Genomic DNA, 72,089 nt, shown 5'->3' with positions numbered 1-72,089 from the left:
GCACTGTTGTGGGTTGGACGAAAGAATTGAGTTGCTTTTTTCTCTTGGGAACATTGGAAGTGCCAGGTAAGTGAAACGCTAAGGGAATGTCTTGTTATTAGGGACATTGTGCAGGTCCAAGAAACATGATGTATCTCGGAACCTAAAGACATTCCTTAACTGCTCTGAGAAAACACACATACAGCTGATAGACGTGATCCATCTACGTTTTATTTTCTCGTTGTCTTAGAACCAGGGGAGGTTCGTGCATAGGCACTGCGGAACTGCAGCGCCCCTAATTTTTCTCGATATATAAATATATTTATTAATTCATTTATATTTGCTTGTAATATTTAATTTTATCATCGACAATCCTATACAATTCTCTTATTTTGTATAAAAAAATAATAAAAATCCATCTTGTAGCACTTGGGAGTGCGAAGGACTCTAGCAGCACTGTGTTTACCATGTCATATTGCTAGTATTTGCTACGCGCGGAAGCATATGCACGTCATAGTGAGATGGAGCTATTAACGTAATGCGGCGCTGTCCGTCGCGCAGTTCCACTGTTTTTTATATGCAGTTAGCGCCGGTGGTAGAGTGCTCGTAGTGCTTATCGTGTTTACTCCGTTTCTTTAAATATTTGGACATTACAATTAAAGATATAACATTTGTTATAGTTTTTATTTTAGAACATTATTGGGGTTATGATAATGGATTTTATTTTTTAAGTAATTTTGAATTATACTAAACTGTATAATTTTATCGATAATAAACAATATTCTTTCATGTAACAAAACAAGAAGAATATATTTTATTTTAAAGTAATTTTGAATTATACCAAATTGTATAATTTTATCGATAATGAACAATATTTTTTCATGTTTAATTTTTTTTAAATTTTCACCATAATTTTGATATTTTATCCAAACACGTATACACTGTACTTACAGTGTGTATGTATATTTCGAAAGTTGCAGCACCCCCACGATTTCAAGCCACGAGCGGCCACTGCTTAGAACTAATCCAGCCACCCACTCGCACGCAATCTTCAATTCATCTTAGGATGCTAACAAACCTTTCGTATGAATATGCAATTTAATTTTGATAGCTTTTTTTACCAGTTGACTCACCACCCTCACAAAAAATGGCAAGCTGGTAATATATTTTGATTTCTCACGATAAATAATTTTTCATGAGTTTTTTTTTTCTTTTTCTATGCTAGAAGAAACAATAGAAATTAAAAAGTAAAAAAAAAAAAAAATTCAGTCGCCCTAAGTTTTAGACTGAATTTGAATTTATGTGTACTAGAAATGATTCAGAAATGTAACTTAGTAGAAAAGGAAAGTTTTAATTTTTTTATATGTAATTTTCTTTCTTTTCTTTTCTTTTCTTTTTTTTTTTTTTTAGATAAAAGAAAAATAAGTCGACTGTCTGATGAAGCAAAGCTGCTCTTCGTTTCTTCTCTCTTGATGCTGATACAGCAATAACAATCAAGAACTGTACTGTTCGCATTAGCACATGTGACTCAGCACTCCCACACTTTATGCTATATATCAGGGGTGTTCAACCTTTTTTACTACGCGAGCTACTTTTCTATAAAAAGTTATTCGGCGATCTACTCTCTTATATAGATCACGTTCCCCCAACCTGATATCTGATTACGCACAAATAAACAACTAAATAAATAATACACAACTAAAAACTTTATTTGTGTATTTAAAAATTTATTTATCACTTTTAATTATTTTAATACAACAAAAAAAAAACACATATATTGGAATAAATATTTATTTCTCTATTTTGGAAAGCCAAAGTTAGAAAAAACAACAGATTGATTACAACTCACAAGTTACAGGAAATGCTGGCTGATTAAAAAAAAAAAAAGTTAATGTGAAATTTGGCATTGAAATTTTGGACCTCGCAATATTTTTATAGTCAAGTTGATAGAAGAAGTGGCCAATCTCAGACAATCATCCAAATGATCATTTGTAATTTGGTTTCTTAATTGATTTTTTATTACGTTCATATTTGAAAAAGCGGATTCCGACAAGTATGTCGATCCGAAACACGACAGAATTTTTCGCGCAATATCAATTAACATTGGGAATTTTTCATGTGCATACTTCCAAATGATTTCATTGTTTATTGATTTTAAATGTAAACTATTCTGAATGTTTATTATCTCAAGTACTTCAGCTTGGTTCATTGGCGCACCCAGGGAGGGGGACAAGGGGCCCTGGTCCCCCAAAAGAAAAAGGAAAAAACACTAGGAAAATTTCCAAAATTCTTTTGGAATTTTTTTTTTTTTAAATTTATGTTGTGTCTTCTATTTCTATGCTACTTATGAATTAGCAGTCACATAAGGTGACTGCTATACCCTATAGCGCACGAGAATCCTGGCTGCTGTGAACGCAAAGCGAATGAAGTAGTGCTCGGGAGCTACTTCGTTTGCCCGAGCCAGAGGGGTCAGGCTATGACTGATGTTCAGTCATAGCTCGTATGCAATACGTAGTGTGTATTTTCAAATCGCCTACTCAACTCGCCCTCCTCCAAGATTAAATCTTGAGTGCTCGGCCCCCTCCAATATTAAATCCTGACTGCGCTACTGGCTTGGTTTATATCAAACAGTCCACTAATTTTATTTGAAATTTCGATGATGTTCAAGTTTTCTTGAAATGGATTATCGATAAAAGATACAATCATTTCAGTTTTATTAAAATCTTTAAATCTTGAATTTATTTCTTCCTCAACTAATTCTATTTCACGAATAAATTCTTTTAAATCATAGCGAAGCATTTCTTGATTTTGTTCAAAAAATTTTAATAAATATGGAAGATGTCTAAATTCGCAGTCATTTATATTTTTCTTTAATGAAAGTAAGTATTGTTCGAAAGTTTTTATTGAACTTAACATGTCAATTAAATTTTTATCTCTGCCTTGTAACTCTAAATTTAAATTGCTTAATTTCGTACAGAAATCTACTAAAACTGATAAGTGTAACAACCATCTTTTATCACTCAATTGTGGATAAATATCTCCTTTTTCATCAAGAAAAAAGTTTATATCGTTAATTAATACAAGAAATCTTTCTAAAAATTGACTTCTGCTGAGCCAGCGAACATTATTGTACAACAGAAGATCCCTATCACCATCTGCCTGTAATTTAAATAACCCCCGTTGCAGGGCCTTTCCTCGAACAGAATTTACAGTTTTAAATGTAATATCCAAACCATCTTTTGTGTTTAATCTTTTACTACACAGTACTTGTTGGTGGATAATACAGTGGCACGTTGAAATATCTGGATATTTGTCATCGTTTTTACATAATGAAATGAAGCCTGATTTATTACCTATCATTGCAGGAGCACCATCATTAGTAATAGACACAAGTTTAAAAAGCAGAAGTTTGTGTTGTTTCACAAATTCATCAAATAATGTTTTCTCCCGTAGTCCTTCCCAATAATGGTACAATTTTCAAAAGTTCTTCTTTACTTGAATAATCTTGAAATACCATGCGAATAAATACCATTAACTGAGCAATATCAGTGAAGTCGTTTGATTCATCAAATTGTAATGAAAATGCAGCACACTGGTGAATTCCTGACATTAACCTGGCCTGGAAACTTTTCTCTGGCAATTGGAACTCTTCCTTTCGGCAATTTGAAACCTTGTTTGCGGCCTAGAAGTAGTCTCTCTCTCTCTAGCGACGTCTCGAACTGAGAAGCTCCTTCCTGGAAGCGGGAAATTCCTCTCTCAAGGAACGTGGATCCAGGCAGTCTCTCTGACGTCGACTCTGGACCGGGCGGCCTCCTCTCTGACAGCAATTCTGGAACCGGGACCCCTTCTGTCCCTTTTTATTAGGCCTCCTCTGAGACCTCGCATGAAGTTTGGCAACCCCCAAAGAATCGGTATGAGTTTTTCATCTTAAGTTTCAAGTTCGGCACGCCTTTTGTTCTCCTCCACTTTCTTTTGATTGTAAGTTGCCATCCATCGGAAAGTTGTTTGAACTCTTTCTGACTGACTTCGGAGATGTTTACACTTAGAGCCTGCAAGCCTTTCTCATACATACAAGTTTTAATAACAATTTTTCTAATGCCGCCATGTAGAGCTTCGGCGACAAAAACATTGCCTTTGTTTTTAACACTCTAACATATTCTTATTAAAGCAGTATATATACAGTTAGCTTCAAAAGAGTTATTTACAAAAACATCTAATACAAACTATTCCGAGACAAACAAAGTTTATTTTTTTTTTACAATATTCACATGGGACTCAACCTAAATAAAAAATCGATGTAATGTGCTTTGGAATATTTAATATTTAAGCTACAATCGAGTTTTTACACTTTGCTTATAATCGTATTCATTCGGCTCGCTGTTTGACTTCCACTGATCCAAATTAATTCATTTACCCGGACTTATAAGAAACTTACTGATTTGACAATTTTAACGAAAAATAAATAAACAATAGCAATACACTTAAAGCGAATTAAAAATAATACAAAATAATGATAAATAAAATATTATGTTTTCAGTTTTAATTAAATTCGTAAGGAGGAATACACAAGAGATCGACCAAAAATCGCTCCGCGATTGACCGGTTGAACACCCCTGCTATATATAATGTCAGGACTAGAGCTTTTTTTATGTTTATTTTCTTTATTTATTTTAGATGCGAAGCAGGTCCCTGTAACAGCTCCCCCCTCCCTTTTTTTTTTGATAATGCGTACTGTTATTATATATGAAAAGAAAGAAAATTACTCTACTATTTTTCATATTTTCTGTGCTTTAATGAGAAGGAGACTGTTAGAGGAATCTTCAAGATTTCTTTAGAACGGATGCTGAAACTGCATCCTAAATTTCTTTAGAATGGAAGAGTCCAGCTTGTTGCAGTACAAAATGAATAATTTTGTGCGATTCCAAGTCTGATTTGTTGCCACATGCTAAAGACCCCCCCCCCCCCTCGCCTAATGATCGTTGTATGAATTACTGTCCGACCACAGATACGAGGACCACAGTTGACTCGGTACCAAGAAGAGTCAATTCATGTTGAAGGGGAGAAAGAAATAAGGTGATATACGAATTGGTCACCAAACCGGGAAATCACTTATTTATACGTGAAATTTTCCAACTGTTATACAAGCAAAATAGTTATCACTTTATAAACTACAATATTCATAAAAGAAAAGTTAATTTTCCGAAGTGTAATAATAAACAACTCATCCAACAATACGGATTGATTAGCTATTATAGCAATGGATTCTCCTTCTTCTGACATGCGCAAAAGTGTCGAAGGGTCTCGCATCATAGGGCCTTCAATTATATAAAGTAGTTGCTTTCAATTAAATAAAAACTTGACTCAATTTTAAAATTCCTCAAACTAGGCGCTGTGATAGATTATGATGATATCTTGCAAAGAGTAATATTTAATTTTTTTGAGCTTCGCTTCATGCTAAAAAGCAACTTTCGGTGTCTAATAGAACAACAGAAGTATTTCTATTTCTGCTTGCGAAGTACATCTTCTTAGGTGACTGATTTTACCTACCGTGTTGGTGATTACACCATCGTATTGTTTATTAAAGGTTTGAAATGGTTAAAACTAAGTCTAAAATCCCAAGTCATGGTTCTCGGCTTCATTTTCCCTTTTCTTTCTTAGCTTAAGCTGTATGATCTGAAGGAATTTCGCGACGTGGGAAATAATATTGTCTTCACAAGCTCCAGCGTATAGCTTTTGCAACTCAATCATGCCTTTGTTTATGGCCTGTTTGAGCAATCTTGCTCAAGAACTATTCAGATAGTCCTATTTCTTCTTTATCTCCGCACAGTCAGAATTTGCCATTTAGTGATAGTAGATGCTGAGTGATATTTATATTTTCAATCTTTGTCTGATTACATTCGTTCGTAATGCTTGTTCTATTTCTTTCTTGATGGTGCCTTGAGGAAGCTATCGCCAAGTCAAGCGACTGTCAACTTTCTGTTCATTTTTCTTCTTCTTCTTCTTATTATTATTATTATGCAGATGGCACAGTAAGGACGGTAGCCCATATCAACTTTCAGAAAGCAGTAGAACAAGCACGAGACGATGTAAACGTCCACAAAGTGATTCCACAATATTATTCACCTCAACAGATGAAAAACGTATATGACGCTAACTAAAAAAATCTCAGATTTCATTCATCACTTGTCGAAAAACCAATATTTTCACATGAAACAGAATGCACCAATGTAGGAGAAAATGATCATCTAGTACCATAATACAGGTCACAGCAAAACATCTCGGCCTTCGCGATATCACAAGATTTTTTTGACAGAAAAATATACATATTTGAATTAATTGAAGAGTTTTGAGAGCATAAAGATAAAACTTATTAAGTTCTGTTTTTTTATTTTATTTTATTTTATTTTTTTAAAGCGAAATGGTATTAGCCAAACAAGGCTTAGCAGACATCCTAAATCACCTGTTAGAATGTTTGGACTTCAAGCATCACTTTCACTTCTGATTGCCTTTGTTGCTGATTGGGAAAAGGGATAAAGGCTTCCTTTCAGGCAGCTGTTTATCTTTAATCACAGTCGCTAATTAAAGTCTTAGTAACTTGAGTGGAACAAAAAAAAGCGCCAAAAATTAAAACGTCACCAATGCTAATCTTTCTCTCTTTCTAGCTGTCCACAGCCAACTAAATCTCGTACGCTTCATCTCAACTCTTACCCAACCACCGGGCCATTAATAACAGCAAGTCACAAACACGCAACCAATCTGCGTATCCAAGCGCGACTTCATTACTAGCGTATTAATTCGCCGTAAGGTGGAGTTGCACGTGCGTCTTTAAATGCGTGCTTAAGGTGTGTCGCAATATTCGTTTGGCACGACTGAATTCAAGGTTGCCGATTCGACTAAAAACTTTTAATAGCCACTGGTGATCTCGAAGTGCCCCCCCCCCCCCCCGACTACCATTACCACCTGTACGATGGAGGCAGATGTTTTTTTATCGGTGCATGCAAGCTGCACTTCGTGACTGTTGTCCACACATCTGTGAATCTCGAGGAGATAAAAAAAAAAAAGAAAAAAAAAAAGGGGGACCTGCACCGTTCTATTTCCGACTATCGATTTCTTTTCTTTTTATATTAACTGACAATGAAAAAAGACTAATGCCTTGCATATTCATAAAAATCGACAAAGCCAAGTAAATGATCAGTTTCTGGTTAGATATCAGATATGCGAACATGTTATATGACGTCATAAGGCCAGCACAACAAAGCAGTTATAAAATAATACGATTACATTTATTTACCAGAATGGGGAAAGAAACGCTACTTAATATTTCCTTAACCCACTACGCCCTCTATCATCCATTAATAATATATTTTGTCTGTAAATTGCATGAGTACTCCTGCTGCTTTGCCCTCCTGCTGCCATTTTCTAAATTGAAAAAGCCCATACAAAGATTATTCTCGTCATGTCGAGACTAAAACTCAGATCTTTTAAACAAAAGGATGCAATCAGGGCCGGCGGAAGCGGGCATGCAATGCATGCGGGCGCCGCTACGAAGGGGACGCCGCCGCCTGGGCACGGTTCATAAGTTCATTTTTTAAGAAACAAAATTTTTATCATAAAAAAAAAATTCTTAGAATGATCAATATTAAAATAAATAAGGCCGAATACACCGAATAAAAATATTTAAAAAAAAATGTATATTGCTGCCTCTTTGATCACCCGGCTGTTTACAATTGTGCATCGAGAGCAGGCTAAATGATTGCCTGTAGAATGTTGTGTCTACTGCAGTCTATCTAAAGTGAACGGTTTTTATGTGCAGAAGCAAATTTTCGTTCAAAACATTTGTTGCTAGTTAACCAGTCATATGGTACGCATCTCAGTAGGCTACTGACAGTAGCGCAGTGCGAACTATTATTTCGTATCTGTGTCATGTTGTGTAATAATTTCTTGTGAGTATAAAATAGAAATGGAATCAAAAATTAAGAAAAAAAGTTATCCGGTGCACAAAATCGTAAGCGTCATGCTGCGAAAGAAGCAGATATTAAGAAACAAACTGGGGCTCTTAATCTTAATAAATTTGTTAAAATATTAAAATATTCTGAGGCAGATCGTAACCAACTCGATACATCAGAAATCAGAGTTGACGAACAGTGCACATCATCCAGTTTGCATGAAAGTACTATTGCAACTATTGAACAAGATAACAAGATGCATGATTTAAGTGAAAAACGGTTAGGAGAAGATTTAGTTGTAGTTGACCACAAAACTAACACATTGTTAGTCTCTGTAAATTTAGAAGATCCAGGTGAATGGGGAAATATTGATGAAAAATTACGAGTTGTTTTAATTGAAATGGGGCCTATTCAAAAGAAAACTATAATATATCCCAGAGATACATATGGTTGTAAATTTGGCGACACGTATTATAATAGAAAAATGGAAAACGGGCAGCTCGTGCCAAGAACATGGCTCATTTATTTTGAAACTTTAAATTTTGTTTTTTGCTTTTGTTGCAAACATTTTGCACCTATTGAATCAAGTAGTCTTGTAGAAGGTTACAGCGATTGGAGAAATGTAAGTACAACTTTGCATAGACATGAGACTAGTTTAACTCACATGAAAAATTTCTTAAAATGGAAGAAACTTGACAAAAATTTAAAAAACAAAACTACTTTTGATTGCCAGACTCAAAGCATGTGTGAAATGGAAAAGAAACATCGGACGAGTGTTTTTAGAACACTTGAATGAAATTATAAAATTACTTGGTAGACAAAATTTAGCTTTTCGCGGATTACCTGATAAATTATATGAATGGAATAACGGCAATTTTTTAAAATTAGTCGAACTGTTTGCGAAGTTCGATCCCGTTATGGAAAATCATGTTGAAAGGGACCTACAACGAAACAATAGAGTACACTATTTGAGTAAAGACAGTCAAAATGAAATATTGGAAACTTTAACTAACGCAATCAGGGATATAGTTTTAGTATCAATTCGAAAATCTAAATTTTATTCCACAATTTTAGACTGCACACCTGATGCAAGTAAAACAGAACAAATGACCATTATTATTCACTTTGTTTCCTGTGACAATGAAATTGTCAAGATCAGGGAAAACTTTTTAGATTTTGCAGATATATCAGAATCCACAGGAAGTGGTTTATGTGCAACAATAATGGAACTGAAAAAATGGAACATTCCCATTGAAGACATGCGAGGTCAAGGGTATGACAATGGGACAAATATAAAAGGGAAAAAATATGGGCTCCAAAATTTTCTTTTGAACAAAAATCCTCGAGCTTTTTACGAGCCATGTGCTGCACATACTCTAAATTTAATCATTAACGATGCAGCCAAAGTGAATGCAGATACAATTAGTTTCTTTGCAATTATTCAAGAAATATACAATTTCTTTTCATTCTCTTACAAACGGTGGGCAATCCTTTTAAAGTTCCTAAAAAATTTAACATTGAAACAGCCATCAGAAACGCGATGGGAAAGTAAAATTAATGCAACACGTCCTCTACGATATCAGTTAGGAGAAATTTACGATGCACTTTTTAAAATTTTAAATAATGAAAATTTTAATAAACTCAGCATGAAGCACAAACATTATGTGCTAAAATAAAGGATTACAAATTTATTTGCTCTCTTATAACTTGACATGATTTAACAGAATAAACTCTGTGAGTAAAATGCTTCAAGACAAAAATATGAACATTACACTTGTTTTAGAATCTATCGAAAACTTAAAAATATTCTTACAAGAGTATCGATCAGATACAAATTTTAAAGAAGTTCTAAAAACGGCAAAAGAACTGATGAAGAGGTGGATGGAGAACAAGAATTTAAAACTGGTACGGAAGTTCGACGACGAAAGAAGATTTGACTAACAATTTGACTACGAGATTCATGACGAAACGCCACAATCGCCAGAAGATAAATTAGAGTGAATGTGTTTAATACACTTCTAGACGTTGCAATGTGTTCGGTAATAGAACGTTTTGAACAACTAAAAACATATTATGATAATTATGATAATTTGAATTTCTTGTATAGATTACTACAAATTAACAACGAAGATTTACGAAAAAATTGTGACGATTTAGAGATTCTCTTGAAGGACGGAGACAATAAAGACGTAAATGCAATAGAACTATATGACGAGTTATGTGCTTTCCGGGATATTTTTCGGAAGGATAATTTAAATATCCAAAAGCCCTTTCGATATTCTTAATTTTATTGTGTCCAATAATTTATCTTTCCTTAACTTTTCAATTGCTTTAAGAATACTATTAACCTTACCTGTTAGTGTAGCGAGCGAAGAACGTTCCTTTTCCAAGTTGAAATTGATTAAAACCTACTTAAGAACAAGTATGTCACAAAATAGGCTTGTTAATTTGGCGTTAATAGCTATTGAAAATGATATATGTGCGGAATTAGACGTTAAGACCATTATTTCTAATTTTGTGAATATGAAATCAAAAAGCCTAAAATTTTACTAAAAAAAATTTCAATGTAATTTAATTTATTTTCTGTTATTCTGTGAAGATTTTATTTTTCGAATACTTATATTAAATGTTCTAATTATTTCTGAATTATTTTCTTATTTTCTCATCTATCTTGAGTTTCTTTTATTTTCCTAAAAGATAGTTCCACTTATAAAAATTATTAAAAACTTTTTACAAGTTACTAAGAATTTAGTAACTTGTAAAATGCAAAAACTTTTTAAACTTTAGTTCAAATAAATTTTAACTTTAATTAAAATTCATTTTAATTTTGTTAGTGATTCGGGTCGGTGAGAAGGCTTAATCCCTGTATCATTATATTCAACGATTAAAGTGAAGTGGCTTTATCAAAATTTGCTTTAAATTTTGAGAATTTTTTTTAATATTCGGGTTTTTAACGATTATCCTGCCTAGTCAATATCCCGCCCCTTGTTCGTTACATTTAGCGAACCAACGTGTGGCTGTTCTGTCAAAATTTATTTAAGAAATTTCAAATAATTTAAATTTTTATTATCGTAAAAGAACCACACACGCCCGGATAATTACAGGGCGCTTAGATAGAAATTGCATGCAGGCGGCAAAGAACCTAGCGCCGGTACTGGGTGCAATGTCCTGTTGTTCTCCCAGTTGTCCTAAGGAGGCGCAATTAATCAAATAAAAATGCGTACAACTGTGCATATATCACTTCTGACTATTTGAGTATTTTGAGTTCTGAGTATTACTGAAGCACTGTAGATATTACTACAGTGCTTCAGTAATCATTTACCTGATAGATCTGAAGACAACTTGCTTACTGAATTTACTATCCCTAAGGAGAATCATCGAGAGAAAGTATTACAGCATTTTGCTACACGCAACTCGCCATCTCCACTACTTACGTAATACACCAACTACACACATCGCCATCTACTGCCCACAATGGATAGCATTTTTTGTCTCTAAATTGCATGTGTGTTGTGTTTAGATTTATCCAACTTACAGCTACGATATTTTCCTATAATAATAATAATAAAAAACTTAATTAAAAAAACAATTAAAATTTAAATAATTAATTAAAAATTTAAAAAGTAATTAGAAATTTAAAAATTATTATAAAAGTAATTAAAAATAAACAATTTTAAAAATTAACTTAAATTTTGAAATTTTAACTTACTTTTTCATTTAAAATTATATATAATATATAATAAATAGCAGCGTGTTTAACGAAGAATGAACTGAGTTCCGTTGCAACGATCATCATTAATACAGATGTCTTCGTGATTTAAATCATAAATTTAAATCACGAAGATCGGATCTTTAAAATTCTGCAGTCGACTATGAGAACTGCAGTGCCAAATATAATAAAAATCAGACTGAAGAGATTTTTGAGAACATTTTATTGACTATGAAAAATGGCTCTGCCCATTTGATGCATTTCTTTATTTCTTTTTATTAATTTAACATATCTGTTCTTATATTTTTGTGTTCTTATGTGAGACCCCCCGTCTTATTTGTGGGAGGCCTGAGTGGTTTGAAAATGTTCCATATTTTATCTCTAAAGTAGGGTTTCCGAGTAAAAACAAAAGTGTGTATGTATTTATGTATGTGGGTGTGTGTGTTTGTGTGAGCGAATTAAAAATAAAATAGAAAACTGATCATTGCCCAAACACAGCACTAATAGGATTACAACCTTTCATGAGTGGGAATCACATAAAAAATGTATGGATGGATTGTGAGAAAATTTACGTTTTTAAGAATAGAACATGAAATTATTTACATAATTTCATGTTCGTGAATTACATAATTTCATTAATTACATAATAAAACTAGTATAGTGATTCTTATGTCACTAGGAGAATTTCTTGTCACCGATTATTAAAAAAAGGAAATAACTGTTTGTTTTACTTTACTATTTTTATTATTCACTTTTACAACATAAAATTGAATTTCCCATCTCAAAAGCAAACATGGAAGACAAAAGACTATTCTTCATATTTTATTCATTCACGGATAATTCCAACGATTTGAATTCACCCAAAGCGTTTCAGTGTGCCAACTATTCCCAGTGTTCCTTTTACTGCGTCTTGGGAAAGCTGGAAAGTTTTTTATTTTATATATTTATTTAAAATGTTTTAATATTATTAATATTTTTATTTAAATTTATTTTATTTAAATATTTTTATGTAAATAATCTGAAGACCATGTTCTAGAAACCAATGAAACTCTTTCAAGTCATTTCAGGTGTATAAGAAGCGAGGCGCTGCTCTCCCACTGAAGCGATGAAATCCATTTCCCACCTAAAGCCATTCACAAACATCCATGCCCGTGACGGTCTTCCAAATCAATCTATTGGTATTTTCACTCGGCCAATCATGACGAACACTGACGATATTATGTATAATCACCAAAGTAATGAATTTATACTTTTATTAATATACTTTTATTAATATTATTAATACAACGCTGAAGATAATGTAATATGTTAGTGGGCAGTAGATGGCGCTGTATGCAGTCGAAGATTAATTTTTATTTGTATGTAACTCTCATACACGGAATTTACAGTGCATTATTACCGTTTAGTAAAGTAATTTTCTAAAATGTTCTTTTGTTTTTATTTATTTACATTTTTTAAAAAATTTATTTTTCTAATATTCAACACATGTTTAGAGCTGTGAAGCAATGGATTGGTCGCAGAAGATTTTCAGGGGAAAAAAATGCGAAAAAATACGTATAAGTATTTTGCAATATTAGAATTTATATATATTTTATTTTTGTTTTCTAGAATTCTAGCGAAAAATATCCTGCTCGTTATGTCTGAACTTGAAAAAAAAGGGAGCAAAAAGAGTTTGTATTCATTTACTTCAAAGTACATACGAAATTCACACACACACACACACACACACACACACACACACACACACACACACACACACACACACACACACACACACACACACACACCATACAGTTATTGGGAGGTAGGTGGCGCTGTGTGCAGCCAAGGATTAATTGAGATGCGCATGCACATTACAATACAATGCCAGATCATCTTCTCTTAGCCTGCAATAGTAACCAAGCAATTCAATTGCGTTATTCTAACAAATGTGTCAAAATTGAAATATATATATATTTTTCATTTTCGGTTCGACTTTCGACATTGATACGTTCGGATTATAGTTATTTATATTATCTATCTCTGATATTATATATAATCTAAAATATAAAATAAATGAACAGGCAAAACAAATATCTACTTGCTAAGAATTTCTCACAATGGTATATAAACACCTTGTTGATAATAAAGCAGATCTTTGTACTGTTTTGAATGAATACAAGTTCATTGATAATAGCAAAGATCTACTTTATTACCAACATATGCAAATACACAGTATGATAATCACGAGTCCTATGATTATATAATCATTACATCTTCTAGTAAGCATGAAGTACTCTTCTGTTTTCTTTACTTTAATCTAAAGGAAAATGAAGAATCAGCCATTGCAGTGTCCCTCAACTCTTTTGGTTGAACTTTGCAGCGATCTTCTTCTTCTTCATCGTTGATCTGATTTCACAATTACAGGCGAGATAAGTTCAGAGATTGTGTGAATGTAATGGGTATCCGACAAGTGTGTACTGCAACCAATTTTTATTTATTTATAAAAAAAAAAAAAAATCAGCTAATGCCTTTTTATTCCCGTATACGGGAGTAGGCGAGGCCATTTAGCCCTATCTAACTTTTGGAGACTGAGTGGGCAGTTCAATCTCCACTGGTACCCAATCAGAGACAGATGGCCCAAGGCTATCACTAATTAAGCGGTACGCAGTGAAGAGAGACGGCTCAAATGTGCCGCCATCTCGTGGTCCCTAATCCTAACACAATATATTTAATGTCTGAAATAATGTGGGTTCTACGGTCGATTTTCTTGAGTTTACAGGACGAAAAACCCGAGTTTCCGGGAGGAAAAACCTGCTTGCCCGTGCCAGAGATCGACTAACTCGGGAACCGGTCGAAAAAAGGCTTAGAAAAATTTCCTCTAGTTGCCGACTAGACTCGAAACCAAGTCTTCCTTCGTGCGGCCAAGCGCGGCGGTGTGCAAACGCCACATCCGCTGAGCTACACAGGCTCTTATTTATTTATTATTATTATTATTACATAACACCTCCAGGGAGTCCAAAGACTCATCGAGGGAGGACACCTACTCTACAACTCTCTGTCTCCATCACCCCACCAACTGTAACTACCTTCATCATCTACACCAACGCCATCTACCGTTTTATGGGATGAAAAACCCGAGTTTCCAGGAGAAAAACCCATGGTGGTAGAAGGGGGAGAGGTATGTCTTACCTTCTACCACCCTCAGACTTGCTAACTCAGACCTGTTTGAAAACGCTTCGGAAACGTTCCTCAGTATGTTATAATTCTTTCTGGTAAATTCCTATAAATCTGGTAAGGTGACGATTGTTGCCAATAGTGCTGTCCAGATAGAGCCCATGTTTACTGTGTACCATCTCTTCCTCCTCTGTTATCGAACTCTTCACTTCAGTCTGCCTATTCCCAGTATTCATTCCATTCCATTGGAACCTGAGAGAAGAAAAAGAAATTCCTCCCTTTCTTGAAGGAATTTCAACGAAAGTCTTTCCAACCATGGGATAGTTGTCAATCTTCCAACTGCACCACAAAGAACTCTATTGAGTTTCAAAGTACAGTATGTTATAATTCTTTCTGGTAAATTCCTATAAATCTGGTAAGGTGACGATTGTTGCCAATAGTGCTGTCCAGATAGAGCCCATGTTTACTGTGAACCATCTCTTCCTCCTCTGTTATCGAACTCTTCACTTCAGTCTGCCTATTCCCAGTATTCATTCCATTCCATTGGAACCTGAGAGAAGAAAAAGAAATTCCGATTACTCAACTGGATCCCTCGGATGGGAATGGAGAGACACAAGTACAGAGCAGCCAGTGCATCATTTCCTGCCCCTTCTAACGAGCAAATATTTGCTACACTCGTATCCCATCCACACTTCGTGATCTAGTTGCTCTATATTAATTTTTTCGCTGCAAGATTGGCGTTTCCCTTTAGTGCCTACCCCACAGATATCTTATCCAATTCGATAAGCTTACTCTGATGAATGTGTCAAGTTTCAACTATGCAACCCCATTTGTAGGAATAACGATGAGTCTTCCAATCCTCCTAGCATTCATTATCTGCTGCAGCAGTGTGCTACTCAGAGTCGAACGCATTTATCACTCATCACTCTTTTACTAACATACCGTATTTTTTCGTGTATAAGACGATACTTTTTCCTAAAATTTTTAGACTAAAAATTGGGGGTTATCTTATACAAGGGGGTACCTATTGAGAAACCCAAGGTTGCCGTGGCGAACCTACCGGTATCTTATCTTCGTGAACAGGCTTCTGCCAATCACTAGCCTTTATTAACTCTGTCGTTGACGTCATTAACGGCTAATTCTGAATAAACCAATCAAAACTCTGAAAGCATTCATACGTCTGCAACTTATTGGAGAGGTAAGTTAATGCATTAACAATATTTTGAGCACTAGCCAATAAAAATATTCAAAAATAAAACAACGATGAAGAAAATGATATGCCCGGAACTGAGAGTGATGCATAATTTCTTAATATGTATCTTAAAAATATTACCTAATTACTAAATATACTTTGAATATTTTAAAAAATATCAAATGTGTTCTGTTTTATATTTAAAATAATGATTTCTTAATTTTGGATTCGAAAAAATAGGAGATTCGAAAAAATAGGATTCGTCTTATACACGAAAAAATAAGATACTTATGTGACATCAACACGAAAATGAAACTCTTTTCAACTGAGTCTGATTATATAAAATTACTCTTCATTCGATTGAATTCTTCTTCATCTCAGTTATCGACATCTCCCAGACGGATACGAACTGTGATTACTGAAATACTCTGCAAATTGCAGTTACAACCTGTAAATAAGAAATGCTTCTGGGCTAGAAAATAAAAATGATGATAGTGTTGACAGCAACTAAAATGTTGGCATTGTGATGTCACCAAATACAATTAATATTATTATGATTTGACACCTCCAGGGAGTCCCAAGACTCATCGAGGGAGATTAGGGCAACAGCATCGAAAGATTGACCCCTTCCAACTACTAACCGTGCTCCAACTCACTTAACTGAGCCATTAGTAGCAGAAGCTCTACCAATCGACCAACCTTTGCCGGCAATGCAAACATTCGGGATTCGTATGAACAGAAGTGTTTGTTATTGTGGAACAAAATATAAAATGTATTAATTACTAAAAAAATGTATATATTTGAGAAATAAAAGAAAATAAAAAATAGTTCTGCTAATTTCTTCTTTTTTATAATTTAGCATTTCTCTCACATATCAATCTCACAATTATTGTGAGACTGTGTTCATATAACTTGCTTTTAAAAATAATGGTCATTGTTAGCTAAGCTTAATAAAACATGGAGCTACGGGAAAGGGACAGAAAAGTTCTGATGTTTACCTAGAACAAAAAATATTAAGGCAAATGATATAACCACAAAAAAAAAAAAAAAAAGAAAATAATAATCATAATGATCTTAAAACACTTTAATTCCCATGTTTCACCGAATTGTAATAATTTGTTCTTTTTCTTTTAGGACATAAGATATCTAGACATGTCATATATATATATATATATATACACATGTAGGAGGTATTTTACCTTGGGTATAATAAATGTTAAAAATACCAAGCAATTTTAAACCTGGTTTTACACCATTTCCCAAGTAAGCAAACAGACAAACAAGTGAAGTTGCGCCTACAAGTGATGGAAGTCTAGCTGATCCTACAGGTAGTGCAAGACCATTATATATATATATATATATATATATATATATATATATATATATATATATATATATATATATATATATATATATATATATATATATATATATATATATATATATATATATATATATATATATATATATATATATCCTATAATATAAAATGATAAGCTTTTTTTTGTAAGGTTTTTGTGTCACGTCTTTTGTCAAGTTATTTGAAACGTTTTGAAACTCAGGGGCTACCCTGAGTGTCGAGTCTTCAAAATTCGATTCATCAGAATTCAAGCTGGCCTACCAGTTTGGAACTCGAGGAGTTGGGCGCCGCAGTCGCCAGGTGGCGAAATTCCCCTTTCGAGTCATCAGAATTCAAGGAGAACCAGCCTACCAGTCCGGAACTCTGGGGATGTGCCGTATGCGTCGGGGGATCCCCCTCAGTATATATATATATATATATATAATCAGCTAACGCCTTTTTATTCCCGTATAGGGAGTAGGCGAGGCGTTTAGTCCTATTTAACTTTTGGAGACTGAGTGGGCAGTACAATCTCCACTGGCAGCCAATCAGAAATAAAATTCCAGATTCGAAACAAAGTCTTCCTTCGTGCAGTCAAGCGCCGTGGTGTGCAAACGCCACATCTACTGAGCTACACACACACACACACACACACACACACACACACACACACACACACACACACACACACACACACACACACACACACACACACACACACACACACACACACACATATACTCGGGTAGCTTAGCTCAATCTCTGTGTGTGTATATGCACACACACCCCCATTGGTTTGCATAAATTAAAGAACAAAGAAAAATCACGATAACTCAAAAACTGCAGGATGAATATTTATGCAATCCTGTGAAAAGCAGTTTATGAGATGTGAAACTCCCACAAAAATTGAAAATGAATAGTTTAATTCAGTAACAAATGCATACATGAAGACAATAGTAAAAAAAAAGGGGTCAAAATAAGATAGTCAAATTGGTTCAATAAAGAATGTAATCATCCATCACACTCCTCACAACAACGATCATACTGATTCTGATGGTATCTAAGAGCCGATTGACAATAACAACCATTGTTCCTGTAAAGCATTTCTAATTCCTTCAAGATTTTGGGAATGGGGTTAAGAGCTGCAATACATCTAACTAGAGCATCATAGATATGCTCAATAGGATTTAGGTGAGGAGACCTGGCTGGCCAGTCCACACTTATGATAGACTCTTCTTGAAAATATTGGTATACGAGCTTCGCTCGATGAAGATAAGTATTATCCTCATATATTATAAATGTCTCTCCTATAGTACCCACATATCGTTCGTCCGTACCCTATTGTACGGACGAACATATGGATGTCCATAAGTTACAGCATTCATGGGGAAGTACACACAGGTCAAATACAACCCGAGATACATCGCCATACCATCACATCTCCGCCAGACCATCACATCCTTTCACGAATATTAGAGGAATGATAATGTCAGATATATTTAATTTATATACAGACAAGAAGTGCGAGAACAGCGTTTTCGCATTATTTGTCTGTAATAAATAAATTAATAAAATAAATGCAATACGTAAAGAAAAAAAGTAAATTAAATTAAAAAAATAGTAAAACACTATATAAGAAAATTTTAATGTAAAAAGTGAACTTACATGTTCAATTTTGAACTTTATATATATATATATATATATATATATATAGCACAAATATTTTCACCAGTCAGTTTCTCCCGTTTATGTGGCCTAATTATCTAGTTTAACTACAGTGTTTGCATTTTTTAATGACTTCAGCCATAATTTTTTCTCGTATAACTTGTGTTCAATCTCATAACCGAACTGGCGTGTGGCAACTTGTCACCAGTGTCAATGTACTGCTGAATTCCCAGATTGCACATAATTATTTAGATATTTGTTTGCAACATGCTATACTCCTTGGAACAGAGTAGATATGCTAATTAAATTCGTGATATTCTTGATTCAGCTATCATGAGTGGCTAAGGGTGGAGGTTGACTTCCTCTAGTTTCTAAGAAAAAGGCTTGTTAAAACTAAATGAACTCGTCTAGTTCCTTTGGAGAATAAAAGGTATTGGCGGATTTGTTTATATTTATTTTGTGTTGGTGGCTATCACATGTCTGAGTTGTCTGCCACACTCTATTCCCCAGATGTCAATTAAAACTAGTTTTGGGCCAGTAATAAGTGGCAAAGGGTAGTGCTTAGCTGCTCTAATTTCCAAAACAATTTGTTAGGACTAAATGGCCTTGCCTACTATCTTTTAGATATAAAAGTTATTTTTAGATCTATTGTTGGGCCAACTGGCATGGTTGGCAATGGATAGTGCTTTGCGTCTCCATAGTTTCCAAAAGTTTATTAGGGCTAAATGTCCTTGCCTATAAGATTTATTATAAACCTGATGTGAGTTAATCCTATCTACGTGATGTGTTTTATCAGTTGCATGTATATTTTTTGGATAGAAGTGATTGTCTTGTTACTAGGGTTGAAAATCTTCATAATGATTCTATTCTTACTAGATGGAATTCGATACACACACACACACATATTATTACTATTATTATTGTTCCGGGAAACTCCAAGGAGTCGACAGACTCATCGAGGGAGGCCCTAACATCATGTCAAGAACAACTATTCAACACTCACACAGTATCTATCATACCTTGCCTTGAGCTCATTCACGGTCGTAGCACCCACAACAGACTCTGGAAGCTTATTCCACTCATTTACCACTCTCCAAGTAAAGAACCTAGCTCTAACACCCTTGTCAACCACGTTCTTGCCCAGCTTCCATACATGGCCCCTAGTCCTCCCACCACCAGTCATATTTTCAAAAATATCTTCTGGATCAATCTTATAAAAACCCTTCAGTAATTTGAATGTCTCAATCATATCACCCCTCCTTCGCCTATCGTCCAATTTCTGCAACCCACAAATCTTCAACCTATTCTCATAAGCTTCATTCCACAGACCTGCTATCATCTTGGTCACTCGTCTCTGGACCCTCTCCACTTCCTCCCCATCACGAAGAAACCCTGGTGCCCATAGCTGGGCACAGAAGTCCAGATGGGGTCTTATCAAGGCTCGATACAGAGGAACAACAACTTGTTCGTCTCTGCATGTTAAAGTATTTTTCAGAAGCCAAGTGATTTGGTGAGCTGTTTTAGTTACTTCTGCAATGTGCCCCCTAAACTTCAACTCCCTATCCACCAACACTCCCAAATCCCTGGCCTCATCAATCTCCTGGAGTATGGTTCCACCAATGCGATATACTGCTGCCATTCTTTTCACCCCAAAGTGCATAACCTTACACTTTGCCACATTAAATTGACATCCATTTTTCCTAGCCCAGTCCTCCAAACTATCCAAATCATCCTGTAAAATTTTGACATCCTGTGCACTCACAATTGCTCTACCCAACTTTGCATCATCAGCAAACAAGTGAACACTTCCTCTCAGATCCTTTCCAATATCATTGATGAACAAATTGAAAAGCAGTGGTCCAAGAACAGAGCCCTGTGGCACTCCACTAGTCACAAGACGTCTTTTAGACTCCACTCCTGAATAAACCACTCTTTGATATCTCTCCTTCCACCACCCTCTTATCCATCTCACCAACCCTATATCTATACCCATCTGCTCCAGTTTACTGATTAGGGTTCCATGTGGTATCCTATCAAAGGCCTTGGCAAGGTCCAGTAGAATCACTAAACCCATTACCCTTATCCAGTTCAGCCATCACTCTGTTAAAAAACGTGAGCAAGTTACTGAGGCATGATCTACCCTGCACAAAACCATGTTCCCCATACAATATCCCATTTTCATCTATCCAATCCTGTATTCTTTTCTTGACTAATTTCTCTAAGACCTTGACAATGATTCCTGATATGCTAATCGGTCGATAATTTACAACAGCAGTCTTGGAACCACCTTTATGCAGTGAAACTATTTTCTCCTCTTTCCACCCGCTTGGGACTAACCCAGACCCGAGACTCAAATTAAACAAAATGGTCAAGGGTACTGACAATTCTTTAGCTGCTTCTCGTACAACACGAGCTGATATACCATCTCAACACGAGCTGATATGTCAATACATTGAGGTTATTGTATAACCTCAATGTATTGACATTGAGGTTATACAATAGACTACTCACCTCCACTTCATTAACCACAATTCCCAAATAATATACTGGTTTATTCGTTTCTGCAATGTCACCACCTGGATGATATACTTTTGCAAAGCGCTCACTCAGTAACTCAACTATCTCAACTGATTCAGTTACCTCCCTACCATCGGCATTCTTTAAAATCAATCTGCCATGTACATTTTTCCTTTTACTTGCTACATATCTAAAAAACTGTTTAGGATTCTCTTTAGCCTGCATGGCCGATGTTCTTTCGTAATCCTTTTTTGCTTTTCTTACCACACTCGTCACCCTTCTGGCCTGCGCTTTATACCATTCATGTGCCTGCCGGTCACCCTTCTCCTTAAATTCCCTCCATAGTTGTTTCTTTTTTTGCAACTCAAGCTTAATGGTGTTATTCATCCATTTAACCCCTACTTGATTTGTTATTCGGACTCTAGGTATACAGTCAGCCATTTTTTCATGCAAGCACTTCTTAACTACCTCCCATGCACTATCAACTTCTAGTCCTTGTAGTTGTACATGCCATGGCACTGAACCAATCAAACTCCTAAGCTTGTCATACTTTCCAGCCCGATAATTCCACATGTACCCTGTCTTAATTGAAAATTCTACACCTTTAGCCACCTCCCAAGTTAAGACCCTATGATTGATCACTCTCACCGATTGGTGGCAATGTGGTCATATTTGTTACAGCCAAATCCTCAGATGTAATTACTAGGTCAAGCACTCTCTGACCCCTAGTATTTTCCATTACATGCTGTCGCAGATAGTTATCCCTTAATAACCGCATAAAATCCAGTTCCTTCCTCCCGTGTGTCCTCTCCTCACTCCAATCAATGCGACCATAGTTGAAATCTCCCATAATAATCACCCTCCTTCCACCCATTTCTTCTATTTGCTTGTGCATACTGTCACCACCATCTTTTCCATCACCTGGTCTATAGCAGCACCCAATTGTATATTTAGTTCTGCTAGCCACAATTCACACCAAATGGCCTCAAATGTGCTCTTTTCTCTATCCTGCAATTCAACTTCTATTCTCCTTCGCTGGAGCTCATCAGCTATCATCAACAATACTCCTCCCCCCATTTTATTCTCTCTGTCATTCCTGAACACACTATACCCATCACATTCAATCCCACTAGTTATATCATCTACAGTCAGCCATGTTTCACTAATACCTATAACCTGTGGTCTGGAAGTGCCAACCATGGCCAAAAACTCTTCCTTCTTGTTCCTAATACTCCTAGTATTAGTGTACATGAATTTAAGACCCCCATTAGCCCCAACCCTACCTTGATGCCTTATATTAACTATCCCACTCAGATTTGTTGTCCTTATTTGCTCTGGCATATTATATTCATTCTTACATTCAACTGCCTCCATAAGGACTGTATCTCTACTCCCCCTCCCTTAACAAATCTAGTTTCCCTGAATTTGCACATCCACTACATTGAGCAACACTTTCTCAAGTCTTCTTACACCGTAACCATTCAAATGCAAGCCATCCATCTTATATAGATCCTTTCGCCCATCAAACTCACTCCACACATCCACAAATTCCAAACCACTCGTCATACATAACCCACGCATAAAGTCATTCACAATTATAGCCCTCCTTTTAAACATTTCACTGTCATACCGTGGCAAAAGACTAATCATTCTAACTCTCTCACTCTTTTCTTTTGCTACCTCAAACAATTCATTCAGGTCTTCTATCATTTCCATTTTATCTCCTTTCAAATCATTCGTACCTGCCACAACAATCATTTGTTTCACCCTTTCCTTTTGCTCTCTAATAGACTCAGTTACGTCCTTTATGGTCGCACCAGGTTGGTACGATTTTGTCAAATCCTCTACTAACACACCTCGTACTAAAGAGTCTCCATACAGCACTCTATCCTTCATTTTGTTCATGTTCACATTCATACGTCTATTTTTCCTGTCATACCTTTTATTATTGGTTGGTTCATTCAGTCTACTTTTGTTCATGCACTCTAGCTGCTGTTTTGCTCTTTCTATCGCACTATTCAACAACGCGATCTCACTCAATGCATCTATCTCATCTTTTTTGTTCTCTGAGAAACCATTTATACTATCATTCACACTTTCTACATTCACACTCTCACAATTTTCATGTACAACCTTGCCGTTTCTTGTCATATCCCTATTTCCTTCATTCTGAAGGTTGACAAAAATATCACACTCACGATCCGAAATACACTTCAATTCCTCATTCTCCCTACGTTTTCTACACACATTCAATCCTTTATTATCATCTAACCACACTCCGACCGCACTCCGCAAAGCGTACATTTCACAGCTAGTACACTGACTCATTTCTTTTATGCTACCGTTCTTTGATAACGATGGCGAACCTTCATTACTGGCCGCCATTTTCCTTCGCACAGATGCCATACTTATTTGCAACGTGATTTGTCAAATTATACGTTATAACACACCAAAAATAGACGCACTAAAATACGCAAGGCAAACAAAACAAAACTACACAATATTAAGTAATTTGTATCGATAACTGAAAATGATACTTATCTTATCTGGAGCTTGCACGAACACTACACATTACGAATTCATCTAGCGGCGACTTCCCGACATGGATTATGTTATAAAACACTTTAGTACACTAACCACGCTAATAAAGCTCCAATAATATACCAAAATTACACACTTAAGTCCATTAAATTGAATCCAAAACGTTGTGTGCCTTTATATATATATAGGCACACACCCTTTGTCCAAAAAGAAACCGAACTTTTCGAAAGTAGATAGAAGAAACTAGTGGCACACCTGTTGTATATTTTTGTCGAAATTGGCATCCTTCATTAGTGTTGTGTCAACTGTTTATGACATTTGTTTCATTAGAAGCCGAGTTATAATTCCAAGAGTGACCGTGTTTTGACGAACGGTAGGTCGTCACGATATTCATGCGGTAAGCGACGAATTCTCGCTATCAATCGCTTCAAAACTTCGAGATAAAACTCACCATTGACCGTTTGGCCAGGAGGAACAAATTCTTTGTGGATAATGCCCTTCGAATCGTAGAAACAAATCAGCATTGTCTTTACTTTTGACTTCTCCAGGCGACTTTTTTTCGGATGCCCCTCTTCTGGTGGTTTCCACTCAGCACTGTTTTGGGCTCATACTCAAACCACCACGTTAGTCACCAGTAGCAATCGTTTCAAGGAAGTTTGAGTCCTTAAGAGCAGTTTTAACGGTCCTCGCAGTGTTCAATTCGATACATTTTTTGGTCGTCGGTCAACTTGTGGGGAAGAAATCGCGAAGGCCCAAACTCTCGGTCAAAATGTTGTGCAGTTGATTTTGGAATCCCCAATTCATTTCCAATCAATCTCATGGACGATTTTGGGTTTTCTTTTATGAAATCATTCACTTTTTGGATGGTAACTTCGCTCAGTTCAGTTTTTGAACGGCCTGGCTTTTCGTAATCCTCATGAGTCTCTTGGCCACTTTGAAATCGCTTAAACCACTCGTAAACGTAAACTTGAGTACGGGATAAGCATTCATCACCGTATGCTGTTTGAAGCATTTGATGCGTTTCAGTAAAACGTTTATCAAGTTTAACACAAAAGTCACTCGCAGGCTCTGTTTGAAACTCATTTTCCAACCATTCATCAAAACACACTCTTGCTCTTGGCATTATAACTCGGCTTCTAACAAAACAAATTTCAGAAATAGTTGACACAACACCAATGAAGGCTGTTGCTTACGACAACAAAAAGATACAAGTCGCACCACTAGTTTCTTCTATTTTCGAAAAGTTTGGTGTGTATGTATATATATATCTACCAGGTGTATATATATACACCTGGTAGATGATTTTCATTGCTAGACCACTGCTTACTGAAGGCTTCACGCTGCTAGAACAGGGTTTCCATTTCATATCCATTCCCATTTGTCCACCCAGATACTTTTATAGGAATCCTATCCTGCTTTTTTTGTAGGATAGAGTTTCTCCTAGAGCAGTGATGGCGAACCTTTTTTGATCCAGGTGTGTCAAACTTTTTTTTTTTTTAAATATTGACGTTGTTGATGTGCCACTTGCATTATAAATGTAACTACATAATCATTGATGGTGACTTATACATATCATATTGGGCTATTTATTTAATTGGATATTGATATAAAATCTATGAATTCATATTATACAATTAATTTAATAAACTGAAATTACAAACTTACATTACATTCATAGAAAGGTCTTTCAATGACCAAACCTACCTTCGCCTTAACTGAGCGCGATCTTACACGATTTATCGCAGTTTTTTCATCAGAATACCAATATTTTTCAACATCCAAGGTGTGTCACCTGAAACCCTCAAGCGTATCAGTGCTGACTCGCGTGTCATAGGTTCGCCATCATTGTCCTAGAGTCTCACTCTGGCAGGATTCCAAGGGAATGGAAAGAGGGTAAGATAGTACCATTGCATAAAGGTGGCTCCAAGACAGAGCTAGCAAACTACAAACCAATTAATATATCAGAAGTGGTTGTTAAAGTATTGGAAAAGTTAGTGAAAGGTAAAATACAACAGTAGGTGGATAGGGATGCAACACTCTATACTGGACAGCATGCTTTTGTAAAGGGTAGGTCCTGTCTTAGTAACTTATTCACCTTTTATAATAAAGTGACAGCAGAATTGGATAAAGGTAATGGCTATACCATAATACAGCTCGACTTACCAAGGCATTTGACAAAATATTACATGGAAAACTATTACAAAAACTTGGGCAAATGGGAATGGATATGAGGCTAGTAGCATAGATAGGCGCAGTTGACAGATACCACAGAGTAGTATATGGAGTGGAGTCTAGGAGAATGATAGTGACTAGCAGAGTACTTCAGGGTTTGATAATAGGGATTCTACTCTTTAATTTGTATATATCAGTGATTATAAAATAACGTCGTGTTCAGAGCCCTCTAGCGAGTAATGTATTGGCCGAAACACACCAATATTCGGTAGACGTACACAGTGGAACATGGGGATTCGATTTAACGAAAAAAAAAAAAAAAATAGTACCAAAAGTCACCAACAGGGGAAACTTTGGCGGTTTACCGAGTAAAATGCATTAATTTGCATTATCGCGTTTCTTGTGAGCGATCATGCAATAAAAGGAAAGCCTGTGAGATTTCTTATCATTCGTAGACGAACTGCTTTTCGATGCCTCTTAGCTTACGTGAGCGTGCTTTGTTAGTCAAACTATTATCAGCGGAACAATAATGCCAGTGCTTGTATTCGTGATTTTCGGCCTATGAAAAATTTACGAAAAGGACCGATTAACGTAACAAACTTACGAAAACTGATTCGGCGATTTGAAACTACTGGAACTCTAGCAATGCAGGTAGGCAGGGAACACAAATCAATCAATCAGCAGCAAGTTGCAACTGCTATAGTGAAACAGGAGATGACGAATGTACAGGGTACCAATAGTGCACGAGCAATATCCCAGCAAACGGATATCGCATACACAATGGTGTGGAAAATCCTACACCAGATGTTGAAGTTTTATCCCTATAAAATCAGTCATGTTCAAGAATTGTGCCTTAGTGATGCGACCACACGAAACGACTTATCTTTGAGATTCTTAATGCGCATGGAAGTGGATGATGCATGGCTGTGGCAGATTTTATGGAGCGACGACGTGCACTTTTATTTGAACAGCAATATTAACACACGCAACTCGCATTTGGGCTGCAACTAATCCGCACGCGTCTGCAGATGCCTATCCACTCGCCTAAAGTCAGTGTGATGTGAATTTACAGCATCTTTTATCATCAGTCCATACTTTACGAGGAAAATCGCCAAAACGAACCAGTGACCTGTTCCATCAATGCTAACAGGTATGCCAAAATGCTACAGAACTTTGTGGTTCCACAACTGCAGCAAAGAGGATGTCTCAATTCGACCATCTTCATGCAGGATGGTGCACCACCCCACATTGGACATTTCTCTGACAAAAGAATCATTAGTCATGCATTTCCCATGTCATGGCCACCGAGATCGCCCCTGATCTCAAACCTTGTGACTTTTGGCTGTGGGGATTTCTTAAAAGCATTGTGTATCAAGGACATGTACCCGATATTCCAACTTTGAAGGATTGAATAACGTTACACGTGAGACAAATCAATTCCAATATGTTAAGAGCCACTGTGGAAAATGTCATGCACCGTATGCAGTTCCTGGAACATCAGAATGGTGGTCACATTGAACCTCATTTGTAATTAATAAACGTCATGAAATTGATGTGGTCTCTCATTTGCCATTTATTAAATATGTTAAATATGGCAGCGCTAAAATTTTCCTCATGTTGGCGACTTTTGGTAATATTTTTTTCTTTCGCTAAATCGAATCCCCATGTTCCGCTGTGTTCGTCTACCGAATATTAGTTTGTTTCGTCCAATACATTACTCGCTAGACTGCTCTGAACACTTGACTATTTTATAATCATCTGGTATATAGGGAAAGATTTAAGAGGGGATAATCAGTTGTTTGCTGATGATGCAAAACTGGGGAAAGTGATAAATGTGATGCATGTATCCTATAGGTTGATTTAAAGAAATTGTCAATTTTGGCAATGGATAATGATTGTCAATTTAAGTTTACCAAATGTAAGGTTGAAAAGGTTGCATATGGTGTATGATATGATACTGATGGTATTGGATTTCAGGAAATTGATGAGGCTAGGGATCTGAGGATAATGGTGGACAAAGAGTTGAAATTCAGAGTGCATTTTGCAAAAGTTAGTAAAATAGCTCAAAGGATTAATAGATTGGATGTTGAAAAACATGCTAATAAGTAAATATAAGGAGGTTATCCCTCTTTATTCAGCCACATCTTGACTACTGCAGAGATTTGGCCCTGGGTTTCTTTTGGACCAGGAGGTGGTCAAGAGGATTCAGAGATGAGTTACAGGTCTGTGGGATACCCCATATGAGAATAGATTGAAGGTTTGTTAGTTACAAATATTAGTTGATAGGCAGAAAAGATGGTACATGATAGAAACCTTTAAGATATTAAAGGAGTTTTATAAAATTCATGCAAGTGAAATTTTATAAAATAGGGAACTAGGGACCATCCATGTAAATATAAGAATGTGGTTAGTAGGGGGTATGCAGACCAGTGTTTTTTTTTTTTTTTTTTTTTTTTGTATGGAGTGGTGAATGAGTGAAATAGATTGCCAGAATTAGTTGCGAGTTCCCTGACAGTGAATAGGTTCAAGGAGAGGTATGATAGGATTTGGGGCTCCCACAATGAGTCTCCTGACGCCATGGAGATGCCGTAAAATAATAATATAATGTAACCTTTATCATCGATTATCATGACCATAGTTATCCTTGCACAATAAATTCCTATCTACTTATCGACACAAAGCAAAGAAATGAGTTGAAATCTCAACTTACATCTGATATGTTAAACCTTCTTCCCGTATATTCAATTCTGACTTGCAACCAATTTGTTTCTCCCAAAGTGTGGTTTTGTACTCCTGGGAGAAACAAATTGGTTTCTCCCAGGAGTACATAAAGGTTTTAAGGGGGATATGGGGCATTTTTTTTTGTTTTTGTCAGCATATTCTGTTATTTAATTTCTTAATTATTTAAAAAATCTAAAGGAATTTTTTTGTTTCATAAGTCTCTTTTGGAATGCATTGACTGTTCTGCTATGGCAGTGTCTGGTTACTGATACAATCAATTTAATTGTTGACCTTAGTTATCCTTGCACAATAAATTCCTATCTACCGTTCTACACAATGTAAAGAGATAAGCTGAAATCTCAGCTTACATCTGTCAATTCTGAATTATAACAAAGTTGTGTTTCCCAAAGTGTGGTATGTAGGTCCCCTTAAAACACTAAAGGTTTTAAGGGGATATGGGGCATTTCTTTTTTCATTCTGATTTTTTTTGTTAGCATATTCTGTAATTAATTTAATTATTTAAAAAAATCTAAAGGAAGTTTTTTGTTTTATAAGTCTCTTTTGGAATGCATCAATTGTATCAGTGTGGTTACTGATACAATCACTGGGGGTCCTGAGCTATTGTTTCACCACCTGCACATGCATTTGTAATTATGTTTGTTACAAGTTGTGAGGGATGTACCCATTATATGCACTAGCAGATATTCTTACTTTTTTCCAGCAGTTGTGCTATTAATAACAATCTTGAATTGCAGTCTAATAATAAGTAATATTAAAAACAAAATGTTTGCAACAGATAATAGGACAGGATTTCACCAATCTAACTTCTTCCCAACAGAAACAATTTCATGTTATTAAACTTTATTATTGGAAATTCACATTCCACATTTTTGTTTTCACTGTGTGTGTGTTGTTTCTCTTTCACAATTTTTCTTAGCCTCTTAAGTAAGCTTGTATAAATCTTACCTGGAACACTCATTACGAAAATTGCTCTGTATTTCTCACATTCAGCTTTTTTTTAAAAATATACTGATGGGTATTCAGAGCATTACTGCAATCGTCTGGAATTTGACATCCTGAATTATGCTGTGTAATCCTGTAAACTTCTTTACCTCTATATTTGAGCATCTCTGGTTAAATATCAATTTCAAATGCCCTTCTGCATTTCAGGTTTCTGATCACATTTTTTTTTTAATTACAAATATGTACTCCTCATTGCAATTCTATTGAATATTTTCTACCAATATTCTGTGTTTATAGTATTCTTTTCTCCATTTATAACTTTTTAATTAATCTCTCTTCATTTATTATTAACACATATTTATTCATAAGACCACTTCTTTCCATGAGAGTTAGAAGGCACAGCAAACACTTAGACATCTAGTATTAGTGTTTTTGATGGTATAGAAGGTATTGTTTTTCTGTTCTCAGTGATACAATTTAGCTATTTAGCTGTATTAAACTGATTGGTAAATAAAATGCCGACATTTGGAACTGATCTCAGGGATTCAAGAAGTATTCCAATCTTATGCACAATGGAGAAAGTTGTCTGGTGCAGTGATGATATATTTAGTGAATTTATTTAGTATAGATGTCTTTATTATATGTAGAAATCCTACAATGTAAATATGAAAAAGACATCTTAAAAATATAAAAGGAGCCATGTTTGAATAGTACACATGAAAAATATTTTAAATGGATCTGATCGTGTTTCATTTGTTTATTTATCAATGTTTTTGGCATTCATTTTTTTAAAGAAAACTCTATTTACATACCTCAATTTTTTTTTTTTTATTCTTTACATCAACTTAAATTACCAGATCAGGCTGTCAAAATAATTTTTCAAATAACAATCATTAGTAGCAGCTGAATACAATTAAGACAAAAAGTTCAAACATATTAGGATATGCTAATTTAAACTAGCAGTAATGAATTGTTTATAGTTACAATATGAAATATGATAGGCTTTGAAGGAGAATAATCGAAACTGATTTTGAATTCAATTTTTTTAAAGAAACTTTTTACATCACCCTCATTATGAATGTGGTAGTTTTCTCAAGTATTTAAATCAACCAAAATACTGTGGTTATAAAAACTGAGATGAAATTTAATGCACATTTCAGTTTGGCTTTAGTTAATTGAAAGTATTTCTTTTCACTCAGCATAGTTCCTTTCAAGACAAGTTCTAGATATTTCATACACACTCCACCCAACTTAATGAGGTATAAATGGAGATAAGATGATATACTTGCATATTAAAGTAAATTACTCCTTTCATTAGTCTGGCTATATTATCTGAACAATTCTAAGACATTGGTATTTTCCAATAGATGCAGACATAAGATCAGGGGGATGTCTGCTTTATCATTCAGTGCAGTTTTCTTCATTCTTCCCTTTCTATAATGACCTACATGCTAATAACTCAAAAATGTTATAGTTAGGTATGACTGGAAAAAATTTTGTTTTTGCACATCTACAAAAAACATACATATATGGTTAAATAATATGATATTTAGAATTTATTTTTTTAAATAACGAAACCTGTGGTGAGATCATAATTAAAAGAAACACATGTGTTAACCACAGTGAAAATTATTTAATTGTAAATATTTCATCCTAAGTATCTTAGGACATCATCAGTACAGTAGTTTAAACAATAATAGGAATAACATACAGTTAGGGTGCATGATTACAATAGAATCTCATTAAACGTAATGTGTTACAGAAGTAAAAAAAAAAAAAATAAATAAAATAATTATTTTACACAATTCTGTATGACAATTTCCCATACTTTAGGAATAGTAAAAATATCGTAGCAGTTTAAATTTGGTCTGTCTAGATAAAAATTAACCTTCTTCATCATTGCATCAACTTTGCATTAGAAAAAGAATCTCCACAGCGTATCTCCTTTTTGGATTTACACATTCAAAAAAAAGAAGACGGTTCTATCACCACGTCTGTCTTTCGCAAGCCTACATTCTCAGGTCACTACATTCACAATTCTTCTGCTCATCATCCATCTCAGAAATCTGGCATTATTAAATCACTAGTTTCCAGAGCACACAAATTCTGCTCCTCTGAAGAATCTCTAAACCAAGAATTAGAAGTAATCAAAAATACAGCCATCCTAAAACAACTCAAAAAATCATCAGTCACTTTCCCACACATCAAACCAGACACGAAGAAGTCCATAGGATTCCCATACCTTACATCAAAGGCATCTCCGAACGTCTTTCTAAAATTATGAAGAAATACAATTTTGCCACTACTTACAAACCTATCAACCAAATTTTCAACTTGTTACCTTCTCCTAAGGACAAACTCTCACCTTTGATGTTGCCTGGCATATATGAGATTCCATACTCATGCAAATTGTCTTACTTTGGACAGACAGGTAGGGCTGTTCAGAAACGCATCTTGGAACATCAAGACCACATTCGTCTTTTTAAACTGCAGAAATCTGGCCTCTCTCAACACAGAATTGAAAATCCAAGCCATAAGATCCATTGGGAAAAGTCTAAACTTTTACATAAATCTTTATATAAGCATGAATGTTTATATGAAGAAAGTTCTGAAGCCCTACTACACAGACCAAATTTAAACCACAACGACGTTCTTACTATTCCTAAAGTATGGGAAATTGTCATACAAAATTGTGTAAAATAACAATTATTTTATTTTATTTATTTATTTTTTTACTTCTGTAACACGTTACGCACATTTAATGAGATTCTATTGTAATCACGCACCCTAACTATGTTATTTCTATTATTGTTTAAACTACTGTACTGATGATGTCCTAAGATACTTAGGATGAAATATTTACAATTAAATAATTTTCACTGTGGTTAATACGTGTGTTTCTTTTAATTATTTAGAATTTTTATTTTAAAAATAAACTTACCCCCCCCCCTAAAAATACATAGAAGGCTCACTCAGCATTTTCATTTATAACAATACATTGAGTTTTGTATTATCCAAATATTAATTAACCAAGTAGTCTTGTATAACCAAATTACAAATTTTCAGAGGCCTCTGGTTCCCATAGTCTGTCTTTTCATGTTTTGTGTATGTAGCTGTTTATCGAAAAACTGATATGCAAATCATCACTTTCTTAATATGATTTGTTTTTACTTTCTGTCCTTGCACATTGGAAGTGAGTGATCCAATTAATCACTGTACCAGCCATGATTTATTTGCACATCAATAAATATTGATATGAATTGTCCATTAAGATTGAAATATAAATTATATAAATATAAAAATATAAATTTCATCCATATGGCTGTTTGGGTGGTTCAACTATATTGCATTAAACCCAAGGCATGAAAGCCTGTGTGAAATATTTTCTATTTTGTTGAAGCGCTTTTGTTAAACTATTCTGTTTTTGATTGGTTTGAAAATAAAATTTGGAAGTGTTTCATTTTCAGTGATGCTATTTTGTGTATGTATAAATCATGCTATCTTAAAATTGCCTTGTAAGTAGCAGCCAGTGACATTACTTGTCTGCTGAAAATGTTTATGCCATTATGACCAATCATAAAAAATATAGTTATTCAGACTGCTGAGAACAGTAACAAGTTTCAGTCAAATTTTTTTGTTACAATGTCTGCTCTTCTCTTTTATTGACTTATTTTTTAAAGACCAATATGAATTTAAGCCTCTCATAGCATTGATATAATAGATAATGTACTCATGTATACATATAGAGAGTATACAAAAGGAATAATAAGTATCTGTGTAATAAAGTTGTACAGAATCAGAAATATAGAAATAATTACTGAAATCCTATTTTGTACCAAACAAATTAAATTTCCAAATTTTTGGTGCTTTTTAATCCGAGTTTATCTCCCATCTGCTTTCTAGATGTATCTCTCCACTCTCAAAGTTCCATTTCTCTTCACTTATTAACCAGAAATTATAAAAATCATTTGAATGGAATGAATATATTGCTGAATACACATGAAAACAGAGTTTATTCATTTTTGCTTAGTTACATTATTATTTGTCAGATCTTTGCACTCTCCCCAGACAAAACTGCACTATATCACCAACACATGCTTTGTCTCCTTTTTATTTTTAGTGCCATTTTCCCTTTCACAAAAAAACAGTTACTCTTAGAAGAATTATTTACTTCCTGGTTTGACTGCAAAAGTGAAATGCATTTTACCATTTTCCTTTCAAGATAAGTCCTAGATATTTCATACATATTTACACTATGTATTTCATATAATTCAGAAAATAATAATAATAATAATCCATCAAAGCAATATGAAATTAGCTACTGTAATGCTTACTGGTTCTGTGGATTTAAAAAAAAATACTGCCTCAGGTCATAAACAAAACTGGATATATATATATAATGATTTGTCAATCAAGCAGAAAAAAACAATATTTGCCTCTTTAAAGATACTTCTGAAATTGGCTAATCATTCTATAGTATGCTGCATACTGTATGGAGTGCACCTTAGTACTGATGTCAGCTGCTGATCTCAGGGTCAGAATATCAGGCTCTGGTCCTCATTTACACTCAACTCTCACTTATAGTTCCAAGACGTTAGGTAGTGCACACCAGTCGCCACATCTCAGTAAACTGCCTCGGCCAGCAGGCTAAACTAAGTAAGGATATCAGCAATATAGAATGATGTAAATAGGGAATGTCAACCTTTACGTGTACAAAGTCTGGAATGGCCAAGATGGCAGAAGAATCAACATTGATTGATTAACGACACCAAGGGCATGACAGCAAGATGAGCAGCACATCAAGGGCAAGCTCCTGATATCTAAGGGACTTGTGGCCAGCCACTGTGGAAGAGATTGGAGCCTCACCATGTACTTATCCATAGTAAACCATGAAACACATCATGTCACAATATGAAGTTAGAGATGTGGTTGAGCCAGCTTCAACCATCAGCTCTTATAGCTACAAGGAAGAAGAGCTTGAAACCGGGAACTGTAAGACAAGAATCACTAAGGTAGCATAGAAGATGATATTCCAAACCCTCCAGGGAGGATATTCTCAGATGCTCCTTGTCTAAAAACCAGGAGCAATCTCTTGAAAACAGTAATGTGGAACGTGGACACTCTATGAGGCAAGCAAATTAGACAACTTAATTCAGGAATTAGAAGTGATGAAGGCAGATATTGCAGGTATCAGTGAAGTGAGGCAGACAGATACAGACATAACAGGAAGAAAAAATCATACTATAATTTACTCTGTCAGTGACTTACATCTTAACTGATTAGTACTTGTTCTATAATAGAATTGCAAAATCTCTCCAAGGATAATGGCCCATAAATGACAGAATCATAACAGCCAAAATAGCTGCATAGCCTTTTAATTCATGTATTATCCAAGCGTATGCAAACTCAAAAGATAACTCAGACAAAGAGTTGGAACATTTTTATGAAGACATGCAAACTGCAATCTCTAGGCTAAGTCAGATGATATTATTATAATGATGGGCGACCTAAATGCAAAAGGCAAAAGTAGGTTCAGAAAAAAATCTCATTCTGCATGGGTAATCAAGGGTTGGGAATTAGAAATGAAAGAGATTGAAAGATTGATCCAGTTCTGTGAAACCAATGACTTAATAATTGCAAGCACATTAGTTAAACATCCTCCCAGAAGACTATATACATGGAAAAGCCCTGGAGAAATATAGAAACCAAACTGACTATATAATAATAAGCAAAAGATTCCAAAATGCAATAACAACACAAACAAAAACATATCCTGGAGCAGACATGAGATATGACCATAACCCAATGATTGCAAAAATCAAAATAAACCTCAAGATACCAAATCAACCATTCATAAGAGAGATGTATAACTCAGACTCACTCAACAACCGAGATGTTAAAGACTGTTTTTATAAAAGAATTCACAAAATCCCTTAATAAGTCTGACACCACAACTCACACAGAAAATAGAAGACCAAGTGATGAAATGAATATGAACTGGCAAATATTAAAAAATAGCATTAACGACACAGCTAAAAATATGCTATCACAATTAAAAAGGAAAAAAGAATACACCTTGGATAAATGAAAATTCTTAAAGTTGATGGAACAAGTTAAAAAAGTTAAAGAACAAATCCAAATATAAAAGTATAAATAAAGAAATAATGCAGGAAAACCAAGGAAGAAAGGATAAGGAATAAATGTACTGACATAAAAAAACTTTGACAGAAAGCACAGAACCAGAGAAATGCATGAAAAGATCAAAGAAACGACAAACAGGACAAAAAAGTAAATCACATGTGTCATTTGAGATTCAAGAGACCATATTTTAACTGATAAAAAAGAAATCACAGAAAGATGGGTTGAATATACAAGGGAATTATATGAACAACAAAGAAATAATATTCCTGAACAGACAGATTTAGAAGAACCATCCATTTTACTATGCGAAGTTGAAAATGCCATCAAAAAACTAAAACCACATAAAGCTGCAGGAATGGATAATATCTTGGAAGAATGGTTGAGGGGTCTAGATGAAGGACTGAAATTCCTTACAAAATTATGCAATAAAAAAAAAGAAAAAAAAGATGAGTCTTTGGTCTCCCTGGAGGTGTCAAATAATAATAATAAGAAGAAGAAATATGAGACTGGATTTGTACTAAAAAGATATTAACCACTCAATTTTCATTCCAATTCCCAAAAAACAAAAAGTTACAAGATGTGAAGAGTTCAGGACAATTAGCCTCATTAGTCAAGTAACAAAAGTTCTTTTATATGTTATTCTTGAAAGAAATAAAAGAAAAATAAATATAGAAATAAATGATACAGAAAGTCACTTTAAGGAAAATGGAGGTACAAGAAGGTATTTTCAACATCAGAGCCAGCATAAAAAGATAAATTATGAATTCGTAAATATTTTGAATCGAATTATTTAGTTTGTTTAAATAAATGAAGTTATGCAAATAGAGGAGCTACAAGCAATTTGCACATTCTGTAAAATGGAATTTTTCTCTATAATGTGCAAATTGCTTGCAGCTGCTCTATTTGCATAACTTAATTTATTTAAACAAACTAAATACAGTTTAAGTGCTGATGATGAAAGTTTATAAGAGAATATTTCTTAATCATATACGAAACTGACAATTTGTACTAATAAATGGAAGTTTTGAATGCTGAAATGACCATTGTAATGATTAATTTATGCTGATTGTGCAAAAACTGACTGGAGAAAATAAGGTATATATACTTTATGACAGCCCAAGAAAAATCCCAAAGAAAAAGTGAGATAAAATCTTTCTTCCCAAATGCTATGACTATTTTTTCCCCAGCAGTCATGATTTCTTCTTTAATTTTTTAACATGTTAATTATTCCCACCGTGTTTTGTTATGCTTTTAAAATACTACCACAGGTAATAAAGATGATAACAGATGATTCAAAATATTTACGAATTCATAATTTTTTCAATGAAATCTGTGGCATGTCCAAGAAAAGCTAGTTACTGTGATTACAAAATTCACATATCTGACACACGATGGCGCCACTTAGGCATGTTTGTGCATTGTAGGAAAGCACCATTCCAGGGTCCACCAATATGTGGAAAAATCAACTATCTAAAGACACTATTTACCAATCTATTTGGATAATACAGAAATCAACGTGTTAGTTATTGTACATCATATATGGAGTATCCTAATACATACTGCAATGCACTTTGGTAAGAAATGCTTCCTGATTAACTTTGATATGACCTTCAGTAACAACCTCAGATTTGCAAAACAAAAATTGTAGCATACATCATGCTGTGAACATAGCTTAATCTATTTTTAATTATTATGGCAATATGAAAGCATGAATATAAAATAAATCTCAAAACTTCAAAAGAAACAGAAAATCATTTACAGTGACTGATTACTTTTGGATCACTTTTTGTATTCTACTTGCATAAAAATGCAAGGAGAATGTTTATTGCTATTTTTCTTATGAATATAACTTCTGGTTTCAAATAAATTTCTTTACTAAGCTTTGAATAACATTAGCAGAATGGTACATTGTGCAAAACAGCCACCAATAAACGATGAAAAACAATACAGACCTAGAGATATAGTGAACCAGTTGTGCATGAATAATTTTTCTTTATGCCGTCTGTGTAAAAAGTCTAGAATCTGTCCCATCCATGCAAAACTAATCTGCATGACTGTGTCAGAATGACGATATATAAACCATTTGACTACATGGTCTACACATGGATATGCAACTTACCTTAAATTTATAATAAAAATGAACTTGAAAACAGCTAATGATTGCCATTTTTAGATATTTTAATGTAGTCACCAGACTATGACACTTGATCACTCTTTCATCCACAATCTACAGCAAATCTATACACATTAACATACCTGAATATTAATTCAAACACCCTTTACAACAATATGGCTTAGTAAAAACATAAGTGTGATTCCTTTGCTTTAACATCATACTGCTAATCTCATATACTGAGTAGATGGACAGTATAACAAAAACTGTGAGCTTAAATCGTACTTTGGGCATAGATGTTTGGTGAACTTTAGTGGTACATGACCTTCAGTGCCTAACGTTGCCCTGCTTATTGGAAACCTGAAGTGGCTTTAAAAAGTTCCATGTTTGTTCTCAAGAGCAGCGTTTTCAGATTATTTAACTGTTAGCCCACCTGCACTATTACATGTGTGGCAAGTTCACAACTTTTCAGCCTTCTGCGTGAGTGTGTGGGTGGGACTTTGCATTAAACAGTTTTATTGCTAAATGGATGCATATTGCTTCCTTCAAATAACTTGCAGACTAAGAGAATCTAGAAATCACTCTTAAAAAAAAAAGCAGCAGCCCAAAGGTTGAAGGGATTAAGATAGAGTGAGAGAGAGAGAGAAAAAAAAAAAAAGTGGTGTTGCATGCCTATTTAGACTGGATATTCTGTCATATGGCTTATGACAGAATAAGAAAACCTGTGCTACAAAATTCGAATCAATTTGACAATTTGATTGCATTTTTATTGATGTATGAAAGTTTTAAGAGTTCACAGCGAATCAGCACTCACCATTGGTCCAATGCAATTGATTATAGGATAACTTTGAATACTTTAATTTATTAATATTAATTATCAATTAATATAATTTTAAATATGGAAAGCATAAAGGTCAAATGAACAATAGCTGTGCTTCATGTGCGAAGTATATGTAAGAAGCACAAAGGTTCACGCTTCGTGGTGAGATCAGATTATCATTGGCAAATACTAGAGTGAGACATGGATAATTTAAATTTTGATACGACTTTTAAATACAGCCATATAATATGCACAGAAATCAGAAAACGTAATCACTTGGGAAATTATTATTTTTCCGGATTGAATCAAATAAAGAAAGGCTGAAATAACTTGTTTTACTTATTTATACGCAAGTTCCAACCTCATTTGACCATAATCATACAATCTGCGAAAGCTCTGGCAGAAAACGAGACATTCAGTAGATCATCAATTGTAAATATGGGAAAAAAGTTATTTATGGAAAATTATATATTAAAAACTTGTCTATATTGGTGTCTTAAACACATCAGTTCACACTTCATGCATGCAAAACCGATGAAACTCGGAAAACAAAAACAGCAACTCATGACAAATGACAATGCTTAATTAGATTGCTTCACACAATAACCAACCACAGCCTGTTGATGTCTGGGTGCTATTGTCTCAGCACTAAGTGTTTGTTTATAGGGCTCAAAGGTCAGTCTTTGTGATGGCACACCCTTGGCTATTAACATGAATGTGATGCAATGTTTATGTGTGGAAAAATGTCCTCTTCATGAAGCATTAAAATAATTATTAATAATTAACATATTGTGTTTAATATGTATGCCAAAAATAAAACAATGTATTTTTATTAAAAAGCTGAAGATAATTGCGGATTATAACATTTACAGAGAAAAAGTAATATATAGAACTATGTGTGAGAGCTTATTCAATTCAGAAGGACACGACATTAGTAACATTGAAAATAACTGGAATGAATGCCTAACAGAATATAGTACATTTAGTATAATCAAAGTTTCCATTCTCATGCAAATAAAAGATTATGCAAAAACTTGAAATGAAGCAAAAATAGTGAAATAAAACACTAAATGCATTAGCAAGCATAGCAAATAACTACAGAACCATGTACAGTTGGATGGGAAACTGTCAAACCAAGAAATCAGAAGCACTAAAGGGATGTGTACCATGTATGAGAGAAAAAGAGAGCATAAATCAGAATTCTAGAAACACACACACTACAACAATAAAGCAGTGGAAAAGCATGCAGACTGCTCCAGATATGCATCCATTATATGGCATCTATATAGTGTGCATTCAATTCAAATCAGTATGATTCTGAGCAGGTTTAAAAATGCTTTTCATGGAAGCATAAAAGATGGTGATTACAATAACTTAAGTCCTGAGCTATGCATTCCTGTGGTTCAAATCATATTCAAAACTTTTTTTAGGCTCACAAGCATAGGGTCCTCAAGTTCTCTACAGTTAAATTAAAACAGTCTGAGCTGAAACATGCACACATTATGACATAATGATGTACTTTCTTACCAGACAACCTTTCTGTATGTGTTGTATGTTTATGTCTCCACTGTTTTCTTCTCTAAAGGCATATATTTCCTTGTAATCCAATCCTTTTCTTATTCTGAGGAAGTAACTGCCTTGACTATGAATGTTCCACTAGTGCATTAGATCTGGGCTGCTGAATGTTTTTTAATTAATTACTTTTTTTTTATAAATCCTACTGACAAAAGGCTGTAAACCTATATTATATGTGAGTAATAGCTATGGAAAATTAGTACTAATGTAAAGTGCAAACAGCCACGTGTGCACCACGCCACTGGGGTGATTTAATTTCATTAAATTTCTTTTTTTTTTTTTTGTTGTTGTTGTTTTCTATATTTACAATGAATCTATTATATTATATATTTTCGTGATATTTATATTATTTATTTTTATGATAATTCCATTCATGGAAAGCTGAAAACTTACAGAAGATTAGCATTGCAAGTTGGCTAAGGATTAGATAATCTAGGAACTCTGCTATTTCAGACATCAAACATGGCATTTTTCAATTTACTTCATATATGTATTAAAATGGTGATTTCACACACAAGAAAACAATAATCATATGCTGTTTAAAAACTATCAAAAACATTCTTGATAAAGTGGGATCTGACCATAGCCTGTTGAGTAGAGATGCTATGTACTTGTTTATTACTTACTGTAAATTTAGTGTTCATTTCATTATTTTCCAGATGTTTATTTATCCTGAAGAAGCCTATTTGTAAGAAAATGTAAATACTGATATAAAAAAAAAATGTAAATGATATCACACTATATTTCTTTACATATCCATGGAATATAGACACATCACAGTTATCACGAATGTTCAAATTTTTTATGATGCTGTACACATTGATTATTTTTGAAAAAATCTGGTGCTTAGTAAGTTTCAAGAATGTGTATGACTGAAATCCCATAAACTTGCACCAGATCAGTTCTCTCTGAATATATGCCTCTCACTACAATGCTGTCATCAACATGGGGAGGGCTAGAAAGTGTGTAAATATAGACAAGTTTTTTTTTTTTTTTTAGTAATAATGTATACTTTGCAACAACAATGATCTCTAATACTTATACTCGAATGTAATATTTATTTTGCATATAATTACATGCTTTTCAGATAACTTCTTTATATCAGAGCTAGTAGCCGATTCTGGAAACACTTTGCGCATTAAAAATAAACTTTTTCTTACTGTAATAATGTAACTGTGGATACTAATCATCCCCACACAGCTCATTATGCAATCACTGGTGAAGGGATTTACTTACATACCTAAGCATAAGAGGGTCATAGCATTCTGTTTATTTTTCCATTTTTTTCAATTAACCAATGCAATAACTAAACAAGTATGGAAATCCAAAGATTAGAATATTAAAACCTGGTTTTAATTGTCCACTAAAACCAAAAACAATACATGCCAGTAATTGTTGTATTCATGTAGACTGATGAAAGGACAAAACAAAGATAACAGATTCTTACAGATTTTACAAAATAAACACCTAAAAGCAATAAAGATACTGAAGAAATTACTTAAACTACAGTTATAATTAAAAGTTCACAACATGGTGTATGCCAAAAATAATTTTCTTCTATTTTTTAAATGCACAGAGTAAATTATACTATAGCATGCCTAATTAAAATATGCTGGTGTTAAATTAAAAACTAGTACTTTATCTAATACTTAATATATTTCACCCATCATAAGTAAAACAAGTGCTGACCAACCAGTGAAAGGATGACATCCTTTTCCATTACCTGTCTTGTCATTATATTGTTCCCATATATAACCAGTCCTGTTATATTCACTTAATATATTAGAAATTATATTTTTCCTAAGCTGCTTGTACAATGTAAAGGCTTCTTGCTGATAAGGTCCTGGAACTGTACTGTAATAATGAAGAGCACGAACTGATAAATAGTTAATATTTATCCAGATAGGACCTCGCCAATAAGGAATGTCATGTTCTGTGTTGTACTTCATATACAATGGTGATGTTTTGGCTAGCGAACGAAGACCAAAATTTGTCCAAAGCAGTTTTGGTTCTTTAAGATCTGAGAGTATCTTTCCAAGTTTGGGGCTTTCTGGTCTAATTATCTGTAGTAAAAATGGAAACAAGCTTACATATCCAAAATTATCTATGAATTTCAACTGCGGCTCTTCTAAAACAACACGTACCTTTTCTGGCTTAGAAGCAACATGTGCTTGTCCAGGAGGAACTGGAGGGCGCTTTGGTTGTATTAACTTAACGCTGTCGGTGTGAAGTCCATAGTCACTGTAGGACTGAGATGTAGGAGACCAGTGAAGAGAATCCAAATTATTATTATCAATCAGATATTTATATGTTGCAGCATATGGTTCCCACTGTTCCCCTATTAACTGTGCAATGTTTGACATAGCTCCAGCTGCAACTGCCATCCAACAACGAAGATCTAAATGCCTTTCATCATCTGAAGGATGGGATGCTCGAGGATAATCATCAAGTCCTGATGAAAGTGTTTTAGGATTGAGCTCTCTATCAGTTTGGCTGTCTCTTCCTCTCCATCGGTAGGTTCCTTGAAGCTTTCCATATTGAGTAGTATTAAACCATTCAAACCATACTTTTAACCTTGGAAATATTAGCATTAAAAATGATTTATCTTCTGGAATGTGGCCACCTTGCATTTGTCGTAAAAGACTTTCTAATGTAAGAAAAAAAGTAGGAGGATTGGCATTAGTGTTTTTCTGAACAATAAATTCTTCTGGAACTTTAGATCTTGCTTCTAATCCAAGAATCTGTTCTCTTGGAATCCATCCTTCTTTATTTATTGCATCTAACCAATGTCCAAGAATGTCTTTTGTACTATTACTGTCCCAATGACTAATGAGCAAATTATGAAATCCTTCATCCCACAGAAATCCTCTTGGAAAAAATGAACGAGAAGGCACAGCAGTGTATAGGGGTATCTCCCAGTATTTTATTGGTTCCTTGTTATATTTGGACTGAACAAGAGATGAACCATAAAAATAGCCAATACTTCCCAACATATTGCTCAATATACTTTGGGCAATTTTAATTTCATCTTCTGAATATCCTTTAGAAAGGAGTCTAAATGTTTTTTCAAATTTCTTTTCAAATTCTTTTTTATGAATGCTTAATTGTGCATCATATGCATGCCCAAATAGTTGCTCTGACCGATCATAAAAACTGGCAGATTCAAATACAATTTCCATCTCAAATGGTGGCAGGGCAGTTATCTGATGTACAATAAAATTAGGTTGCTTAATGCTGTCCTCCTGATGAAAAGAATGCCCTTTCAAACCAAACATCTGAACATCACCTTTTTTAGATTGAAAGAGCATTAGGTTATGGAGAATAGTTTCCTTTAACTGGGCAAGCCCAGTGGGTGCAACAGTATTTAAAAAATTATACTTAATTATAGCACCATTTGTAGGATTTGAATGAAATGTAAGAGCAAACTTTCCTAAGGAATTAGTTTCACCAGTGATTTTAATTAAATGACTTTCATCCACTACATGAGGAGTAATGCTTCCCTGGCCATTTGTGGCTGTATAAAACAAGAGGGATAAAGGAACTGCTGCTGCTGTGTTATTAGATACCTATGAAAAACAATTATATAAAACATATAATAGCAAGTAATGATGATGAATTAAAGCTTACACTTAACTCAAAATATTTAAATTAAGTAAAAATTTAATCCTTTCTGTTTATATGTACTTAAAATATTTCTATATATATTTAGTGTCTATTTCTCTTCACATGAGGAGACAAACAATACAATCTAGATGACTAATCTATTTCACACAGTGATAATATGAGGTCTGTTCAAAAAGTTCTGGGACATGATTTATTTAAAATCTATACAAAAGCTTATGAGTATAGAAATATATCTCCTTGGAAATATTCTATATATGTGTTCCTAACATTTTTCCCACTTTTGGAAACATCACTAGAACTGTTCTAAAGGAATGGCTTTGAGTCATTCTGTGTAATTTCATTAATGTCTGGAAATCTTCATCGTTTAAGTACAGATTTTATCTCAAGAAATAAGAAGAAATTACATCTGGTTAATAGGATGGGCGAGGTACAACTGCAATGTTCATTCTTTTGAAAAGAAATTTGCAAGTTGAAAGAGCTGAATGAGCTCTTTGAACAAGCAAATGACATCTTCAAACAAAGTTTGACCATCTTTAAGCCTTCTGAACAGCTCAAAAGTCTTTGAGTAGCTTAAGGCATCATCCTAGAAAGCTATTTTAACCATTGGATAAGTTTCTATGGCTTTATTTTTGTCCAGTTTTGTGTACACCTATTGTTTGTTAATTCCTATCATTAGGATATTTAAAGAAAACTCATGTTCATTCATCAAAGCTCTGCAGGGAACTGAGGTCACACAATGACTTCAGGTTTATTTCATCATGTTATGGCTTGTCTACATACATACGTACATATCTGCTTACGAAACATCATGCTAGCGTGACCAGTTTCTTTATAATAATAAGTCCTGGAACTTTTTTAATAGACTTTGCAAACGATATCAGTTTGCAAAGTCTATGATGGGAAATCAACTTGAACTGAAAAGGCAAATGACAGAGTATACTGATGGTTGTTTTAACTGCAGTTTTAAATTCACATCTTTTTACATATAACCCCAACTTAGTCAGTATGTGATGGAAGAACACAAGAGGGTTAAGAGCTTTAGATTTGATAATGACATCAGATGATGTGATTACAAATGAGGTGTCGAAGGAATATATATGTAGTGTGTGAAGAAAGGATATATGTAGTATGTGACTGAAAGTTTTTTCACTTGGTTATAAATTAAATTAAAGATGCCAAGAAATTATATTCCAGTTTTATCCTTTATCCAAGTGTAAGCAAAGAAAGTTTGCATATGAAGTATCTTCACAACTAAGCTACTTGTATATATATAGTGGTTAATGATTTCACATTAATTGTCTTAGTATTCCATAATGCAAAGCATACATCCTTTAAGGTGTATATAATGCTCTGCATTATGGGAAGGACAACTAACTACCCAGACTGGTTTCCACCTCTATTGAAGTCTCATCGGCAGGAGCCAGAACCAGAAGAGTACCAATGCAGAAATCATATATTTCCCATTTACAAGTAGTGAAAAGGTGTAACACCTTATTATTATATTATTAATATTTGCTTACACTTGGATAAAGGATTAAACAAGAATAGAATTTCTTGGCATCTTTAATTTAATGTAGTATGCAAAACAAAAAGGGCTGGTGACTATAACAAGTTCTGAAAGCTGAATGGTACTGCATCTCTGAAGTAACATGATGGAAAATGATACCAAAAGAGCAAAAAGGCTATAATACTTACAGAATAGCTAACAGACATTTGAAATTGCAATGTGCTCAACTTGAAATATTGAAATTAAGTAAAAATTGTCAGTACATTATGAATATAAACAATGATACACACACAACTTGAATGATAATGTCCATAGCATTATGAACATAAAGTACATGGAAAAATTCACACCTGTAGCATTTGCTGATATAAGTATATCACATACATAGCTTTTTTTTTTCTCTCTCCAAAAAAGGTGCCATTTTCTGCTGTGGATATTATTTCTCACTTGTACACTTCTAACATTATATAAATTCCTACCTTAGAATACTGTTCTCACATTTGATATAGTCATCTCCCTTAAAATGCTTGTGCTATTCAGAACAGGGCAATCTAGTTAACTAACCTTGACATGTATACATGTCAGGGCTGCCACTGATACAAAGTTTCCATTAAAAATGCAATATCTTGGATATTTCACTGAAATAACATGGATACAAAGTTTAAGATGACTGACATATTTCATCCACATGAATATTTTGTTGGTTAACTGATGACTAGGATTTCTGGGACAGAAACAGTTTGAGACCTTTCATAAATTTAAATTTACAAACCTGAAACAGAAAAATGTCAAATTTATTATAATTTTTAATTTTAGTAAAATTATTATTGTATCACATAGATTATGGATGATTATTAAAATTTTATTATGAATTAATGAAATTATCTGTCAATGAAGTACATTAAAACAGCCACACATAACAGACATTTTTATTACACTTAGCAGCTCAGATTAGTTCACTCACAGCATTACCTTCTTATCAGGACAGTTTCTTAGTTCAAGGAAAACAATAGATCACTTCTCTTTCACAACTGACTTTCATGCTGTAATGCATGATGAAGTTATTCTTCTTATTATTTTTTAAATTTGGATCACATTTGAATAACTAATTGGTAAGATAAAAATTATGTGTTATATTATTATTATTAAGAGAGACCTCTAGGGAGTCAGAGACTCATCGAGGGAGGCCACATACTACACACACCAGCTATCATACTTATTCTTGAATTCATTCACACTGCTTGCACTCACAACATCCAATGGCAATCCATTCCAATCACGCACCACCCTCTGAGAGAAAAAAATCAAGGCCTTACATCCTTCTTGGCAGCTTTCATTCTCAGCTTCCAAGGATGCCCTCTCGTCCTTTCCCCACCCTCCATAAATTGAAAAATCCCATCAATTGAAATCCTGTATGACCCTTTCAGCAGTTTGAGAGTCTCAATCATATACTTTTTGTGAGCTTCCTTTCAAGTATCCTTGTATTAATCATATATATATATATATATATATATATATTAGGGTTACCAAGTATATAATCACCCCGTCTTTCTCCTGTTTGCTAGTGTCTGCAATCTACAAATTCTCAACCTGTCTTCATAATCAGTATTTCACAATCCCGATATCATTTTAACACTCTCCTTTGTACTCTCTCCAATATATCAGAATCATATCATAAACCAGGAGACCAGACCTGCATGCAATAGTCCAAGTGAGGTCTTATTAAGGCCTTGTAAAGAGGCAAAATAACATCCTTATCTTTACATGTGAACGTTTGTTTGAGCATTGCAATTATCTTTTGAGTTGCATTTGCAATCTTTGCCACATGGCCTGTGAACTTCAATTTCCTATCTATTAACACTCCAAGATCCCTAGCCTCATCAATTTCTTCTAGCCTAATCCCACCAATATAATACGACATTGGATAGGTAATCATGACGAAGTGAATGACTTAACATTTACTGACATTGAACTGACACCCATTTTTCCATGCCCACAATTCCAGCTAATTCAAATCATTCTGCAAGGACTGCATATCAACAGCATTCATGATTACCCTGCCTATCTTTGCACCATCAGCAAATAACTGTATGTCGCTTGTCAAATCCTTCCCAATATCATTAATGTACAGATTGAAGAACAGTGGACCAAGCACTGATCCTTGTGGTACACCACTTCTTACCTTAAACCTTGCAGACTCAGATCCCCCGTATACCACGTTTTGATATCTGTCAGTTAGCCATCCTCTTATCCATGCTGATGTTGTATAACCCAAACCTATTTTCTCCAATTTATGCAGCAGTCTATCATGTTGTATTCTGTCAAAAGCCTTAGAAAAATCAAAAAGTATCATGGTGTATCCATTCCCCTTGTCTAGTTCAATGGTAACATTGTCAGAGAATGTGAGCAAGTTGCTAAAACATGACCTTTCCTTAGTAAACCCAGGTTGTTCATTGCAAAGTAGAGATTCACTGTCAACCCATTTCTGAATGCGGGCCCTAACTAATTTTTCTAAAATCTTTACCACTACTCCTGAGATACTAATTGATCGACAAAGAGTGGTGCAAAGACCGATTGATACATCGGTCTTTGCACCACTTTTATGCAATGGAATTACCATACATTCCTTCCATTCCTGCAGAATCCTCCCTTTTCTGAGACTCATATTAAACATCCTGGTCAAAAGGAATGATCAATTCAGCTGAACACTCTTTTAGCACACATGCTGATATTCCATCAGTCCCTACTGCAGAATTCTTATTCAGTTTGTGCAACAGCTCTAATACCTCGGCCTCACACACACATGCGTTTCTTCATCTAGTGAAGAGGTAACAGTGAGCTCAATGTTGCGTTCACTAGATTGATAGCTTTTAACAAAATGGGCACTCATTAACCGAACAACCTCTTCTGCATCAGTAACCCTGACTCCATCTGGATTTAGAAGAGTTATTCTTTCATATTTATTCTTTTTTTTACTTGCAGGATATTGATAGAATTCTTGTGGGTTGTCTTTAGCATGCAGAGCCAGTTTCTTTTCATAATCAGACTTTGCTTTCCGTACAACAGTTGTGACTATTCTAGCCTGCTGCTTATAATGTTCATAATGGACATCATCCTTATGCAAACGGTATTCCTTCCACATCGTCCTTTTCTTATGAATCTCATGATTAATAAGATTACACATCCATTTGACTCCTACTCTATTTATTCTTCGAACTCTCGGAACACATTCTGATATTGCATCATTTAAATGTTCCCATACACTGTTGATATCCTTTCCATCCAGCACCGATCCCATTCCACTGAACTCGGTATACTCCTCAGTTGGTCATAATTTCCTGCTTTGTAGTTCAACATGTAACCTTTTCTGAATGGAACATTCATAAACTTATCGTATATTATCGCGTATAATGTGATCCACGTATAATAGGATATAGGAGATTTAAAATAGGAAATGATCACCATTTAATGTTTGAGCAGGATAAAACTGAATTCCATATTGAAAAGAAGGGTGTATAAGAAAGTTTTGAAATTAATGAAAGTTGAACAGCTATCAAATGTGAACCTGTAGGCACAAATACACAAACATTATTGAAGAAAAACTGAAAGAATTTGAAAACAAGAACCAAACTTTGGAGATACAGTAACAAATCCTAAAAAAAGCTTCGATTGATTCTGCCCAAGAGGCATGTAGTTAGGTAATCTGCAAGTATAGAAAAATCAGAAGTCCATGGTGGACTCAGGAAGTTAAAGAGGCAATCAAGGAAAAGAAGAAAACATATCAAAAGTTCCTGGCAAGTAAATCAGCTTGTTCTCTTAGGGAATATAGAGAAAAATGTAAGAAAGCAAAGCATTATGCAAAATTACTGTATATTATCGCGTACAATGCGATCCACGTATAATGTGAACTAGAAATTTTGTTCGAAAACTAGCCCTAAAATGCCATGCCCACGTATAATGTGATCTGTTAATCTTGTTCCATAACATTATAAATAATATAATACGAATTAACGAAAGAAATATTTATTTAAAAACAAAATGTCAAAATCCTTTAAATTCTTCTTCATCTTTTGAGTCGTCAAACATTTCATTTATAAATTCATCTGTAGAGATTGTGTAGCAGTTGTCGTCATTGTCTTCATGCTCTCCAATTTGTTGTGCGTCATCCTCGCTTTCGTATATGACGCGATCTTCAGATCCATCCATTGAATTACTTATTCCACATTTAAGAAATGAGCATTGAATCATTTCTGATGATATCGAATCCCATGCTTCTTTAACCCAGCTGGTGACTAGAGTGATCTCAGGCTTTTGAAAATTCCCACCCTTTATCATCTTCACCAAACCAGATGACATCCATTCTCTCTATTTTTCACGTAAGTGATCTTTAAATGGCTTATTCAAGCTGACATCAAGCGGCTGCAAAAACGGAAGTTAGACCACCCGGTATGACTGCTAGGGCTGTACGTAGCTCACATGCTTTCTCTTTGCTTGCCTCTGTTAAATGTGCCTGGAACATATCCCAGACTAGCATGCTTTGTTGACGTAACAAGCTACCTGGACGTATGTTCCATACTTGATCCAGCCACAATTGTACACCTTCTTCATCCATCCAACCTTTCTGATTGGCGCGAACAATTACAACTGGTGGAAATTTCATATGCTTCAGAATTTTCTTCCTTTTTAAATATCACTGTTGGCTTTAATTTGGTTCCGTCTGCCATGCATGCTAGAACAACGGTAAAATGCGTTTTTTCATGTCCCGTTGTTTTTATGAAGACACCCTTTTCACCAACTGAGTTTACTGTTCGATTCCCAGTCATATCAAAGTACATGGGCATCTCATCCATATTGCCAATTTGGGAAAGTTCATATCCGTGACACTTCCGTAATTTTATGATAAATTTATGGAAGGGCTGCACTTTTTCTTCAAGCTGCTTTGGTAACTTCTGCGCAATTTTTTTTCGGTGTCGTAATGTTAATGCTTTGCGTTCCATAAATCTGTTGCACCACCCAGGCGAAGCAAGAAAAGATGAAATACCTGGCGTGTCCTTGAATTTACATTCTTCTTGAGTTGTAGAGCTCGAAAACGAATTGCATTTCTTATTACTATAATGCTATCTTGTCGTTGCATCAAAATCCATTCATTTAGCTCTTTTTCGAGTTCTGAAAAGGATGCTACATCTCCACGACGGGCACGTTTCGTTTTGGGGATTTTTTCAAGACTGTCTTTTTGCTTATGCCAAAGTCTAATATTACTCTCTGCTACACCATATTCTCTCATAGCAACACCGTTATTATGTTCTTCTGCAAACTGCACGACATGCAATTTAAATACTGCTTCAAAAGATGAACGTTTATGTTTCTGTTGGCTCATTTTCAGGCTAGGTTTGTTTAACGAATAATATTTAAAATGAACTGTGGTTAAACCAATATACCTAACTGTGCTCTATCATTCGGCAACGGAGAGTGCATGTGCATATACGATGCGCGTTCGCTCGGTCGCCGAATGCGAGTGGGTCAAGTAGATTTGGTTGCATAGGCATTAGGTAGTATATATTGTGTGTGCAAGTCTAATAAGATGTTATATTTTTTAGGATCCGCATATATAATGCAAACCCCTAACTTTAAGTAGTATTTTTTACCATAAATTTTTTGCATTATATGCGATAATATATGGTAGTCATTTCCCAAGTGAGTACCGCATGATCACTGTCACCAACTGGAGGTAGAATAGTTACGTCTTTAACTGAAATGCCCTCTGACACTATAATCAAATCTAGCACTCTTTGACCTCAAGTTTCTTCTGTCACATGCTGCGTGAGGAAGTTGTCCTGCAACAGCTCAATAAATGCATTTTCATTCTTCTCATGAGATTCTACTGCAACCCAATCAATATTTGTATAATTAAAGTCTCCCCATTATGAGTACTCTTTTCGAGCTCACCTTTTCTATTTGGTGATGCATTTCTTCATCACCAGCAACCGATCCACCAGGTCTGTAACAACACCCCCACTTGTGTAATTTGCCTTATTAGATTCCACCTCACACCAGATGGCTTCAAACTCACTGCCACGTGAAATATTGTTAGTAGTATTACTACATTCATAGGTCTCAACTCTAACTGGATTTAAGTCATCCAATATCATTAGCAGCATGCCCCCTCCTCTCGTATCCATTCTATCCTTCCTAAAAATACTGTACCCATGACACTCAATACCAGTTAATAGGTCTGATTCTGATAGCCAAGTCTCACTAATTCCTACAATCTGAGGTCGCAACATATTGACTAAGGCAACAAACTCTACCCCTCTGTTTCTGATACTCCTAGCATTTGTGTACAGACATAATAATCTACCTTGATGTTCTTTAGCATGCCCTTGTTTGCAGTCTGCCTGACCCAATTGGACAACTTACAGATCTCTATTCTTCTCTAATGCTTTACACATGTAGACATCTTTGCAAAAATTTGATTGGTCCGAACCGGACGAACACAAACCCGAAATCGTTCTCACCTTGTCAACATTCCCATCACAAATCCCATTCCCATTATTAACACAGTTATATTCGCTCTTACACTCACATTCACATCATTCCTCCCTTTATAATTTAGTTTCCCTGACTCTCTGTGTCAGGTCTCATACCAGTTATTAGTTTTTCCAGACTCCTGATACCAAATGAATTCAGGTGTAGTCCATCCCTCTTATACAAATCCAATCTTCCCTCAAACTCACTCCACACATCCAAAAACTCATTCGTTCCTTCTACATAGCCTATGCATTGAATCGTTTGCCATCATAGCCCTTCTTTTTGATTCATTTTTGTCATAGCAAGGTAAAATACTAATGATTTTCACTTTCTCACTCTTCACTCTCGCCTCTTCCAGCAACCCTTAAATCGTTCGTACCTACTACAACTACCATTTCATTTACTTTTCTTTTCTGTTTTTGAATTACTTGAGTTATATTTTTAATTTTCACTCCAGGAAAACTCGATGTTATAACTCTCTCATCTATAGCATGTTTTTTTATAGAGTCGCCATACCAAACAATTTCTTTCTTTTTACTAACAATGTCACTTACCTGATTTTCGTTATTTTTTGACTTACCTATTTCCTTGCTTTGTTGTTTCTCATTTCCTGTTCATTTTTCTTTTTCTCCCTGTGCTCATTTAAATGTCTTCCAACTTTTCGCAATTCTGCATTGTCTCTCTGATGATCTGCTTCAACTTCGCTATTTTGGCAGTTAATTTTTTCGTTAACCTCCTCCAAGTGAACAATAACCTCGTTGGCCAGGCTAACATTATTATTATTATTATTAGACACCTCCAGGGAGTCCAAAGACTCATCGAGGGAGAGTGTGCCAACAGCATCGAACGATTGATGGTGCCATTTTAAACGTATACTAAATATTAAAATGTCTTAATAAAAATATATGATAAAATACTAAATACACTATAATACACTAAATAAACTCTACCCTAGTATACTACAAACACTACTTTTCTAAGGAAAAACACAATAAAAACAGACAAAAATCACCAACTTTACAGGAGCACTAAATTCACTGACCCAAATATTAAAATATCTTAATAAAAATATATGATAAAATACTAAATACACTAAAATCTACACTAATATACTACAAAACACTAATTTTCTAAAGGAAAACACAATAAAAACAGACAAAAATCACCAACTTTACAGGAGCACTAAATTCACCAACCAACCACTATGTATCCTCAAACCAAATATCATTTTGAAAATAAATCAATCAAGTTTGAATTTAATAAATCTAAAAATGATGAAGAAGCTCAGTATTATTATTACTGTTGGAAACAAACTTCATGTAAGGGTTCACATACTAATGGACTGATAGCATTTAAAACATATGCATGGATTTAAAACATAAGCATTTAAGATGATGGGTGAAGGAAGATACATCTTGAACAGTAGCTCAAAAAGAATTAGGGCTGATAGGTCAAATTTAAACTCTGTAAAACAAGAAAATTAAGTGAGAGTGTATCTAAATTAGTTGCCAAAGATAGTATCTTAATTCAAACAATTGCCAGTAATTCAATTTGAAAGAAGAATTATTATCAGTATTATGTATTTAATTTTTGATATTTGCTCTTCTTGAACATATTAACATTAAGATGTCTGACTAGTTCCTGGGAATATGCTCAAGAAGAGCAAATATCAAAAATTAAAGAATTAACAGAATTGAATTTTAGTCTTACATTGGATGAGTGGACCAATGTTGGAAATAAAAGATATTTCAGTATTTCTTGTTCATTTAGATCAGGCGTGGCCAACTTCATTCTATACGAGGGCCAATATATGATGAGTGGTACAGTCACGGGCCGCACACTTTTAGACGGAACTTAAATAAAAATAAACTCTGCATTTTTTCAAGGCAATATTATATGTATTGAATTACTATATTTTTTAAATCATTTTACTACTGGGAGAACAATATAAACTACTTGCAACTGAGTCTCTGAAACTGGTCAATGTAACCAGAGCAGAGCAAGTGACTTTCAATGATGCATTACTCTGGAGCGCATAGATATCTACCACTCCCACTACTACAACTCGCACAGTGAAGCAGTAGATTTTATAAAATGAGTAATCTTTTTAAAGCAATTTTGATTCCATGTTGAGAATATAAATTGTTTCCGTCATCAGAAATAATGAATATAACTAGTATATCAATCAGAAAATCTGCGGTCGAAACTAATAGCTAAATTGATAATACATACAATTTAATATAGTTTTTATCCTACCACTGGCCATACAAAATCATGTTATTGGCCGCATGCGGTCCGTGGGCCTGCTGCTGGCCACGTATGATTTAGATGATGTAAAAATTTTTAATTTAGGATTAAATCATATAGCTAGAAAATGTTCTCATATGATATTCAAATTATTGTAAACTTATGAATGCAAGAATTTTAAATAATTTTGAAAAAACATATTGTGGCTATGTGAGGGTGATGCAGAAATTTGGACATGAATGCTCAGTCTAAAATTTACTCTGCCTTAATCATACCATTCATTTAGCAGTTGTTGCATTTTATAAAACTATAATAATAGATATATTTAAATAATAATTTTCATGAGCAAAACTGTATAGTCCTGAGAAGTGCCGTAACTAGCTTTTCATGGACCCTGTGTAAGATTTTATTTTTGACACCCCACCCCTTAAAAAACAAAACAAACAAACAAACAAAAAAAAAACGATAGAAATTCTGTAATGTTTTAGATGAAAGCTAAAATTTTACTGCGCTAATAAGAAAAATCATTACTTCTACAATTCCTATTTAATAGTTTGTTTCTTATTGGTTGGTTCATTTTTAACTTTAACCAAAAATGTTATGGAATCACCTCATGGCAGCAAAATTTTAAATTTGAAAATGAAAATATAATACTGGTTATTTACTGATAATTATTTACATTTTCGTCCTGTGTATCCATTGCAGTTGCCTAGTTATAGCACTGGCCATGAGAATTCTGGACTTGGAAGAAACCTCTCAAGTACCAGGAAAAGAAATATAGCTGAGACTCAGAAATCCTACTGATGACCCACAGACTAACTCAACTTTCTCACAGAACATTCTATTTCTGTCTTATGCCTCTTCTGTAGGTATTTTCATGGGTGCTGTTCTAAACTGGTTGCCATCATTTCTTCAGATGTCCTTAAGCTGTAAACATACAAAAAACTGGTCAGTTTCAAAAACTATACCAACTTTTTTTCCTCCTTTCATTCTATCTGCCTCCTTAGAATAATCTTCCTTACACAGTTTTCTTTTAAGAACTACACCTCCAGTTATTCAAAAATGTACCAACAAGTTTCTTCATTAATTTTGCCCACATACCTAAAACAAGCCTCAAGGCAGTTCTTTCATGGTCATAAGAAGGAATGATTACAGAAGGATGACTTGATAGCAAGTTGACTGCAGTAGAAAATATAAAAGCATTATTTAATGATCAAAATATCAGGATGTATTTTTTACTGGTAGAAATAATTTCATGTCATCTACCTCTTCTGTTTACACCATCCATAATATCAAACATGAATGTCTTTATCTTCCAATCCTCACTCATTCTGCAGATATGTCAAAATAATTGCAGCTTCTGTTGTATAATTTTCTGCATTAAATTCTCCTTTGGTTGTATCTTCCAATAGAGCTCTTCATTTATGATTTTCTGTACCTATCCTATTTTTAGAATATTCCTGTAACAAGTTCTTTCAAATACCAAAATTTTTCTTTTTCTCGATTCTTTATTTATTACCCATATTTCAGATCCATACAGTACACTCCTAAAGATGCATGTTTCTAGTACTCTTAATTTTGTTTGCAGGCTGATCACTTTACTTTTCAAGATATTATCTATGGCCTTCAAATTTGTTCTTCCCTTTACAATCCTGATCTTTATTTCTTTTTTACAGTCCAAGTCATATGTCATTTTACTTCCCAAATATGTGAATTGTTCTACATTTTCTATATCAGTTCCATTCACTTGTATTTTTTGTTTCATGTTCTTCACACCAAATACCATTGTCTTCGTTTTTTCTAAGTTCATAACAAGTCCAAATCTTTTTCCTTCCTCATTCAGTGTTTTTTGTAGTTCTCTCGTCTTCTTCAATAATAACAATGTCATCTGCAAATCTCAAATTATTAATTCTCATCCCGTGTACTGATATTCCTTTTGCATCTTCCTTCATTTTGTCCATTGCTCTTTCTGAATGTGTGATGAAAATGCTTGGTGATATTGGGTCCCCGTCTAGTACCTCTGCTTGTTCTAAATCATTTTCCCAAATCCTCACCTATTCTAACTTCTGCCATTGCATTCTTATAAACATTTTTTAATATTGCTATTAGTTTTCTGTCAATTCCACAGGATTCTAGCATTGCTAATGTTACTTTCTGGTCAATGCTGTGAAATGCCTTCTGAAAATCAACAAAGCAAGTATATATGCTTTTGTTTTTTCTCCTAGCTTTCTCTGCTATTAACCTCATTGTCAAAATCTGCTGAATTGTACTTCTATGTTTCCTTAATCCTGCTTGCTCGTTGCAAGGTATGCTTCCAATTGTGTTCTCAATCTTTCTGTCAATATCATCATCATCACACCAAGGAGACTTGTCAAAGCAATTGTTCTATAATTTTTACATTCTAACTTATTTTCCTTCTTGTATAATGTCACTAATATTGACTTCCCCCACTCCTCTGGCATTTCCCCTTCCTTCCATACCATATTATATAGGTGGTGCATTTCTGTAACCATACTTTCACCATCATATTTAATCATTTCTCCACTATCTCTCCTCTTCAAATGTCCATGTCATACTCATTACTTTGTGGTGATATCTGCTTCAATTCTTCAATCAGTTTCCCAACTCCATCTAAATCTAGTTTTTCTTCATATAACTCACTATAGTATCTTGTCTGCCGCTGTACAATTTTATCTTTATTCATCAATACTTTGCCTTTTTTATCTTTAATTGTGATCTGTTTTGGTTGCCACCTTCTGTTAATGGTTCTAATCATTTTGTACACCTCTCTAGTTTTGTGCTCTCCATAGTGCTGTTCTATATTATTGCATTGAGCTTCTAACCATTTCATCTTATCCATTCTGACTGCTTTTTTCACCTCATTACACTTTCTTCTATATTGCTCCTCTATTTGTTCTGATGTATCCCTTCTTATCCTCAATATTCTCTTCTCCTGTACTAACTTCCGTATTTCCTGTCTAATCCACATTTGCTTGATCTTCTCTTCTTCTGGTACTGTTTCTTCAACTGTGTCTTCTATCGCCTTCATTACTCCTTTCAGTCTTAGATTCAATTTTTTTTTTCCCCATACTTTTTAGTTTCTCCTATTTCTGTTTCACTTATTTTTGCTGTATCTCTTCGTTTCTGATGATGGGATTTATATTTTCTTTTTAACTTCAACTTGATGTTTGCAATCACTAAGCTATGATCCAAACCTATATTCGCTCCTTGAAAAGTTACCCATCTTCTTTTAATCATATCGATTGTTCTTGGTTTTCCCATCATTTGATTGCTATCTACATTTTCTACACTCCTTTTACTGGAATCTTGTGTTACAGATCATCATCTCATGGTCTATGGCAAATTCTAACATTTTTTCACCTCGTTCGTGTCTTTCTCCAAAACCATATTTTCCCACGATGCTTTCCAAACCATGATTTTCTATTCCAATTTTGGTATTCCAGTCTCCTTCAATAATCAGTATTTCTTTCTTGGTATTGTTTCTATTGTCTCTGACAGATCTTTGTAAAATAAATCAATATCCTCATCTGTGCTGTCAGATGTGGGTGCATATATTTGGACTATTGATATGTTAAATGGTTTTACTTGAAATCTTGCTACCATGATTTGTTCATTGACTAGTTTGTAGCCTAACAGTGTCTCTCTAGCTCTTTTGTTAAGAAGGAAGCCAATTCCTGCTTCGTTCCATGCCCTGACCATATGACTTCACATCGATTTATCTCCACCAGTCCTAGTGTATCACATGCCTAGCATCCCTCTCTTTAAATTCATTAACTTAACTGAGAGAATACTCCTGATCATTCCTCACAATCCAATTTGCTCATTCACCAATCTCCAAGAAAAGAAATCTAGTCTTCACACGTTTTCCACATTTTTATACAAATTTCATGGATAACCCTTATTCTCTCCTTTCCTGTTCTGAACCACTTCTGCATCTACCCTATAAAACTCTGATATGTCCCCTCTGTGGAGAGCTTCACAAACCAGTCAATATTTTGGTCAACATCTCTGAATCCTCTCCACCACTTTCTTATTCTAAAAAAACTGAAGCAACCAAGTCAGTACACAGTAGTCCATATGTAGCCACATCCAAACCTTATAAAGTGCAATAATAATCTCTTTATCTCTGCTTGCCAGTATGTTCTTTAACATTCAAGTCATCAGTTGAGCTATTTTGTCCACTTTTGCATGTGCTCTGAACTTCAACTTTCTATCTACCATCATCTTCAAACTGCTAGCATCATGTTTCTTGCAGTACAGTCCTATCTGTGTATAATGCATAGCTTTTCATTCAAAGTACATAACTTTAAACTTTGCCACAATAAACTGACAACCATTATCCTTTCTCCAAACTATTAACCCATGTAAATCATCCTGCAAGATATCTATACTACCTTCATTAACAACCTCCCAAGTTTAGCATTATCTTCAAATAAATGCATATTCCCCCTGAGACTGAAATAGCAATTACCAAGTTAACTCACTGTGATGCACCACTGGTCATTCGACTTTTCTTAGATTCTAATCCTCCATATATATCACTTTTTTGTTATCTATCCATCAGCAACTCTCTTATCAATATCATCAGCTTCATGTCCATCCATTCGTGTTTCAATTTATACAACATGTTTCTGTGCAGTATCATGTAAAATGCCTTTGAAAAGTCTAGCAATATCATGGTGCAATCATTTCCCTTATTGAAGTCAACTATAACTTATTGCAAAAAGTGAATCAATTACTAAAAAGACATTCACTTTGTTGTTCCATATGATGTGTGATATAATCTTCCTATCCATGCATTTACCCAACTTTTCCCATATCATGCCAGTGCTAAGACTTAAACAGCTGGATTCAGGTGTGCACTGCCATTTTTCTTGCATTTTCTCATAACACAAGGCCAATATCCCATCTAATCCTATGGCTGTATTCACACTGAGATTTCTTAATATCCTAAATCCATATTTCTTCTGCTCATGTCATTTCCCCACCATGTGAATAAATTAAAGTTACTTTTATAATCATGAATTTGATAAGGTCAAAAGACTGAACAAAGTAGGTTTAAAATGGATGAATGAATTAAGCATAAAATCTAGAAGAAGGCACTTTGGAGGCAGTTCAAGATGAATAATGGTGATCATCAGTTGCATGAAGGGTACAAAGATCAAGCCAGGAGAGTGACTTAATTAGTAAAGACAACAAAAATGTAGTATGAGCAGAAATTAGAAAATCAGGCAAAGAAAAATTCTAGAGTTTTTAGATATGTGGCAAGTAGAAGGAAGCATGATTATGGTAAGATGATATAAATGAATGAAAATGGTAGAGATAACAGATGCAAAAGACATTGTTGAGGTATTCAGTGAACTATTTATAAGGGTGTTTTATCCTTATTAGGGTGAAATCATGAGAAACTCAAGCGTAGAGGACATAGGAGAGAATGGATTTAATTGTGAGCGAGTAGGAGGTATATGATGAAATAAATAAACGTGATGTCGATAAGGCAATAGGATTTGAAGACATATCGCCATGCATCTTAAGGGAATGTTCCAAGGAATTGACAGTAGTATTGGCATGCATGTTTAATAAGAGTTTTACCTTCTTTCCACTCTCTTGGAACCTATGCTGTTGTAAGACTCTTATTAAACATGTTCCACTGCATAAAGGTAGTGATAATGCTGTGACTACAAATTATAGGCCAATCTGAATATCTGGAGTTGTGGTGAAGATACTAGAGAGAGAGAGATTGGTGAGAACCAGGATACAGGAATAAGTTGATAACTGGAGTATTCTCTGTGGTTGTCAGCAGAGGTTTGTTAAGGGAGAGATCACGTTTTACTAACTTATGTACTATAACTAGGTGACAAATGTCTTGGACAAGGGAGATGCATATACAGTGGTGTACATAGATTTTACAAAAGCTTGTGATAGACTGCCACGAAACAAACTGTTAAATAAACAGAAATGGATGGAACTAGATAACTGGCTCCCGAGTTGGATCAGTTACTCCTCTTTGTGAGCACTTCTCCCCCCCCCCCCTCTTCCAGTAACCCTTTTATATCCTTTTACACATCATACCTGCCAAAACTATTAACTCTTGTAATCTGACTCTTTGCATTCTAAAATTTTTATAAAAAATTCTCATGAACACCTTTACTCTTTGGAATAGAAGACAATTTCACTACATATTCCTGACAATGGAATAACTTTACAGTGCCGAGTATTCTTTGGAAAGAATTCACGAATTCACATTAGGTATCTAGGTAACAGTAAGTATCTGAAATGTTTATTATCACAGCAGACTGGAGAAAAGTGTAATCTGTATCGGAGGATATGATGAAAAGGGATAATATGATGACTGAGACATAGAAGTTAATGAGAACATTTTATTTGATTAATAGAGATGATTCATAGAGCAAAAGGAAAAATAAGATATGCCAACCTGGAAATTGTATGAGAGAATGAGAGTTGTAGATTTTTTTTTTTTAATGAACCTTGCCAGAGAGATAGTTAGAGAGCAAATGCAAGTCCTGTGCTAATTACAAGCCACAATGAGCTTTCCGACTCCATGAAGGTATTGCACCTTGTAATGGTTTCTTAATGCCTCACATTATTCAAGACAGTATTTGTTTCATTTGTGGATGATTTAGATGAAAGAATCATCTTATTCACTATAAAATAGCTACCAGTTGGTTATAATATCTGTTCACTGCTTGCTAATGATATTATAATTGGGCATTCTCTTATCTATCACATGGGAGGTCCAAGAGCATTAAAAAGAGATGGTGAAAAAGGCTGTATGCTTGTCCCTTTTATTAAGAGTTTGGAGGGGGGGGGAGGAGAATGAAAAAGAAGTAGCAAGTTTCTCTCATTTTTGAAACCAAAGAGTAGCCTGGGCAAGTCTTCCTGAGTCACCACACCACTACCTCTCTGGTTTCTTAATATCAAGCTTTTGCTATTATTGGTGGGGAGAGAGATGAATAAGAATGTATATTAACAGAGTAAATTACAATAAAGGGCACATGAACACAAACAAAGCAATGCTGGTGAATAATAGAGTATATTAAATTAATAAAAATTTATGTTATCATATAAAATGGATATCTTACTTTTGGTGTAACAGTAATTCTGGCTGTCCAATCACCACCATAATGACCACCAAGTCTTTTGATAAAAGAAGTAGTAATAATAAATTCTTCTTCTTCAATATCTTGTATCCCAAAGTTCACACCATCGTGCTGTAGCCATCCATACTTTTTTATATTATCCCACTGATTACACCAGTGCCTAACTGGCAAACTATTATGTACAATTTTTTGGGTAAACCACATTAGTCCTGTAACTAATGAACGTGGACTACGGGTCTGAAGACCAAAATATAAACCACTACGATAAGTACCCCAATATTGTTCTGGAACATCTAAACCAGATTTAACCACCACTTTTGGGACCGATAAAGGAGTAATAACCAATGTTTCTAAATAGTGTTGGTAGTACATATACATAATACTAAGCAAAACTACAGTTACATTAAAGACAATAAACATAACAAGCTTGCTGTTTTTCTTCCTACTGCTAAGTCTTGTCTTGTTTCCTTCCTTACCAGAACCAGACTTCTTGCCATCTCTTCCATTTGAGCCATCTAGAGAATCTCTAATAGCTCGCCTTTGTCTACCCATTGTTCTATAATTCATAAAGAAATATAAAACTAATATCATAACATATAATAAAATAATACAAAATATATTTCTTAAAAAAAAAAAAAAAAACTCAATTAGAATAATTTTCCATCCACTCTTATTTCAATAAGCAGAATTAATGATTTCAATATTTTACCTCTGTTATATGGACCTCATCAGTTGTTGAGCAGGAAACTTATTTTTAATCTTTGGGATTTCCACACATCCATATTTACTTAGGCTGTAGATTTTAAGATTAGTTACAGATTCCAGAAAACATTTCTCATATTTAAATGTGTATCAGCAAAGTATCATCACAGCTAGGCTACTTTTATATAGAGGCCACTGACTTCACATCAATTGCTTTGGTGTCTTATAATGCACAGCCATAATTAATTTAATTTAATCCTTTATCCAAGTGTGAGCAAACAAAGTTTGCACCTGAAAATATCTTCAGGACTGAATATAGTGTTGTACTACCTTACTGGGGTAAGGTAGTACAACACGGGCAACTCGTAGCAAAGGTGGACCAAGCTAACAACACTCCTATTCCAGTATCTCCCATAATGCAAAACACATCTCCTTGCGGATATGTATAATGTTATGCATTAAGGGATTGGCCACTACCCAGACTAGTTTCGACCTTTATTTGAGGTCTCTTCACTTCTGGACCTGGCTCCCACTGAAGAGACCTCAATAAAGGTCGAAACTAGTCTGGTAGTGGTCAATCCCTTAATGCATAACATTATACATATCCGCAAGGAGATGTGTTTTGCATTATGGGAGATACTGGAATAGGAGTGTTGTTAGCTTGGTCCACCTTTGCTGCGAGTTGCCCAGTGTTGTACTACATTAACCCAGTAAGGTAGTACAACACTATATTCAGTCCTGAAGATATTTTAAGGAACAAACTTTGTTTGCTCACACTTGGATAAAGGATTAAACTAAATTTATTATAGTCTAACCAAGTGAAAAATAAACCTTCAATCAATGCACAGCCCACTTCACACTGATGAGAAGTGGGCTGTATAGGTGGAAATATAGGTGGAAAAACTTCAATATAGGTGGAAACTGGTCTCAGTAGTGATCCTTCCCATGATGAATAGTAATATACATGTCAGAAAGAAATTGTGCTATGCATTATAGTATACTGAGGCAATTGAGAAGTCAACAGCTTCTATTCAACTGCCTGGTTATGAAGTTAGGATTAAAACAAGAATGTAATTTCTTATATAGTATAATTTAATCTGCAAGCAGAGTTCTCCACTCTAAATCAAAGTATGAAACTCAGCTGGCAACCAGGTCCACCAGCTAGGCTTAAGATTTGTTAAACTATAAACTTAAGAATTCTAACACATACATTTTTAACAGCATTACCATTGGGAAAGCATTAAACTGGCATTATGTCTTAAAGGTGAATGTCAGAAGTCCCGATTATGCTAGGTTGATTATAATATCCGTCAAATGTCAACTACTAATATTGCTGTTAGTAATATTAGTGCTAGAGCTGAAAGGCAGCACCAGTTTGCCTATGCGACACCAGCTGAAAGTAACTGATTAGAGTGTATTAAGTTAGAACTGCTTAGAGTAAAATTTTTGTGCATGGTTAATAGGCGTGTATGTGTTTCTTTTTGACTGGTGTACGCATGCACAACTTATGGATACCCAGTATGGAATCACCAAGCAAGGCACACAAGTCAATACATCTTAGTAATAAACTGACAATCTCTTGCTGTTAATCAGATTTTATGAAACAGGCATGTTCTTTGGACAACTGGACATCAGCATCTTTGGACAATTGTTAAACTGCTTTATTGTGATCAAGATGTAACTGGTTTTGATCTATAGAAAATGAGTCGATTTTCATTTTAATTACTATCATTATTCTCCATCCAGAGTCGACTTTTTATCTGATCCAGTAATTGTTTACTTAATGTTAATGCATATTTTAGGTATTTATTTTATTTCAATTTATAATGCAAATTTTTTTTTCTGGATTCTGCAAGTATATTATCTTATACATCATGCTTGAATATTCAATTATAATTGAATATTCTTTGTGCATTTATTTATTTTTTGAAAACTCTTAAAATAAAAAAAATAATAATAAATCTGATAAATGGGCATGGGATTTCAGTATGTGTGATTTTTGTCTTCATTTTTGCATGTTAATTATATCAATAATAATAATTATTATTATAAAAAAAAAGCCTTCATGGAGTTAAAGATTCATCATGGGAGGTCACTGTTATACACACAGTTTATCATATGTGACGTAATTATGTTCACTGTCTCTGAGCTCACCATACTCGGCCAATGCATTCCAATCACTCTCCATGCAAAAACCTGCTCCTCACTCCCTTGTTCACACTCCCCTTATACATCTTCCAAGGGATGAACTCTTGTTCTCTTCCTATCTTCACCCATTCTGTGCAAAAGCTCCCCGATATTAATCTGGTAATAACCTCTTAACAGCTTATATGCCTCAATCGTATCCCCTCTCCTGCTCCTATTCACCAATTTTTACAAATTACATTTTGTCAATCTGTCTTCCTACTCAACATTCCACAGGCCAGAAACCACAATTCTAGCTCGCCTCCTCGTGGTGCACCCTGGGTCATGCTAAAGAGCTAGAGCAACTGGCAGCCAAACCATTGTGCAATCTCCTGACCATATTTACACATGGAAACTCAAAACCTTCACAACAGTTCTTCTTCAAACCAGCTGATAAGGAATAGTGGGCATAATATCCATATCCGCCAGTTAAATGTTGAGAGTATTAGTGCATCAAAATGTCAATGTCTTTCTAAACTTCTACGAGAAAAAAATGTTGATCTACTTCTCATTCAAGAATCACATATCGAAACTGAAGATCAAGTTAAATCTAGAGCAAAAATCCCTGGCTACGACATTCTAGGGATTACTTACAGTCGTAGCTACGGCAACATACCATACGTCCGAAATGGTATTGAGAATGCTGTGCTGATATCTTCTTCTACTGATGACAAAATCCATAAGATTGCTGTTAAAATAGCAGACATTACGATTGCGAATGTATATAAACCACTTGCAACTGTTTGGCCAAATGATATTCTACAGATATACTCCCACCCAACGGCGGGACTTCAACAGTCATCATACTTCTTGGAAATACGATCGGAAGGATCAAAATGAGGAAATATTAGCTGAATGGGCAGATCAACACAGTCTTCACTTGGTTTTTGATGCCAAGGAAAAAGGTACCTTTAAATCAAGAGCCCGGAAAAAGGAATAAAACCCAGATTTGACATTCGTCTCCACTGATAATGAAAATCAGCCTCTACAGACTTTCAGACATATTCTTGAGGTTTTTCCAAATAGCTAGCACCGTCCCATCTTTATGGAATTAGGAGCCGAAATTCCAGTGATAACATCATTTCCTAGACCAAGATGGAATTTCCAAAAAGCTGACTGGGAAAACTTCACTGCAGATCTAGATGCATGCCTCAGAAGAATACACCCAACTTACAAAAACTATACATGGTTCACAGGAGTAGTTATAGCAGTGGCAAAAATATACATTCCTTGAGGCTACCAAAAAGAATACGTGCCTGGCTGGACCAATGAAAGCGAATCCATGTATCGGGAATTCCTTGAAAGTAAGGATCCTGAGATAGAAGGAGAACTGCTCCATAGTCTCAATACTGCTTGTAGGGAAAAGTGGATTCGAATAACTGAAAACATAGATTTCAAACACTTTAGTAGAAAAGCCTGGTTGCTACTTAAAAAGCTTGGTTCAAGTTCTCTGTACCAAAGAAATCTCCTCTTGTCAATCCAAATCAGATAGTTGCTCATACTGTTTCGCTTTCTAGAGCTCTGATAGATAAAGAACATACTAAAGAGGTAAAACGCAAACTAAAAGCTATGAAGTCTTTAACTCAAAAGAATCAACAATTCTCTTTGCCTTTTTCCTATGAGGAAATATCCTCGGTGTTTCAAAATATCAAAATGGAGAAGGCTCTTGGATTTGACAATATTCATAATGAATTCCTGATGCACTGTGGACCTTATGCAAGATCGTGGCTGGTTAAGTTCATTAACGATATACTTGAAAGTGGCTGCATTCCTAAAGAATTTAAAAGGACAAAAATCATTGCTGTGTTAAAACCAGGTAAGCCAGTAGCTATTGTCCCATAGCCCTTTTAAGTGCAACCTACAAATTGTTGGAGAGACTAATATTAAATAGGATCAGTGATAAAATTTTGGCATGTGTTCCAATAGAACAAGCAGGGTTCAGAAGAGATCGCAGCTACACAGATCAAGTTCTCAGCTTAATAACCTACACTGAAGCAGGATTTCAAAGATGCCTGAAGACCACTGCAGTCTTTATTGACTTAACAGCAGCTTATGATACTGTTTGGAGGGAGGGACTCATATAGGATCAGTGATAAAATTTTGGCATGTGTTCCAATAGAACAAGCAGGGTTCAGAAGAGATCGCAGCTACACAGATCAAGTTCTCAGCTTAATAACCTACACTGAAGCAGGATTTCAAAGATGCCTGAAGACCACTGCAGTCTTTATTGACTTAACAGCAGCTTATGATACTGTTTGGAGGGAGGGACTCATATATAAATTTCTTAAGGTCATCCCATGTAAAATATTGGGTAAACTCCTAAACAACTTACCGTGTGATCGATATTTCAGGGTAGTCACCGGAGGGGGCATCAGTAAACAGAGAGCGCTTAAGAATGAATTACCTCAGGGCTCAGTGCTCGCACCACTGCTTTTTAGCCTTTACATCGCAGATATTCCTGAAACAGCTAGCAGGAAGTTTGCTTATGCAGATGATCTGGCTTCAGCAATCAGCGACAAGTCTATAAAAAGAACTGAAGAAATATTGACAAATGATCTGTCGGTTTTATGGCAGTTCTATAAAAAATGGAGATTACGCCAAATTCTGGTAAAACCGAATGTTCTTGCTTTCACCCGAATAATAGACTTGTAAATCAAAAACATCAAAAGAGGAGTGAGACAAGGATGTGTGCTCTCACCACTCCTGTTCAACATATATGCAGAGGTAATCTTTAAAAAAAGCATTGGAAGAATGTCCAGAGGGAATCACAATAAATGGAAAGATTGTTAACAACCTACGATATGCAGATGACACCGTGCTAATTGCAGATAACATTATGGATCTCCAAAAACTCGTTGACAGAGTATACATAGAAAGCCAAAGAATGGGAATAAATATAAACATCAACAAGACAAAATACATGATCATCAGCAAACATCCAGCCTCATCAATGAAACTGACACTCAATGGGAAAAATATTGATCAAGTGTCAAGACATAAATATCTTGGTTGCTGGCTTAATGAATGGTGGGATCCAGAAATAGATATAAAGACAAGGATTGAAGTTGCACGGCAGTCCTTCATGAAAATGAGAACACTATTCTGCAATAAAGACCTAAACATGGAAGTCAGATGCCGAATGCTGAAATGTTACGTGTGGTCTATTCTGCTCTATGGAGTTGAAACATGGACATTGAAGGCGACAACCATCAAGAAAATCGAAGCCTTTGAGATGTGGCTATACAGAAGAATGCTAAAGATATCATGGACAGAAAAAATTACCAATGAAGATGTCTTAAAATCCATTGGCAAAGCTAAACATCTTGTACAAATAATCAAGAAACGAAAAACATATCTTGGACACATCATGAGAAACAGCAAATACCAACTTCTACAAACTATTTTGGTAGGAAGAACTGATGGTAAAGGAACTAGAGGAAGAAAAAGAATATCATGGTTTGACAACATCAAGACGTGGACAGGCAAGAGCAGTGCACAACTGCTCAGATTAGCACAAGAGCGCAGTTTGTTCGCCAAGATGGTCGCTGACCTTCGATAGAAGATAGCACAATAAGAAGAAGAAATCAAAAACCAGAGATATATGTTGATGGAACATTAATTTTGTTTAATCCAACACCTAAATATCTGGGAATAACTCTGACATATAATGCTCAACTTAACTCCACTCTGCGTTTAATAACGGGTTGCATTAGGAGTACACCCTTAAAATGGCTCTCCACTTTGAGCCATATTGCTCCTCCGGAACTGTGACGACAGGAAGCCTTGCTCCGTGAACATAAAAGAATTTTAAATAACAAAAACCTCCCAATACATGAATTTATTCCAGATACTTTATCTAATAGACTAAAATCCAGAACTACTACAATAAAAACTGCCCATAATCTTCTTAGCTAGAATGACAGTATGTGAGTAGGTGGGATGTACTGTCATTCCAAGCACTATCACTTGAAGTTCGTAATTACATAAACATCTTCCAAAAACCATCTGGATTTGGCCTGCCCAGGAATATATAGACGACGGCTAACAGGATTCATACAGGCCATGCTGTATGTGGAGACTTACTTTCAAAGTGGGGTAAGATACCAAGTCCCCACTGTCCCTGTGGAGCCGAGACCCAAACCATTCACCATATAGTACAAGAATGTGAGCTGACAGCATATCCAGGTGACTTTAAGGATATCTTTGACCTATCCCCAGAGGCAATCAACTGGATTAAAAACTTAATGTTAAAATATGATTAATGTTCTGAATGTAGATGATTTTCTTTTTTTTTTAATTTATATTATCATATATGTGTGTATCTTATCTATATTCATGTGTATTTTATCTTATTGTCTTTTAACCATGTGTACAAGCCATACGATAAATAAATCCACCAACTCCTGCAAATTGCATTTTGTCAATCTGTCTTCCTACTCAACATTCCACAGACCAGAAACCACTTTAGTCAATTGTCTCTGAACCTTTTCTAATACATCATCTTTTTGAAAACCAGGTGACCAAATCTGTGCACAGTAATCCATGTGGCCTAATCAAAGCCTTATACAAGGGAACCATAACATCCTTACTTCTAACAGTCAGTGCCCTCCAGATCATTCCCATTATCCGCTGTGTTGTCCTCACAATGTTAGTAATGTGTCCCCGAAATTTAGGTCCTTGTCTATGATCACTCCCAGATCTCTTATCTCCTCTATCACTTCAAAAATATTTCCACTGATTGTGTACTCTATATCCCATCTCTGCACCAACTGTGTACTCTACATCCCATCTCTGCTTTCCAAATTTCAAAACCTTACACTTTGCAACATTGAAATGACATCCCCACTCATTTACCCATTCAGCCAGTGTATTCAAGTCTTCTTGCAAAGCTAAAGCATCCGCTCTACTCCTGATAGCTCTTCCCAACTTTGCATCATCTGCAAACAACTGCATATCACCATTCAGACCTCTCCAAATATCATTCACATACAAATTACACAGCAATGGACCCAAAACAGATCCTTGGGGTACAAGCCATACGATAAATAAATAAAAAAATCCACCAACTTCTGCAAATTGCATTTTGTCAATCTGTCTTCCTACTCAACATCCTGCAGACTACTAGTAACACCTCTAGTAACTTTCCTCTTCTGTGATATCGCTCCTCCATAGACAACTCGCCGATAACTATCAGACAGCCAATCTCCAATCCAGTGAACTAATCTACTGTTCAGCCCCATCTGTTCCAAATTATTTACCAGCTTGTCATGTGGCAATTTATCGAATGCCTTTGAAAATCTAAATATACCACTGTATATGCAACACCCTTATCTGATGCATTTGTTACTTCATTTAATTAAAAAATATAAAGCTCAATGATTTGACAGAGTCCGACTTTTTTTTTTTTTTTTTTTTTACATTTGACAATATTTATTTTCATAACAAACTGCATAATACCATTATACACATCCCCCCCTCCATATTTTTTTAAAATCAATCCCAAATGTTAGACCTGAATCAAGACTTGATTCAGGTCTATAACAAAAGTGCTGAGTGTGGTCTCAAATGATTATAGAGAGGAAAGGAATCTATTAATGTGTTTCTTGAAGGACTGAGGATTGTATTCATTAGGAGAAACATGGGCAAGATTGTTCCTTACCACAAATGGAAGATAAGTTACTTTGGAGATGAACCATATGTTGACCAGCAGCTGTCTAAGAAAGAAAGAAAGTAGGAATGGTGTGGCCAATTCAATGAAACAGAGTCTGTGGAAATACCCAGAAATAAGTAAATATATATGGAAAAGATGGCCAAGTAACCTGGCTCTACAGGAAACCTAATTAATGTTATACCAGAGTAATTAATCTATCTGCATAGTTGGCTATGTCTGTCATTCTCTCATCAGATTTCAATCTAGATCTTTTAAACCAAGTGCATTATCATTACTGAATAAACTATGAAACTCTCACATATGAAGTCGGTTAATGGCCTATTACACACTGTGGAAACCCCCCCCCCCCCACCTGCAACACGAATGTTATGTAAATATTTTGAGAGAAATTAACTGGTTATTTTATGAAGCTCAAAATAAAACTTTTGATCATAAGGATGAAAATTTAAATTGTAAAAAAGAAATTTACTCTGCAGAAAACATTTTAAGTGTACCTTAACAAAAGCACTGATAATGCTACAAAACAGACTAAAGGAATATGCAAAATAGAAATGTGCCACCTGTCTTGCACATCAAATAGAATTTTTGAATGTTAAATGAATGACCCACTGGAAGTGATGGAGTAAAGTAATATTAGAAAGTAACATTACTATACGAATGCATAAGAGAATTAAATTGCAGTTTGGTAAACAGGAAAGTAAATGAGAGGTAGGGGAGAATATAAGACAAAAGCTGATGAAGGATCTTACTGGATTTTTTTTCTCTTTTATTTTTTTTCATATAATGGCTAAATATGCTACAGGGGGGAAACAGTCTGAATGCATGGAAGCCCTAATCCCAAAAGACGAAAGTGAATGAACTCAACATGGCAGAAATGACGCTACTGCCTAGAGGTTGATTAGCACAGTTAAACTAAGTTAAGGGGATAATAAATCCCGTATTATTTTACAGCCGGGTACGAAACTCGGAGATCAAATATGGCTGTAAAATAATATGGGATTTATTATCCCCTTAATTTATGTGGCCGGAAAAAAAAAAATAGCCTCTTGGCTCTTTATCGTAACACAGTTAAAGTTTCATAGACAACACAATACCAGAAGAATTTCATGAACAGCGAGATACAGCTTAAAAGAACTCCACGCTTCGTCTGAAGAGACGTGTTTCCAGATTGTCTAATATTTAGCCAACTCCGAGTACTAACGTATTGTAGGTTTACGTTTTGTGGGTAGCATTCATGTATGTTTTGGATATAACATACTGTACTTTTGTATCACATGAAGTATAGTACTATGTTCTTGCAACTTCTGTCACAATCTGCATTACAAAATTAATAGAAAACTTAAAATTTTAGAGGAATCGGTTTTTAGAACTTCACAACATTAAGCTATTCAGATGCATAATATCAATCACCTACCTATTCCTACCTGTTAACTGCACACGATAAAATAATCATTTTTTTCTTATTTTTTTTTATCGCACTTCAAAATGAAGTGATGAAGAATTGCTTTTCATATTTTCATTAATTTGGTTAAAGCATTTTCTTAAAAAAAAAACATTATTTTTATTTGTTAAAAAACACACGCGAACGCCGAAAACACTAATAACCAATAAACGGAGAACACACACGCACATGCATCGTAACTTACAATTTCGACTGTGTTGCCCTCTCTCAGAAACCCGAAAAACCAATTCCACCGGATTTGGTCTAAGCGAAGAAAACTGGATCGGGTGGTTGATCATTAATCAACAACCACCAGAACAAAAAATCCCAAAGAATAAATTCCACTGGATTTCCTCATAAGAGGTGGAAACAGAATCCGGTGATAGATCATAATATTAAACACCATCTAATTATTACGGAGTTTATGTTCCAGGAGAAAGAATAATTGGAAGACACTTCTGCTTCTTCGTCTGTGATCTCTTCTGCTTTTAAGC

At 34.8% G+C, this 72,089-nt stretch overlaps 1 protein-coding gene across 1 annotated transcript; it reads right to left on the bottom strand.

The window, feature by feature from the left end:
- Positions 1-41,587: 41,587 nt before the first annotated feature.
- On the bottom strand, positions 41,588-71,759 carry GCS1 (mannosyl-oligosaccharide glucosidase). The gene is made up of 3 exons (XM_090405648.1): positions 71,569-71,759; positions 61,580-62,153; positions 41,588-44,115 (listed from the first exon to the last, which is right to left on the bottom strand). Exons 2-3 carry the CDS (start codon positions 62,147-62,149, stop codon positions 42,199-42,201), a joined length of 2,487 nt encoding a protein of 828 aa, XP_090261774.1. The 5' UTR covers positions 62,150-62,153; positions 71,569-71,759; the 3' UTR covers positions 41,588-42,198.
- Between the last annotated feature and the right edge of the window lie 330 nt (positions 71,760-72,089).

This window comes from Typopeltis vanoorti, chromosome 2, assembly GCF_054136105.1.
Source record: "Typopeltis vanoorti isolate ZY-2024b chromosome 2, IOZ_Tvanoo_1.0, whole genome shotgun sequence".
Lineage (NCBI taxonomy): Eukaryota > Metazoa > Arthropoda > Arachnida > Uropygi > Thelyphonidae > Typopeltis > Typopeltis vanoorti.
The sequence above is the reverse complement of the archived record's forward strand: the minus strand, read 5'-3'. Positions and strand labels throughout refer to the sequence as shown.

Coding starts and splice junctions, on each gene's coding strand:
- GCS1 (XM_090405648.1), bottom strand. CDS start 62,149: ATGGGTAGACAAAGGCGAGCTATTAGAGATTCTCTAGATGGCTCAAAT. Junction 44,116..61,579: donor GAATTACTGTTACACCAAAA/GTAAGATATCCA, acceptor TGTTTTTCATAG/GTATCTAATAACACAGCAGC.